A 72,089-nucleotide genomic window follows, 5' to 3' on the forward strand; every position below is an offset into this window, starting at 1 on the left:
AAACATTACATCTTTATATATATATTTCTTGTGTGCGTGTGTATGTCACAGAACTCCTCCTAGACGGCTTGACCGATTTGAATGCATTTTTTGGTATACGTTTGGGTGGCTCCCTGGATGGTTTAGATTCACATATTAGCCCGACAGATGGCGCTGGGGTCCGCTAGTTTACAATAAGAGTTAATTATATGAGTTGTCGCTGCAAAAACGAAACGAAACGCCGAATAGACAGTTTAGCCGAACATAGAGTTCCAGTGAAGTAAGAATAGATAAATGACAAAGGGTAAAATGTTATCATTTCATTTATCTTATCTATAGTCCTGCGAATGGACAATGGCTTGTACCAAAATACATACTAATGAGCAATCATCATTATGTATTTCGGTTACTCTGTAAATACACCTAATATATTATTTTTAAAAAACACTAGTAAAGGTTCATTAAAGAATGCACTTTGACTAGTGTACATTAAATTATAGGCCCCATAAAAAGCTTCAGAGACAACGGGCGATGGAGATAACTATACTTGACGTATATTCCCTATCCTATTGAAATGAAATGAGGAGACCAGTAAAAGTGCCAGAGTTACCGACATGACTCAACGAGTCGCGAAACTGAAGCGGGGTACATAGCTCGGAGAACCGATGGATGGTGGGGTCCCAAGGTGCTGGAGTGGCGACCCCGCACTGGAAAGCGCAGCTTTGGTGCACCCCTCAGCAGGGCTAGCACGGGGAGGAGACAAAAATTATATCCCATGACAAGGGATATAAACAACGTGTCCACCTGCTAAAGTACGGGAATATGGAATAGGAGAAGTTTACCCCCGTTTATAATCACACATATATTATTTGGATGTTATTTCCACTTGTGCGCCAATGCTCTGAGAGTTGATAAAGCTGTGGGAGAAGATACATTTAAATCCTTTCCCCGGGGAGATAATTGTCTCCTGCCCATGCTAGCGAAATAACTAGCATACCGACTTCCAAAGAGACTGTGCGACGGGATTACCAGCTTTTCAACGGGTGCAGCATCAAAGTCACTGTAGATTTTGCTCTTAAACAAAAGATGCAAAGCCGGGTAGTGCTAGGGAATTATACAAGATTCAATGCTCCTCCCGGTCCTCCGGTTTCTTATTAAGTATCGTTTCTGACAATTGTCAAGCGTTGATACCTGTTCATAAGATACAAATCATTTTACAATTAGTCAACCTGTAACCCTGTTCAAGTAGCCTTCCCTTAATTTCTATCCTTCCACCATGATGACGGCCGATTGGCGCATTCTGTAGCGACGTTGCTTTCTGAGCACAAGGCCGTGGGTCCGATTCCCACTACTGGAAAATGTGATGGCGATGTGTATTGTCGTGGTATTTTTATATATTATTATTTTTTTATAATCGATAGCCTATAAAAGTCGGATGCTTGACTATGGGCCTCTCTTAACGGGAGGGTTTGCCCAACGCTGGGCAGACGGGGTGATCGCAGTAGATGGTAGTGTAGCACAGACGCTGCTGCCCCGTTCTCCGTTATATTCCCTATCCGCTGTACTAAATAAATAAATAAAATAAAATAAAAAGCCTTTATTCTACTACCAATTGTTACATTATTACATATTTATTTTATAACATTTTTACTAATCATTATTACAAATTTGAATTTATTTGATAAAAATTATATATATTATTTTGTCTTTTAATGTCTAATTTAAGGTAGAAGTCGCCTCATCGGCGTAGGCCTCTCCCCAGTTTTTAAAAAGATCTAGTCCGCTGTACTAAAGTGTATTTTTAATAATTGGAAAAACCAAAAGATAACTCATTCAATTTAATTGAATATTGACAGATATCAAAAATATAGAAACTCGACGTCATTTGATAACAATTTATCAATTAGGTGATCCGATTTGATTACCAATTAACGCCCATAGGGATGTAACTGAATTTACGATTCGACTTCACAATTATTGTTTTATTAATTTATGTCTTAGTAAAGAGTACGATTACTGTTTACTTGTAGTAATGAAGGCGTACAAGTTTATATTAAAAAAAATGACTAATTTAAATATTAAAGATAACATTTAAAAAAAATCTATGCCAACAGTGTTTAAACATGTTTGTCAATGCATATTGACAAACATGTTTAAACACTCGGGACGTCCAACTTCCGACCACGTATCCAAGCAACTGGTACCTTATATAGATGGCTAAGCGACAAATATTGACATCCTACTTCTAAGTGGTCCTAATCAAATCAGAATCAGATTATGTAAGTCTTGGAGTAATCGAAGGAACTCTTTTTATACTCGATTTTTCTTTCTGGGGTTATGATTATTTTAATTGTTTGCATTCGATTATTGCGAGGTAGGTTAAGACTACTATTACTTTGTATTCCGGTAAAATGCACAGTTCCTGTGGGAACGTTTACGCTTACGTTTTGTCCTTCAGTACGGTGGTTCACAGGAACATTTAAAAAAACATGAAAAATCGTCCGTGATTCACGTCCTAACAAATTAACCAAACGACTTTATTTTTGGCATAGAAATTGTTGAAAGGACGCAGAATAAAGGAGACACAAGCGTCCTGAAATAGTGCACTGTTCTTTATTCATGCTCGGTATCCTATTCCTCCTGGCAAAGTTTTTCAAATTACAACGCGAGCGAAGCCTCGGGTAAAAGCTAGTAACTTATAAGTTGTACGCGATTGAACTCGTGGGGAACCGCTAGACTAATTATACTATTCGCATCTGTGACTCAGACTCGGTCCCAAAAAAAGGATATTAGTTGCAAATTTCCGACTCCGAAATAGAACCATCAACGTAACATCTCTAGCTAGATAATTCGGCATTGATTTAAATACAAAATTTCAATGTAATTACTCGTTAATCTAATTATTTCAAATATGGCGGCGGCAGTGCGAGCTCTTGTGTTTATATTGGCGTTAAGCTGGGTAAATACCGTTAAACTTTAACACCTTATTAACGTATCGTAGCGTACCAGCTTAGTTTTTGGTCGGCTTCTCCTTGACCAGTGTGTTTCGAATAACCATAAAAAGACCCATGTTTTAAAAACATTTCGACCAACATATCAAAAGACAAGCGCATAATTTTAAAAGAAATGCCATTAGAGTAACGACTGCTACTACCAAATATTTCTTGCCTGCCCGAAAGACATAGCTTTAAAGTCGCCATTAATTGAATGGGTACACCAAAATATTTGGCTACATTTATCTTTTCACTTATACTGACGTCATAATTTTTTCTCAATATTGAGACGTTGATGTTGATGACAAAATACGCGTAAAAAACAAAATATTAATAACTTATATTTATATATATATATATATATATATATATATATATATATATATATATATATATTTTTTAATTTATATTTACATTTGAGTTGTGTTCAGTAAAGGTCCATTCATTCATACGTTCGAAGACAAAACTGCAAGCTCTAAGCGTGAGACCGTAGATTTGCGTATCATATCACCATCATCTTATCTCTACCAGCAAGACGTAAACCAATATAATAAGTAACAACTTTAAAGCAAAAAATATACAATAGTTAGTTTAGGATCTTATTAAAACTTGGGACTTGGAGAAACAGAACAATACAATAGTAAGTTTGGAATCATCCCATTAAATTTGTGACGGCCCATTGGCGCAGTTTGCAGCGACTCTGCTTTCTGAGCCCAAGGCCGTCGGTTCGATTCCCACTACTGGAAAATTTTTGTGTGATCAGCACGAATGTTTTTCAGTGTCTGGGTGTTTATATGTATTTCTAAGTATTTATGTATATAATTCATAAAAATATTCATCGGGCAGCTTAGTACCCATAACACAAGCTACGCTTACTTTGGGGCTAGATGGCGATGTGTGTATTGTCGTAGTATATTTATTTATTATTATTATTTATTTGTGTAGAGGAATACGGTACAAAATGTTGCATATTTTTACCCGTTAACCTTCTAGCCAACATTCATAGCAGTTACGCGATTTGTGTTACGCAATTGTGTTTAGGATCTAAGCACATAACGTTCTGGCCACGGGACGCTCGACGTTGAAGCGTCTAGAAACTAAAACAAATGTATGGAATTATACCAAGCATGCCACGGGACAACGTCGAATAGAGACGCGGCTATCTAAACATTTATTAATATCGCACGAAAATTCGCGCGACTTGTTTCGTTCCGTGGACACAGCACGTAAGCGGTAAATTTATCACCCCATTACGTTTTTATAGAGAAATACGTTACTAAAATGTTAGGTTTTAAGTCTTTAACATTTAAGTTAAAATTCGTAGCAGTCTACGCGGGTGCTACGCAAAATGTATGCACATAAACGTTTCTATTTTCAAGCGGCCTTATATCCGTCATTAGAAAAAACTCACATTATCAAAAGATTTCTCATAGAGATTTAGAGGTTTGACCCGTCACACTACGAGAATGCGAGTTGGCGTGCTTTATCAATTATATTTAATCACATGTTAGATAATTCGTTACTATTATACCCTCGAACTTCACATTAAATGCACAGACATGATGTTAGCATAAAAAAAAAATGTAAACTATATATAAAAAACTACACAGTTAAGTAAAAAGTGGTGACAGGCGGTCGTTGAATCAATCAATTGTTGTGTCCACTTAACTTTCAAAAACGTGTACCAACATTATAATATTTTTAAAAATTCACAAAGAAAAATAGGGGTCTGAAAATCCTATAAAATTTGCATCTGACCATTAAAAACATATGTTAACGAGAGTGGTACCAATAAACGAAAATAAAAAAATGCTAACCAATGATATGACCAATAACAAAATATGTTAACGTTATAGTAACGAGGAACTAATAGGCGTAAAGTTAGCTTTTACCCAACTACAAGAAGGTAATGTGTTTAACAGTGTGTGTATGTATGTCTGTGTAGATGTTCCAATGTTGTTATATGAAGCCCCTTCATACTTATAATTAAACTGTAACGGTTCGATTTCTGTACATTATAATAAAACATTTTGGAGGGCATTCTATACCTGATACTGAACCCAAAACTATATTTTTTTATTTCGTGTCTGTCTGTCTGTTTCTGGGACGCGCATCACACTGAAACTACCGGATGAATTCAAATGAAACTTTGCATGTTTTGAGTTCATACTACGCGGTAGGAGACAGAATACTTTTTATCCCGAAATTCAGATCAGTTCCTATGGGAGATGGGATGAAATTGTTTGGTATCACCAAACCACCGCCAAATGTTTACCGACGTATGCCTATAATTATTTACGAAATAAATATATATTTCATCCCCTCTCCGAAAAGAATTAGTTCTTTCCAAACTTCGTGTGATTAATATAATTGGAGATAGAGGATAGAACTACTTACCGGACAGCAGCAAACCCTTCACTTAAGGTTAAACGATACTGAAAACATAAAGTCTTGTCACATTTATGACGACTTCAGTACTAGGACTAAATAAGAAATGTTACAAATTTTCTTGGTTAACATTTAGCATACGAATCAACTAACTCAGCAGGCGAAGCCGCAGGGCACTTCTAGTTTCTAATATAAATGATCAGTAACAATCGGTGATATGAATGTTTCAAGGCTAAGTGAATTACATAGATATAAACTTAACGTAACATTAAGAGATAAGATTACAATATATTTCTGTGTCATCGATCGATTAAACAAACTGAACGAAACGTTTTGTTATTGTAATGATTTTTTTTATCATAGCTTGCGTTAAGCCGTAGGTATCGTCATCATCGTCACCAACAAAATTACTGATGTTCTCCGCCAAACCTCATAACTATTATTGAATCAGTTGGATGTATGTCCATCCATCCGTCCATCCATATGTATCCGGCCATCTTTCTTTGTAATGGTTCGAGGTATCAAACCGAATCTTATGTACACAGGAGGAGTCAATACCACAAAAGCCAAAAAATCAAGTTTCAGGTTAAATGCTATAAAAATATAGTAATTCGAATGTTATTTTTAATACTTACACAGTTTGAGAGTGTACAATATATGTTGACTTTACAATAAACAATTATTCATTGTATAGTCATCATCTCCTTAGGATCCACCGGTCTCGGAGCGAAACGTGCATAAAGGGTACTTTGCCGAAGATCTGTTTTGTGTGGAAAAGAAAGATTGAAGAAATTATAAATTTCACCATACAGATTCTCCTGCTTTTCGCGTAGTACAGCAAATTAAGGTTAATTTTCAAAATATATTTACGCAAAGAAACGCCTGCTTATATCGATATGAAGGTGGGGTATCCCAAACTGAAGTTGCTCGCGCTTTTCATATCGATTTTGAAAAAAGTGCTTCACTGTACAAACTAGTGACTAATGTTAATAGTAAAGAGGTATTTTGGGATACTACTACTTCCAGTTACTGACTATTAAAAGCTATTCTTAAAACCTTTTAAAACTAATCTTGATCTTGGCATTTGGCACGAAGATTTGCTCCTTTTAGCAAGTAACAATAAAAGGTTCGAAAATCAAAGATGTCTTATTGTGAATAATAGCCAAAAATGCGATCGATTTATAAGTTGTATGTTTTATAGTATGGATAATCTATTATGCGGTATTTTCCAAGTTACGGTGTTTTTATTTATCTGTAACTAGTTTTTTCCATTGTTTAGGCCAACTCTTTGCCAGCACCCGACGCTCTAGACTTCGTCGAAAACGTTCGAGATGGTAAGGAACCCCATTTTATTTTTAAGCACATTAATAAATAAATAAATAAACTTCGACAATACACACATCGCATCTAGTCCCAAATTAAGCGTAGCTTGTGCTATGTGTACTAAGATTACTGATGATTATTTTTTAATGAATAATATATATATATATATATATATATATATAGTAATAATAATAATATTTTTTATTAAGTAACTATGACCCATCTACACTATTAAAAACTAAAAAAAATACTTATAATATACAGATAAACACCCAGAAACTGGACTGAATGAATACACTTTTTGTACTCCAAAGAAAAAAGTAGTTGCAGAGAAATACACATAGAGCAAGAAAGTACAATTAGGTGGCCTTATCGCCACATAACGATTTCTTTCAGGCAACCAAAGAACATAGAAAAGAGGTGCAATAGATAAGAAATAAACATTACACAAATATATAAATAATATTATATATAACTAGAATATTTACAGTTTGTTGTAGTATTTGGCCAGTCAGTTGACGTCATAAAACTCCATCATAAATCATATGAAAATGTAAAATCACTTGTGCTAATGATACACTGTTGTTATAGTTGGTATGTCCAGGATTGTCTCGGGCTGGGAAGCCAAGGACGGTCAGATCCCTTACCAGCTGTCCATTCGAATGGTCGCCAAGACTGGCGCGGTCTCTAGCTGCGGCGCTACGATCATCCACAGCGAGTGGGCGCTCACCGCTGCCCACTGCACCGCATCGTTAGTTTATTGTTTTTATAGTAATAACTAGTTATGCCCTTAGCCCGCGTTATACGCAAGGGTTTGTTACGGTTTTTTACGAATCCTGTTGGAACCTTTCTTCCTGGGATACAAATTGGCCCAATAGACTCTCTCCGTTTCATATAACACTCCGCCTAAAATCTTAGGCGCGTTAATCTTGGGCGTCAAGAAAGGGCAAAATAACAAACAAGTTTTCTCATTTATAATATTAAAGCCAAAGTTAAAGTCAAAAATATCTTTATTCAAGTAGGCCCATAGATGGCACTTTTGAAATAAAGTTTTTAGTGGTTTAAGACCACTTGTAATCAATGTAAGTTTCTTAACCGTTTAAAATGATCGAAAAATAAAATCAATACATCACCACGCTGGCCCAGTGCGGATTGGTGGAGTCCACACACCTTTGAGAACATTATTTAGACTTCTTAGGCATCCAGGTTTCCTAGCGATATTTTCCTTCACCGTTGAAGCATGTGATATTTTAATTACTTAAAACGCATATAACTTAGAAAAGTTATAGCTGCGAGCTGGGATTCAAACTTTGCCCGCCGAAAATGAAGTCGAGCTCATATACAATGCGCTGCCACCGCTTCTGAATTTTAATTTAATAATTCCTAAATAACAACTTTTAACAATGTTGACGCTCGCAATATTGTAATTCGAATAACATTTGAAATTGGTGTTAAAGTGGAGATATGTCCAGAGTATCAAACAAAAAGCCCCGTATATTGCGAAGTGCAAATACGGTACACACACGCACGTACGAGGTTTTTTTTTCTAACTCTGTCATGTTATGACACTCATAACATGACAGAGTCCACGTTATTTTTTTACGCTTTGGTGGAAATCGTCGGCGTATAAATAACCCTTGAAAGAAATATATATTATGGTATCGCGGACCTTTTTTTGAAGCTTTAAAATCTTTTAACTGTTTGGGAATCGCACGCGTCAGAAGCTCCAACAAGAAATCATTTTCCCTGTTTTTGTAACATTTTTTTTTCCATTTTGTTCCTATTGGTCGTAGCGTAATGTTATATATAGCCTAGTTTTAGCCTTCCTCGATTAATGAACTATAAGACACAAAAAGATTTTGGAACGTAGTTCCTGAGATTATTATATTATCATAGATAAAAAGGCAGAATAGAATAGAAAATAGAATACAAAAACTTTATTGCAACACAACACAATAGGAAAAAAACAAGGAAAACATTAGGTACTTAGTACTAGGCGTTTAATTAAACATTTTTATTATATTTTTTAGCCGGGTGAGCTTCGTCATCCGCGTCGGTGCTCTGGCTCTGAGCCACCCTGAACTGATATTCGAGACAACTGAGTTCTACAACCACCCTGAATACGACGAGTCCCTCACAAGAGTGCAGCCCCACGACATCGGTGTCATCAAATTCAACCGCGTCCTCGAATTCAATGGTATACCCCTAGTTACAGTGCTAACCCTGGCTGCTTAGCATCCGCAGCTGCTGATTGGCACAAAGTAGTATTACGACAAACCGAGTACGACGGCCGTCATCACCAGATGCAGTACTAAGACATCAATAATCAAGTTCAACCGTTACCTCTGCACCCTCAGCTACTGTTGGAGACAACTACGACAGCTACGATAGTTAATTAATTATTAGAGATTTTTAATTAATTATTAGAATGCAGCTCTACGACATTGATGCCGTCAAGTTCAAATTCCGTGCCACCTTATTAACCTTCTGCAAGACTTCTATTGCCTCCTTAGCAGTCTTAACATCTTCAGCCAAAAAGACATTGGAGTCAACACCACCTCACAAAAAGGGCACAGTCTGATGACATGAGCATCATCAAGTTCAACCGCGTGCTCGAGTTCAGTGGTACATTATTAAATCTTCTGGCTGCAAGACTACTAGTGGCTCCATAGCAGTCTTAACACCTTCATTCATACTAAAAGACACTGGAGTATAACGACACACTCACAAAGAGGGCAGTCTGAAAACATTGGCGTCATCAAGTTCAACGACGTTCTCGAACGCTCTGGAGATTCAAATTTTACAAGCCTCAATGTTGAGTTATTTGGTTCAAATGGGGATGGATTCAAATCCCACCTCTTATTTATACATCGTATCGCGTACCTCCAAACATAAACTTTAAGTTTATTGGGAGGGGGAGAGAAATGACCCACAGCAACATCGTTGTCGCCACTGATAGAAACAATAAACATGCATAAACCCACTGAAATTCAGTCTGAAAGAAGAATTATCAATTATCTATAATATTGCTTACCTACCGGTGTGTCGCTATTTTTTAGATAAACAACGTGCAACGGAATTACGAAATTCTGTTGAAGGGTGCGTAAGTATATGACATTAGGAATCACCCTGTAAAAATATTAAATCAAAAGCAGCATATTTATTTTTCCATACAAACTAATTCAAAATATTGTAAGTGTTAACTTATGACAACCCTATTGAAGATAAAAGACCGACACGTGAATGACCGCGGGTGACCCAAGCTACGCGACGCGTAGCTAATAAAGTGACATGAGTCACTTGATCTTACTTTTGCATGTGATGTTAGGGCTGTATCTGATTTCTATAAGTAAAAACTATGGCAACGGTTTACTCAAAAACGATTGAGTTTCGGTTTCACAGATAAGTCTCAGTGACAGTATATGCTGTTCCCCACAAACCTCTAATTTCGGTTTTCATTTACACGTTGTATATATCGAAATAGATAATCAATATATTTTTTTAACATCGATACGAAATATATCCATACTTTTCCTTTATCCCTAATTTCTGTGCTTCTCAGACCGCATCCAACCGATCAGAATCCAGGCGTCTGCGGACAAGGACAAGAACTATGACAATATCAGACTGCAGGCTAGCGGTTGGGGTCGCACGTGGACAAATGGTACACACGAGTTTCTTTTTTAATTGCCCTTAACATAAAATCTGGTGGCAGAAATTTTTAAGTCAGACCGGTAATACATCGAGGTTACTATTGATGAATTTCTTAAAGACAAGATTGCCTGGAAGCAAGCCGCTCCGCTTTCATCTCACACAAGATAGAACAATGATTGTTAAATTTTACAATGATGTTGGTAAAGAGCAACTGCTGAGTTTCTTGCCGGCTTCTTTTCAGTAGAATCTCCCTTGAGAACCGGCGGTAAAGTCACTACAAACCGACATACGTTTGACGTTTAAAAAGTGCTCATATTAGGCCTAATTGAAATAAAGGAATCTCGGTTTTTTCTTGTGGACAACTTAACGAAATCGGAGCCAACACACTTATCACACCATTAGCATATTATATGGTTTAGTATAGAGAAGCCGTTATACTTAAACCTCATCACCAAGTAGCCTATTTAAGCGTAATTAATGTAAATTAATAATCATCATCATAATCATATCAACCCATTACGGGCCCTACAGCATATTCTGAATACCAATAAGTAATTTTTTAGAAAGAAGTAAAGTACTGCGTCTCATAACAGCCTCTTTCCGGTAGAATACAAGTAGGATGTTGGTGATCAGTGGTGTCATTCAGACAGCTAAGGAGAGGGAGAGGGAGAGGGAGAAAGAGAGAAATATATATATACTGTTCAGTTTTTTCGCCCTCATGATGTTATTTTTAAAAATGTTTCCAATTAAGGTGCATCACCTGAGGTGCTGAACTGGGTATACCTTAACGGTGTCAACAACGTGCGGTGCAGGGCAGCCTTCGGTGGAAGTGCTATAGTCGTTGACTCCACCATCTGCGCTGGCAGCTACAACGTCACCAGCCAGTCTACTTGCCAGGTTTGCTTCTATTTTTCTTTGGCGGCCGATTTTCTTTGACGGCCGATGGGCGATGCGGGCATTACCCTGCTTTCTGAATCCAAGGCTGTGTGTTTGATTCCCACAACTGAAACATGAATGAGTTCCCACAACTGAGACATTTTTAGTTTCTGGTGGTTTATCTATATATTATAAGTATTTGACGGCCGACGGACGCTGCAAACTGCGCCAAGTTTGCAGCAACCCTGCTTTCTAAGCCCGGGGCCGTGGATTCGATTCCCACAACTGGAACATTTTTGTGTGATGAGCATGAATGTTTTTCAGTGTCTGTGTGTTTAAATGTATATTCTAAGTATTTATGTATATTATTCATAAAAATATTCATCAGTCGTCTTAGTACCCATAACACAAGCTACGCTTACTTTGGGGCTAGATGGCGGTGTGTGTATTGTCCTAGTATATTTATTTATTTATTTATTTATGTATATTATTCATAAAAATATTAATCAGTTATCTTAAAACCCATAACACAAGCTACTCTTACTAAATGCTAAATGACGATGTGTGAATAGTCTTTATATATTTGTTGATTTATTTATTAATATAATTCATTTATTACTAGCTGTCTAGCTCCTCGCGCCTGTTTTCGCAGCTGAACGGAAATGTTTTTTTTATATTGATGTGGGTACATTAATCTATGCTTATTTATCTATGTCTACAACATATCTTGTTGGACAGGGTGACAGCGGAGGACCATTGATCGCCATTGACGTCGACGGTCAACCCACTGAGGTCGGTGTGACTTCCTTCGTATCCAGCACTGGTTGCCACACTGGTTTCCCCGCTGGTAACTATATTATAGCTATTTATAACTATATATATTAGCTAGTGGTAGCCCACTGGAAAGTCAACAATAATCAATTTAAATTGTTTTACTTCTTTAATCACAGATGTCGCCAAAAATCTAAACTGTTAATTTGCCTGTTATAATCAAAAAAAGGGTACGTTGCATGTATGTGTTAAATCCGGGGTAGTATCTACAATGTTTTTTATTGGTTTAATGTATGTTTTATGCATAATTCTGCACTGCTTCTCTAACAAACTATCAGTGTGGGAAATTTCAAACTTCTCGGTCCGCGCAATTTTCGTAAACAAAACAAAAGTTTTTGCTATATGTATTAATATAAATATGGCCATTTAATTTTTCTTAAACAATAATCTTCCAAAATTCGCTTAGGAGAGGATTTTACAAATAACTTCATCTTCTTTTGCTTTTTTTGCTTTTAGGTGTGCCAAATCAGCACGTTGTATTTCGCCAATGTCACGTACACCTGGAAGATCCACAAAGGAGATTGTCAGAAAAAATAACATTATATAAATAAAGCACTATACATTTTATAAATCTTAGTATTCCAAAATAAAGCGTTCGTAATGAAGAGTTTTACAAATGAAGGTTATCAACAATAAATATACACTTTTTTTTTTAGGTTTCATCCGGCCGGGCTACTATCACGAATGGTTCACGAAAGTGACCGGTGTAGACTTTGACTGGCAAGCAGTTACCACTACACCCAGCCCAGCATACGAAGATATTCTCTAATGAAATGAGGACTTCAAATGTACACTTCATTTTATCTTACATGATCGATTTTAAAATATCAAAAAAAAAAAATAATAAATGTATATATTCATAAAGAATCTCTTTTTATTTTATTTGTTTTTATCTATTTCAACACTTTCCTATGGTGGTTTCTCTGCGGAGCTGCGCTGGAAAGCTTTGCAGAAAAGTATTTATATTTTTTTATTGCTTTCATTTTCATGTTTTTGTTACGGTAATCTTGATTATCCACCTCGAAGCCTTGAATTTTCGACGAGATTCCTTTTTTGGTAGCACAATAAGAATATAAAAGACAGTTATAAATTCTGCGTTAGAACCAGCAAGAAAATGTGCAACATCTTATTTTTTGTGTAGAAACAACTGGTAACTCCGGTAAAACATACGTTTCGGTGTGTAGGAAGGATAAAGGAAATAATTCGAAGAGTAAAGATTTTTTTTATAAATTTATTCGCCAAGGTCCTGTATCTGACATAGCGAGACTTGGAGATTTATACACCCTCGTCTCGACGGTCAGTCAAACTTGAATTTAAGTTAAATAGAATCTAAACCTACACAAGGATTATCCGTGGCAAAAATGATTGTTACATAGATTTTCTATTTTTTACACGCAACACGTACAAAAACATGTCCTTATGCACTTACTGTTAAGAATTACGCTTGCTTCACCTCAGTTACAACTGTAACTGAGGTGAAGCAAGCACAGTTAAAGTTCAAGTACAGTTGTACTTGAACTGCGCTATGTTGCGCAGGACAGGATTCAGTGTAGTCAAAGCCTTACTTATTTATTGCAATAGCAACACGAAAGCAATACTTGAATATCCATCAGCTGTCAATGTCATATCTTTTTTTATATTTTTATTTCCGTTTGTGAAGAACCGTAAAACGACGTGTTAAGTTTTCCTGTAGTTTCCTTTGTATCGTTGATAATTTAGAATTGTTTTCTGTTCAGAATTACATATTTCAATCGAAAATGAGTCCGTGGCCAGAAGTTCTGACGGCAAAGTCGGAGAACCGTCATGAAATCAAATTGGCGGGCGCCGCAATATCTAAGCGTATTTCAGAAGACGGTTTAGACAGGACAGTGTTTCAATTAACTAACATAAATCTCCTAAATATAAGCGACACATGTCTTTCATCGATTCCCGATGATATAAAACTTCTTGTGAATCTACAATCGCTTTTATTGTACGGGAACAAGTTGACGGAATTCAATGATAACATAACCTCTCTACCGAAGTTGAAAGTGCTTGATTTGTCCCGAAACCAACTTGGTAGTATACCTGAGGGTCTGAATAAGATGAAAGAGTTAAGCAGTATTAATTTCAGTTCAAATCATATCGCAGAAATGCCGAAATTAGGCGACTTCCCCAACTTGATCATTATTGATCTGTCTAATAACAAATTGACTTCCTTTCTTGATACCGAGAACGCTAATTTACCACATTTGACTGACTTGAAGATTAAATGTAATGAAATAGAGTTGATTCCAAGCCACATTGTACGCACAATGCCTTCACTGAAGAATTTTGATATTGGGGATAATAAAATTAAGACCGTACCTGGAGAAATTGCAGGCATGTCCAAATTGAAAGGTAACCATGTTAATTCTGCTTTTACACTTGTTATAAGTCAAGATTTATATAGATTTTCGAACACATGAAATATGATGCAATAAAGTAAATATCTTAGTATTATGAAAAATCCACTGATAGGCAGAAAATGACTAAGAATAGAAGATTATTCTATTATGTAATCTATTCAAATTAGGTAATCAATCCAGATCTTCCTGAACCACTACTTCTTCCTTTGCCACGGGGGCAAACTGTTACTGCTAGAAACTGTCTAGCAAACATAATAAAACCAAATGACCGTCCACTAGTATAAATAATTAAGTGCTCTAAGAGAAGCAAGAATGGATAGGTTAATACTGAACAGAAATCATACCTGATATGCCTGTATGCTTACCTAGAAAATGCTTATTCAATTTTGCCTCGAAGTTATTTAAGTTATATGTGACAAGAAACATAGATAGCATTAAATTTGTCCCTTGTACCTCACCAGTTGCTTACCACTTCTGTCAAATCATAACTTGTTAAAAATCATAATATGTAAATTTTTAAAATATTGCACTATCCCATCCTAAGAGTGTGGAGGAGATAGATCACTTAAAGCGATAAGAACACCTTTGCACATTTTTATTTTTCTCTTATTACTTTCTCCAATGTTTATTATCCCTTAAGTGTGTGCAGTAAAGAATTTATCTATCTATCTTGTCAGTTGGCAACCTTCTTAGCATGTAACTGGAACAATAGGACAAAGTGAGACAGAGTGCACTAATTTACGAAAATTGTTTTTACAGAATTAAATCTCAAAGGAAATAAACTCGCAGATAAACGTTTAATGAAACTGGTGGATCAATGCAGGACCAAGCAAATTATAGATTACATAAGGGAACACTGCCCTAAAGAAGACAACACGCCGGCAGCAGGGAAAGGCAAAGGAAAGAAAGGTAGGGTATCAGATTATATTTTGCAGTCTCTATATAATATAGTTTTTATATTATTTCTCTTATTATATTTCAAATGTTTTTAGCTTGATCAAAGCTAACTCTACTTAGAGTTAGACTTTTTGAACCCTTATGCGAAAGAATATGTCAGGCAATGTGAATTTTGTCTGAGCCTGAGTGTTAGTGTAAATCTGGTCAATGTAGAACTCAAAGTAACAGATTTGAATAACAGGACAGCTTATCCACAAAAGTTCTTCATAACACCTCACCAGTATTTATCTCTCTTACCAGTTTTTTTTAAATACTTCAGATATGTATAGCTCTGTTTTTAGAGCATTACTTTTGTCTGTATTAGTGTATTACTTTCTCCATTGTCTGTTCCAATGACACTGCATTGGCAGTTTAATAATTAAATAACATATTTGAACTGGAATTAACTATAAAGCATCTTTCTTATTATAATTTGATTTGAATAATTAATAGTAAAATATTTGAAATGGAAATAACTATAAAGGTTATTTTTAATATTTAATTTCATTTCAAGGTAAGAAACCAGAAGAACCACCACCTGATGAAATATGCGACTTGTGTCACTCCATGAAAATATTACACGTTGAAGATGATACAATAAGAGTAAAACTCGTTGAGAGTGAAGTATCGAATATAAGGCCTTTCATTCTCTGCTGTGTTATCAATGAATTAAACTTCAGTGATGCCTTGTTCAAGAAGTTCATACAGATGCAAACAAAGCTTCATGATACAGTGTGTGATAAGAGAAATGTTGCCACAATAGCCACACATGACTTTGCTAAATTACCACCCGGTAAGTTTACTATCAACCTGTTTATAATATGAATACAGTAAAATTCACTTATGAGATTAAGTCATTGAAGTAAAATTTCAATAGGTCCTAGAAAGTTTTTTAAGGCAGCCATTTGCCTTGGAAGACTTTTTTAGACTTTTGAAGATTAGCAATGTTTAGCAAACATTGCCAATCTTCAAAAGTATGAATGAATATGTTTCATCATTTCAATTCATTACCAACCCACTACAGGGCATGGGTCTCCTCCCACAATGAGAAGGGATTAAGGCTGTAGTCCACCATGCTGGCCCAGTGTGGATTGGTGGGCTCTCCACACACCTTTGAGAACATTATGTAGAAATCTCAGGCATGCAGGTTTTTCCTCACTATGTTATCCTTCACTGTTGAACCAAGTGATATTTTGATTACTTAAAACGCACACACTATATAGTCTTCAACAAAATAAAAAAAATTAAAAAACATATTTTTTTTGCAGGTGATCTGATCTATACTGCCAAATCACCATCTAAGCTAAAGCTAATTCCATTATCAAGGGCAAAGCCTTACACTGGAGAACAGCTGTTCCAGCAGCTTACAGCAGAGGCTGATGCGTTAAGGAAGGAGAAAAAGAGGAATGTCTACTCAGGCATTCATAAGTAAGTTACATGTTCACTAAATATGCTATTGTAAACTCCGAGGACATTCTCTCGTCTCCTGATGGTAACATTATCCATCTCAAACTAACCAAAACCAATTTTGCTAAGTTATATTTAGCTTCCTGTGTTTTTTCATGCAATCATGACATAATTATGTCTACCTCAGCACATTTTCTTTTGTGGTGATGGCATGTCAGAATCTAGTTGTCACCAACCTTCCCGTGGTAGTCGTACGAGGCGACCAAAAGAAAATAGCGGAACACGGGCAGTCGCTATCTTTGTGTTACTTCTTATGCACAAATAAGTAGTAACACAGAACCTCCCATTGGGAGATTCTTGACATAAAAAAGGGCCTCAAAAAATAGTAGACAATTGTCTATTGGCGAGACACCATAAGACGTGATAAATTTTGTCAAGATTGGTAAAGCGGTTAATTAAGTTGGGTATGTCTGTTGTTTTTTTTGTAATCTAAGATAGTAAAAATCTATATATTATGACTTGTCCTAGGTATCTGTACCTGTTGGAAGGCAAACCAAAGTACCCATGTCTGGAAGATGCGTCTGGCAGAGTGATCAGCTTCCCACCCATCACTAACTCTGAGAATACCAAAGTGAGTATGAATGAACGCGGTGGATAAGATCGGATGATTTCAAGGAATTAAAATTTTAGTGTGTTAATGATAAAATTCATATTTCTTAACAACGTCATGCGTAATGAAAGTATTCAAGTCTTTTAAATGCATAGTTCAAAACAATTCAAAATTAATTTATTTCAAGTAGAAAATAGTTATAATTTGGAATGCAGATTCTACAGAGAAGAAGCCGATAAGAACCTCGGCAGAATCTCTTCTCCGAAATCATTTTACATTTGACCATTTTTCTATCAGGTGTGAGATAAACGCAGCATGAGATAAACGCAGCATGTGTCAGCTAGTGTATTCATGGCGCTCTCATCTCGTCTCGCTGTCTCATATCGCCTTGTCGCCTAAAAGTCGCGTGTCAGTTTTCCTTGCTCTCCTAAAAAGCCCTACGTTGTAAGGCTTTCGCCGTATACACTACAGCAGGGCTCCCCAACCTAGGGCGCCATAGAAAGTAACAGAGGTTCGCAACAAAATAATATTAAATGCGCGGTGTTGCAGATCAATAAACTCAGCCATAGAATTCATGGGCAGGCTTCATAATGTGGATCTTTATTTTTGTGCCTAAGTAATCAGTAACTAAACTTGTAAGTGCGACGCGAGCTTAAAAAGGTTGGAAACCCCTGCACTACAGGGTTTGTCGCGCCGCAGATTTGATTGGATTGAAATTGAAATTTAAGCGTTCTGTTACAGATGTCTGTGGACAGCAAGTCAATGCTAGTGGAAGTGACATCACACTCGTCGCAAGGCGCGTGCAAGACCGTGATGGACAAACTGTTGCAAGAATGCTTGCTGCTGGGCATCGGCGACGGAGACGACAACGAGTACCACACACTCACTGTGCAGCAGGTGAGAGTAGTTGTAGTATCTGGCATAGCTATCCCACTTCTGATGTTTGTCATTATTTTATTTTAATTTGCAATGGGCATTTAAGATTTTGGCTTACCTACAGTCCGCCATCTTGGTTTTATTTCAAAATGAATTCACGAATAATTCTTTCAAAAACGAATATTTAAATGAAAACAAAAAATAGTCTTGGGCACAAACTTGTAAAGTGTCACATTTCCAGTTTTAAATTTTTATTAAACACCTACTTTGAAATACCTAAAGAATATACATATCCTCGTTTAAAAAAAACATACCAACCTCCTGCCGCATTTATAGATAGTTTGTATGAATCAGTGGAAGATAAATAAAGTTGAATATTGCTGGCGCAGTACGATGATTTTATATTTTGTAAGTACATAAAATAAATACAAAACCGAATTAGTAGAATTCATAGTTAATTAACATTACAGTCAGTTTTATATACTTGATTGAATGTTTAATAATACAGGCATTTCATTAAATATCGTCATCTTTCTTCATTCATTTTCATAAGTTGGTGTCTATGTAAGATGTCCACGTTTGTTTTCAGTTTGTTTTCCTGGGATAAAAAGTAGCCTATTTTATTCTATGTACTTTCAACAAACTCTATCTCAAAAATCAAGTTGATTAGTTGCTGAGTTAGGGCGTTAAATAAGGACAAACAAACAAACACACTTTCACATTTATAATATTAGTATACATATGGCAAATGATATCTACATCAAATAATCAAACCTTATAAAGCCATGCTATTTCTATCAAAGTATTTACTCTGATAAAGAAATTCATTTATTTCAAAGAATTTAAAAAAAAAAAGGCTTATTTCTTCGAAATGTGACACTACAAGTTTTTGTTTAAGACTATTTTTTGTAATGATGTTAACTATTCGTTTTAGAAAGAATTATTCGTGAATGCGATTTTTAAATAAAATTAAAATGGCGGGCGATAGGTAAGCTAGACTTTGCCCTTTAAAATGCATATATACATATTTCCAATTGCTTTGACTGGGCCACTCGTAGAAGTTTCGTGCGTTAAAAAAAATGTGTTAAAATTAAAACATTCTTAAACCTATGTTGATGGATAATTAATATTTAAAAGCTTTATTTAATTTTGAAATGCTGTTTTTTTTAATTATGATGTTGGACAAACATTCAGTTATTTCGGATGAAACTCAGTTAGGGTATAACTTCTAACTTTGATTAGACTGTAAACATGTGGCGTCGTTGGCATATCATTTCAGCGAGCCCGTGACCTTAGTCGGCATTGGGTTTTTACCTGGACTCTAAAATAGAGGTTCTTGTTCATGTTCTTTTTGCTAAGACTAGACAAAAATTATTTCGATTGTATTTTTTCCAGGTGAAAGTGGTGGACACTGAAGGTAACTTGAAGAGCGTGTACCCGTCACGCACGGACTGTGTATTCGATTCCAACATCAAAGTCTTCAGGCTGCCCAAGAAATAGTTCACTATTCATTTTTATTACAGAGGATTTTTTCCCTTTTTTTTTTGTTACATTATTGCTTTTTATTTATTCTCGAAACCGCTTGGTGCTTTGTTTAGCGTCGTTTAAAACTGGTTAAAACGTTGTATACGATTTACCTGCTCGCACCCTGATTCGATTTGGATTTATGTGAAAGTAGAACATCAAAGTAAAATGGACCTAATGCAACCTATTTTAGAGTCGAATGTTGCTACTGACTTTTTAATTTTGCAAACGTTTAGGGTTTAGATTCCATTTGACTCTGACGTGTTTTAAAACTGGAAATCGACTTTTCAACTGCACGCTTTCTAAATACGAAACTAAGGGCCGGCACATATTAATTGAGGCGCATGGCAAAGCGAGTCAGCACAATTTATTCGACTGCAAAGATGGTAGCAGACTATACTGTAAGGTGTATAGCAGGTATATTAACCCAAACCCCCTCATCGGTTTCTAATCGGAATAGTGTCGAAACGCTAAATGCTAATCGATGCTCTCGTCACATCTCGGAAATTAGTTGTCCTGATAAATAACTATCCACTTTATTCTGCATTGTATATAGTAGCTTGTCATAAACAAATGCGCCTCGCCGGGTCTACGCTGGCCCTCAGAGTACACTCTAGCACGAAATATTAGTAGTCAAATTTAAATCAATGTATTACAAAAAAATCTATTCGAATGGGCATATTATAGTCCGTCCTTTTTAAGCGTTAATACATATTTATGAATCGAAATTCGTACACGCACGTTCCGGAATTAATAAAAAAATATTCTTGACTAAATATAAAATCGAGCAAGCGAGCCGAAGAATTAATTTTTTAATCATTGATATAAAATGGTGCAATGTTTTGCTAGCTTATTTTCTCCAAATAACGTCATTATAATCCTGCTTGGAGAGGGTTTACACAAACCAAACATACGCGTTAGTGGGTTCGTTTGTATTTTTATATTTATTATATGATACAATTTCGTCATCATTGCAGAATAAAAGAATGACTGTTTCTTATCTTGTTAAATAAAAAAGGTTTTGGTCCTTGTGAAACAGAACGCCAGGTTTTTTTATCTGTGTAAATATTTTTTTTTTAGAATTCATGCAAATCCGTCACTTTTCTATTTGATTTCATTGTGATATAATAATTATCAGAATTCCACCATTATCTGATATATATCCTTACCATTTTCATGAAATCACTCTTAATCTATCAAACAATTTAAACAACATTAATAGGAAAAGAGGCAAAATAATCGGCCATTTTGAAAAATCTAACAAATAAATATATTTGTCTCAGTAAATATATATTTTTGTATTGAAATTTGTAATTCATTCATGCATAATAAAAGAAGTTAAATAATTATGTTGCCATTTCCAAATAACCGCCATATTGGATTATGCCATTACCTTGTATTGTGGAAAAAGGCTACAGCCTTACATCCATAGCACATCATTTCACTCACTTATTATACTTAATAAGAGAGTGAAATGATAAAGTGAAATAATGAGTGAATGATAAGAACTTGATTTCATATGCTCATTTTCTCAATTATTCATAATAATTGAGAATGTGACGATTATAAAGTCTACTATTCGCCCGCATAAAAACTAATAAAGGTTTTTAAGAAACCTACTACCAATAAGGGTTTTGAGAAACCCTTATTGGTTGCCCTATGCACAGCGCGCGTTTAGACAACGCGCTCTGTGCTCATAGTGCAATTTTCAAGTAAACGTAAGTCAAACCAAGCTACAAATGAATCTTTCATTTTGTATGGCATTGACCTGGACTTGACACTCCGGACATCAGATTTGACATATTCTTACCAATTTTATTTTAAAAAATAACTTCGGCGTTACGTATGTTAACTTGAGAATTCCAAAAAGGTCGGGTTTAAAAAGGAGCCCACAACAAAATGGACGAGTCTATTTTATTACGCCATCACATAATAATCACACAAAGGTTTGGAAAAAAACCAACAACAAAACGGACGAGTCTATGTTTTTACGCCATCACATAATAATAGGAGCAATAAATTTCCAAGCTGTTTGTTTTATCGTTTAATTAATCCTTTAATCTGCTAAGGATAAATTTAGCTTGCACTGTCATTGTTAAGGTAGATATATTTTTTTACAAAGCAGAAGAGCTGCGGGCGAATATGAACTTTTGGCCTCTTTCAGAATTAGCTATGTCATTAACAACCTTGTCGATTGGAACTTCTACAATTAAAATATAATAGGTAGGCTATAATAGGTTCCTTATCAGTGGAGAATCTTCTGCACTGTTAAATATCTACATTATAATCTGTGATGTGGTGTATCTTATGTGAACAGCACAGCATTTTACCCGACTCATTACATGCTTCTTAAAGAGTATCCCTCTTTTAAAAATATGAATCGGCGCATTGCATGAACATAACGTCAAATACGCACAGTTCACATAATAGCTTCACCGAATATATATTTTCATGTCTGTGATTTCGATGTTACACATCAATAAAAGTTGTTTGTTCTACTAAGTGTCTTTTTATTGTAAGAATGAAGAAATAAACGTTATTTGATAATAATATATGATGTTTTATTGATATTTTTTCATCATTCTAACGAAGAAAATGAAGAATCATAGGAATCGAGACGAAATGTGCATCCATTTCTCGAGTACCAGTTCTCAGCTCATCATCATACCAACCCATTACTGGCCCACTACAGAACACTGATCTCTTCCCACAATGAGAATGGGTTAAGTCTAGTCCACCACGCTGGCTAAGTGCTGATTGGTGGATTATTATTATAGGTCTCCTCACAATGTTTTCGTTCATCGTTGAAGCAAGAGATATTTTAATTGCTTAAAACACACATAACTTATAAGTGAGTTCCGGGATTTGAACTCGCTCCCCCGAAAGTGAAGTCGAAGGCTTACCCAGCTAGCACCGCTTCAGTGTCGGTTTGTTGATCAGATAAAATTAATGAAAAAGTCCATAAACTGATACCACATTTTTGGGAGGTTTTTTACAATCTCTCTTTGTAACAAATTTCAGCCAAATCGGTTCAATTGTTGCAACGTGATCGAGTAACAAACGTACAAACTTTCGCCTTTATAATATTCTCAATTCTGCCCGCTACTGTGACACATCTGCGTAGAAAACAGAATTGGTTCTAAAGATTTAATCTCACCACGGGAACTATTTGAGATCGATGTATAGAAAGTACATACCCTTTTTTCCATAGCGTAGGAGACGTGCATATCAAATTTCAAAGATGTCTTCCCGCGGCTTAGCTCGTAAACAATTTTCAAATTTTCCCCTCTGGAACCACTTACCCATGGCTACATGCATGCCAAATTTCATCCAAATCCTTTCAGCCGTTTAGCGTAACAAACATCCAAACTTCCACATTTTCACATTTATAATATTAGTAGGATTTTAGCTTATTCTTACAGCTTTATATTTAATACTAGCCGTCCCTCGCAACTTCGTCCGCCTTCGTGTTGTCATGGACTTTTATTTGGAACAGTTTCGCCTCCGTTAGAAGCAAAAATAAACTTACAGTGCAGTACACTAGACTACACAAAATAAGCAATTCATTTAAAGGAAATTGTATACAATTTTACAATAATACGGTTGATATCTTGGGGATGTCACTAAAAAAGTTCAAAGTTTGTATTAAGCGAAAGCTTATAGAAAAGTCCTATTATAGTATTAAGGATTACGTAAACGATAAAAAAGTTTGGGTGTGAACAATTGCTCTAACCAGGTTGCTTCTTAAATATTTTCTAATGACAATGTGAGATGGTGATAACAAAAAGAACACCCGTATAAGTTTGTCAAGGGCTTCTTCTTAGACCAGGGCGCGTTTGGAACCCTCGTAGCTTTAGTTTTAAGTTTACAATTGTAGTTATCGCCATCACTACTTACTGCTATATACACCTATTTGAATAAAGAAATATTTGACTTTGACTTTGAACTATTAAAGGAAACCAATTCCCCAATAACCCCGCGGCATGGTCCTTCTGTTTAAAAGTTTTCTGTTATGTTACTTTTTGAGCTGTCATGTTTTTTTTTTATTGTCTGCCACTGGCAGCACTGCTAAATAGTTATGGAGGGTAGAGGTAAGGAGAGTCATCTTATATGGGAGAAAAGTTGAAAAAGTGTCCAGTTGTTGCGCTAAATAACAGTTCAAAAATCCTCCACAATGGCGCTGGTGGATGCACAGGGTATGGTATGAATGTAGCAATCGTAGATGAATTGAAGTATGCCGAGTTAAAAAATTTAATGTCATTATCCACTAAAGTAGTTAATTATTGAGAATTTCAACAACTTACGTTGTACAAAATATTGTGGCAAATATAACCTTACTTCCTTGTATCTCCATACTTCCTTGTTTATTTTTCAAGCCTACTCTAACAATATTTATATTTGACGCTTCTTTTAAGAGTTACCCTGATGCAAATGTGGCGCCATCCTAATTTAATACATTTTGACGACACTTTTTCATATACACAGATGACTCTCCTTACCTCTACCCTCCATAGTAAATACATACAAATTGTCATTGTCAAACATGATTTGACATGCATGTTGCTTGTTTTGTTTTGAACTAAAAGTTTTGAAAAAATATAGAAAAGGTGTTTGTTAACTGTTTTTTTCCAAATGTGTAGGACTCCCGTTTTGGAATCAGAATGAGGCGTAGCTTAGCTCCAAGCCAGGTTGGTGCGGGAGATAGTGTTTTTAAAAGTCCATTGCTTAATTCAACAAAACGAAAAAAGCGAGAATGTGCAAGAATACCACTGGCACAAAAATCAGCGTCCCAGACTCTCTCCACGTCCGACCACGAAAACCTCATCAAACAAATCTTGTGTAAGCCTTTCAAAGTACCTATTCCTAATTACGTATCCTCTTACTGCAGTAAAAGCTTAGGCTTAAAGAGAACTCAACTTCGAAGAGCTTTACACGATCCTGATGAACCGAATGCACTGGTACTGTTCCTCCCAAAGAGTATACCAGAGCATGAAAAGATGAAAATGAACCCAAATGACATAGAAGTTGCAGTTGTTGTTGATCCAGTATTAGGCAACATCTTACGACCGCATCAGAGAGATGGAGTCAAGTTCATGTACGACTGTGTAACAGGAAAACAAATTGAGAACACATATGGTTGTATAATGGCTGACGAAATGGGTTTAGGGAAAACACTACAGTGTATCACTCTTCTATGGACCCTCCTCAGACAAGGACCTAACTGCAAACCTACAATCAGCAAAGCAATAATCGTATGCCCTAGTAGTTTAGTGAAAAATTGGTATAATGAAATACAAAAATGGCTCGGTCAAAGGATAAATTCATTACCAATGGATGGTGGTTCGAAAGCAGAGATAACATTAAAATTGCAGCAGTTTATGAACACATTTGCAGCGATAAGGGTTGCCACACCTGTGTTAATTATATCCTATGAAACATTCAGGATATATTCTAAAATTTTGCATTCATCAGAAGTGGGTTTGGTCCTGTGTGATGAGGGACACAGATTAAAAAACAGTGAGAATCAAACATACCAAGCATTAATGGGGCTAAAGGCTAAAAGAAGGATACTTATATCTGGCACACCTATACAGAATGATTTGACAGAATACTTCAGTCTTGTTCATTTTGTAAATGAAGGCATCCTGGGCACTGCGCAGGATTTCAAGAAAAGATATGAAAATCCAATTCTTAAAGGCCAAGACGCATTAGCTACAGGCCAAGAGAGAGAAAAGGCACAAGAATGCTTACTAACTCTCACATCAATAGTAAATAAGTGCATGATACGTCGAACTAGCAGTCTACTGACAAAATACTTGCCGGTCAAGTTTGAACAGGTTATTTGTGTAAAAATGACGCCACTGCAAACACAGATATACAAAAACTTCATTAATTCTGATGCTATAAGAAATAAATTTGCTGGAACTGGTGAAAAGAATACTCTCAGTGCTCTATCTGGTATAACAACACTAAAGAAGCTATGCAACCACCCAGACTTGGTGTATGAAAAAATTATTGAGAGATCAGAAGGCTTTGAAAAAGCAAGAGACTTATTACCTAGTAATTATGACATCAAGGATGTTAGACCTGAATATTCCGGAAAACTAATGATTCTTGATTGCATATTGGCAAATTTGAAAACAAATACAGATGACAAGATTGTCCTTGTATCAAATTACACTCAGACTCTCGATTTATTTGAGAAATTATGTCATAAGAGATGTTACCAATATGTGAGACTGGATGGATCTATGACAATTAAGAAGAGAGCTAAAGTTGTAGAAAGCTTCAACAATAAGGATTCCAAAGAATGGATCTTTATGTTGAGTTCAAAAGCTGGAGGTTGTGGGCTGAATCTCATTGGTGCTAACCGGTTAATTATGTTTGACCCAGATTGGAATCCTGCAAATGATGACCAAGCAATGGCTAGAGTATGGCGTGATGGACAAAAGAAGCCATGCTACATTTACAGACTTCTTGCGACTGGTACAATAGAAGAGAAGATATTCCAAAGACAAGCACACAAAAAGGCATTAAGTGACACTGTGGTGGATCAGAATGAGGAATCTCTTAGACATTTTACATCTGATGACTTAAAAGACTTGTTTAGATTGGAAGAAAACACTTTATCTGATACCCACTGTAAATTTAGGTGTAAGAGATGTGTTAATAATATACAGGTTACCCTACCTCCCGAGAACTCGGACTGTACATCAGATTTATCAAATTGGTACCACTGTGCAGACAAGAAAAATTTAGCGGATCTTGTTTTAAAACAATGCTGGGATCTGGCTAAAAGTATATCTTTTGTATTCCATCACAGATCAGCTAAGACTGAAGCGCAGAAGGAAAATCAGGAAGAAGAAAAGGAGAATGTTCAGGAAAGGAAGAAAAGGAAAGTAGAAATTGATGAGGATTATTCAGAGCCTGATGATAGTGCTGATGAGGATTATGAATAAACACACTCTTTATATTGCTATGATACGAAAAAGATTATGGTCATTATAAATAAATCTATAGGATTAGATGAAATATTACCAAACTAACCCAATGGCAGTTTTGTTTGTAATTTATACTAAGTAATATTGTAATTTGTAAACTGGAGATTTAGGTTAAATCTCCATTTTATATATTTGGCATATATTATATTATTTGGTTGTTTGGCATATTTCATTGTAGCATTTATTGTAATTGTAAATATTTTCGACAAGACTAGTTGGATAAAAAGGCAATAAAAAACTTTTGTTCCGCAGGTTTTTCCTGAGATAAATTCTTTTAGAGAAATAATGTTACAAAGTTGTCATTAAATTGCAGTAGAAAACACAACAGCACCTAACATGTAAGTTATGATGATAGATAATAATAAAACAATATTTAAATGTGATTTATAGTTCAGATTAGAAATTTAAAGTTTGTAAAACTGAAATATACAATATTGTAAAATACAATATTCTTCAAAAGTCCTCTTTTCTGACTAGTCTTGCAAACTAAAAATTAAGGTTTTATTAAATATTAAGAAAGTTGTATATATGTTAAAAACTTTAAATTATGTTGTATTTAGTTGTCTCAGAATGACTAGACTTTTGTTTATTTTTATAATTTTGAGAAAATTGAGGCAAATATATAGATTTATGAAATTTATGACAAAATCTTTTATTAGCTATGTTTATAACTTTACATTATGTTGTATTTAGTTGTCTCAGAATGCCAGACTTTCGTTTTTTGTCCTTGTTGTGGGAGAAAGTAAATAAAACGAGAAATTAATCATAAAATTAATCTTCAACAGTTTTTATGCAAAAAGTAACAAATGCAACCTTATTACTAGTAAAACAACACAGACCGATTAGATGTTTCATTTAAAAAAAAATGTGCAAACTGCAGCTCTTAAGCCAGTTTAGCTTGCGTAATCGCATTCATCAGTGAAACTAGGCCTAAGTAAAACAAGAAATGAAAAGAATGTACAAACCAACTTAACATCTAATATATCACAACATTGAATGAATGCATACACTTTTATTGTACACCACATAAACATATAGAAAATTTGTAAATAAAAATTTAACGAAAATTATACAATTTGGCGGCCTTATCGCTACATAGCGATCTCTTCCAGGCAACCAATGGCGTAAAACACAGCTCAAGAAGAGAAGTAGGTGGTGCATATAAATAAACATATATATATAATAGGTACTACAATGCACACATCGCCATCTAGCCCCAAAGTAAGCGTAGCTTGTGTTATGGGTACTGAGATGACTGATGAATATTTTTATGAATAATATACCTACATAAATACTAATATACATATAAACACCCAGACACTGAAAAACATTCATGCTCATCCCACAAACGTTTTCCAGTTGTGGGAATCGAACCCACGGCCTTTGACTCAGAAAGCAGGGCCGCTGCAAAGGGCCGTCCATATATATACCTATATATTATTGGCAACACCAAGAAAGGTGACAGGAAGTTGGTAATAGACATTGATTTTGAAAAAAAAGCTAAAAAGGGGACATCTTGGGAGAGTTAATAAGCCGGAACGGGAAAACAGAAAAAAGGGAAAAAGCTAAGACAACTATTGGGGAATCAAGAAAAAAAGGGGACGAGAACACGGACCATAGGGAGTATTGAGAGTAAGAGAAGTATTTAAATAACTTTGTAAGGATGAGGGTGATTTACAAGAATTCGGGAGTCTATGAGGGGATGTGAGCAGATGGCTGTGGAAAAAATGTAGAAACCGGAGGACGGTTACCTTTCCGTGGGAATAAATAGTGATGGTAATCGGATATATCACATTTTAAATTGTTGAGAGAAATTAAATTATAATTGGTTTCAGACAGTATTTAATTTATATATGATGTTACCTAACCTATGATTTAACAATTTATAGTATTTGTGTATATATTTACATATATATAATAAACTTGCCATATTAAAAATAGATACTAATAATTAATATATACCTATACAATGAATATCAGTATCATATATATATATATATACAACATTGTCAATCCCCAAACGAAACAGAAGGGATTAGACATGAGACTAAGGTTCCGAAGATTCAGACAAAAAATGATCTTCAAGTTTTTTTTCAATGGTACTTGACTGTGCCTAAGTAATTATTGTGAGATTTTAATCTCACAATAATTTTATACGGATGCAGTTGCTTTTAACTGGAACAACTCAGTTTAAGCCCATACGCCCATGTCGGTGGTTGTGACGAGTAGCCAAGTTTCTCTGCCTCTTCATGCATTGTGTAGGGATCCTTGAAGATGTCTAGCAGCAGTCTAACCTAAATAAAAGATGTTATTCTTTATCATTTCGAAATTCAAATATACAACGTGTAAATGAAAACCGAAATAATACTTCAGAGGCCTTACAGGTAGATACATTATTAACAGAATCTGAGACTTATGTGTGAAACCGAAACGCTACTAGTTTTTGTTGCCATAGGTTTTACTGAAATAAATCGAATACATCCCTAACATCACATACAAAATTAGTGACTTCTGTAGGTACTATGCGCGTGTCGGTCTTTTATTTTCAACAGGGTTGTCATAAGTAAACACTTGGAATGTTTTTAATTAGTTTGCACGGAAAAATAAACATGCTTCTTCTGATTTAATATTTTTACTCGGTGATTCCTTATAAAATACATTATTTTGTAATTCCGTTACACGTTGTATAAAATGGCGCTAAACACTCGGTTTGGGGTGATCACGTGACCTTGGGTCTTGGGAAAATTAAATACTATATTTATTATAGTTTTGTGAAATGAAATAATATTAAAAACTAATATTCTTTAAGGATTACACCAGCACTAGTGATATTTTTAACACAGTCAAATACCCTATTGGCGACAGAAAAGTAGTGGAAAATAGTATAGGTAAATAAAAAATACCTTATGGAAGTCGTTTTTTTCTGCGTCGGCGATGGCTTCTTGTAGGATCCAGTTTCTGGGCACGTACAGGGGGTTCACTCTCAACATGCGCTGACGGCGAGTGTCTTCTTTCACTATAACATACGAGTTTGTTTGTTTGAAAATTTTATTGCACACACACATTTTATACAAAGTAAACACATAAACAAAAGAAACTTAGAATAGAAAATGGGGCGTAAATATATATTTAATTTATATATATTAATTATAATAAAACTACTAAGTCATCAATCCTAATACTGAACACATAATATATATAAGTATATACATATCTATGTCTACCCGCCTGTCTACTCGCTTGCCTGACCACCTGTCTACCCGCCTGTCTACTCGCTTGTCTGACCACCTATCTACCCGCCTGTCTACTCGCTTGCCTGACCACCTGTCTACCCGCCTGTCTACTCGCTTGTCTGACCACCTGTCTACCCGCCTGTCTGCCCGCCTGTTTATCGCCTGTCTGCCCGCCTGTCATACTCCTAACAGGTTAGCACGTGACCATCTTAGATTGCACCATCACTTACCAGCAAGTGAGATTGCGGGACTAACTTTTAGTAGAAAAAAAGAAACATCAAACTACCCACCATTTTCCTTCTGCAGCCTATCGGTGTACTTGTGAACCCATTTGAGCCAATCCTTCGCCTTGCCCACTTTTGCCAGCGACCACTTCAGCTCCATTTTCTCAGGATCTTGCAATTGTGCTATATCCACCTTTGTAAGAAAAAAAAAATAGTAAAGCAAGAGTCGGTCGAAAGTCGAAAATTCATGAATGTTGTTTATCGACAAAGTCAAAAACCTTTAAGTTATTGGATAGAGGTAGGCGTTAATTTGGTGAAACCCATGATATGTCATGAAAATTAAGCTTAATTTGCTATAGTCTGCGAAAAGCACTAGAATCTGTATGGTGTAATTTATAATTTCTAACAGATCCTCGGCAATGTACCCTCTACGCACGTTTAGCTCCGAAACCGGAGCATCCCCAGGAGATGTTGACTTTACAATGAATAATTTTTTGACAATAATTATCTGTTTGGTGTGGAGTATAAGGATTGAAGACATTATAAATTACACCATACAGATTCTCCTGCTTTTCGCGGAGTATAGCAAATTTTCATGATATACGAGTACCTATTAGTTATTTTTTTTTTAGATTAATATATGTACTATGACAATACACACATAGATATCCAGCTCCAAAGTTAGCGTGACTTGTGTCATTGGTACTCAGATGGCTTTTGAATATTTTTATGAATAATATACATACATACTTTTATATAAATAATCTGAGTGATAATCGGTTATCGGTCATATATAAATAAATAAATAAATATACTACGACAATACACACATCGCCATCTAGCCCCAAAGCAAGCGTAGCTTGTGTTATGGGTACTAAGATAGCTGATGGATTTATGAATATAATACACGTAAATACTTATAATATACTGATAAACACCCAGACACTGAAAAACATTTCATCAAACAAACATTTTCCAGTTGTGGGAATCGAACCTACGGCCTTGGATCAGAAAGCAGGGCGGCTGCCCACTGCGCCAGTCGGCTGTCATATATATGTAGTATGTTTATCGGTTTTAAAAATTAATACCTATAGATTACGTATAGTACATATATTCCATTATATAGCGTGGCGAGTGTCACCACGGCCTGTATGATGTATCGCCACGTCAACAATCAGGTTTACCCTCCGCCTATAGATGTCTCACAGAAAAATGAATTGTTCATCACACAAATATTTTCCAGTTGTGAGAATCAAACCCACAGCCTTGAACTTGGAAAGCAGGGTTGCTGCCCTCTGTGCCAATCGGCCGTAGAACTCTTTTTTGTTTTAATAGCTAATCTTGCTTTATAACCCCAGAAAAAGGGATTTTTTTTTTTAGGTGGCAACTCTTGGTTTACCTCTGACAGCTGTCGGAATGTGCAAGTGAAGTCGGATGTAGTAATCTGCATCATTTCCAGAAGGTCCTTTACGAGCGCGTCGTCGCCATCTTGGATTTCTTCAAGGCCAAGTTTGGTAATGTATGTCTTTCTGTAAATTTTAATGATGATATAAAAAAATAACAATGCAAAGTTAACCTCTTTACACATAGATATGCTAACGCTTTCTGGAGTTCATATACCGAACCTTCTTTAAGTGACATTTAAACTATGCAACATGGAACGAAATTATGAATTTTCTTTTTTTTTTATTTATTTATATATATGTGTAAAAACGAGGTTTACTATGACCCACAAATATTTGAATAGATTCAGGTAAAAAGTCCCAATCTGGCCATGATGTGGGTGAGTATCTGACTCCTGAATGTTGAAGGATGCATAAGTATATTTCATAAGGAATCACCCTGTAAAAACATTAAATCAAAAGAAGCATATTTATTTTTCCACACAAACTAATTCAAAACATTCTCAGTGTTTACTTGTGACAACCCTATTGTAGGTAAACGACCGACACGGGCATAGTACCTACGCTACGCGACACGTACCTTATAAAGTGACTCCCATTTGATTTTAATTTTGCATGTGATGTTGGGGCTGTATCCGATTGTTTTCAGTAAAAAATAAAGCAGTGGTTAACTCAAAAACTGTTAGCGTTTCACAGATAAATCTAAGAGACAGTAAATAATATACCTCCAAAGCCACTGAAGTATTATTTCGGTTTTCATTTGCACTTTGTATAATGGATCTCAATGCCTAAAATGTATCATCCACATTAGCTTATCCTACTAAGCTTTTCTAACTAAGCTTTTCTCGCGGTTGTCCTCGTGAAATATACTTGTGCACCCTTCAACAGTATTTCATAATTCCGTTACACGTTGTATAACTCAAAAGTCAAAACTTTGAAATTCGAACAAATAGCTCTTTTAATATATTATGTATATTTTATATTTATATTACGTATATTTATTTCAATTATATATGTATTCTACATTTTGGTATTTATATATATTATATATCTATCAACACTCTTGGAACTATCACGTTCTCTTTCTGTAAGTCATATCTACAAATGTTGCCTGTAAGAGATTGCTTGCAGCAATAAGGCCGCCTTTGCATGTCTACATTGTGTACTGAATACTCCTTACTGTTTCTTTTCCTGTATGTTATGAGTGCAATAAAGTGTTTCTTCTTCTTCTCTTTTTTAGACATTTTGATAAGTTCATACTTAATTTTCCTGTGCAGTGATGGCAATTTTTAAAGGTTTTTTAACTTAAAATTATGTTTATGGCGTTATTTAGGATCTGTCTTGCTCTAAGAATTACATATATTAAGGGTGCAATAACATGCCGACCTCCCTGGCACAGCGGTGAGCGCTGTGGTTGTAAGTTGGTGGTCACGGATTCGATTACCGGCATCGTGGAAATTTGGTTACCAGCTGGTAGATTATCACCCTACCGAAAAAGTCGAGCCGCTAACCATCAGGTGAGATTGCAGTCAAGGGCTAACTTTTAGTGTAATTAAAAAACAAAAAAAAGGGAACATAATTCAATGCATTAAACAACATGGCGATATCTTGCTCCGTATTAATCTCGACTTAAAAATAGTTAAATATGAAATTGATAAAAGTTATTTTGGTATAACTGCTTGCACAGTGTCAGTAATCGTAATATTGACATTTTTAACAAAAGGTTAAATATTTTTAAAAATCAAATTATTAAGCACATAATCTCCACATAATCTTTTGGGAAATCATATATATATTATTTTATCTTTACTTTTTGTTTAATTTAATTCCAAGTTGTGTTATTTTTATTATTACCTGTTTTGTGTACCTAATAAAAATAAAAACAATAAGCTAGTAAAATTACTCCTTCTCCAACAACCTATAACATTTATTTATGCTGACATTTATTTAACAGTCCACTGCTGGACTAAATACCCCCCAAGGGGAGGGTTTACTTTTAACCACCATGCTATACGCTTGGCAAACGAATTGTCGATCGCTTTAGATGGTGGTATGGTAAAAGGACGCTGCTGCGAGTTCTCCGACATTTTAAATTACTTACAAAACTTTATTACGCACGTATCCCTCGAGCGTTGCAAGAATTTCTTTTATTTTTCCTTTATCCTTTTCTGATAATATCGGGTCTATGGCTTCCGCGAATTTCGCCAGGTTCCATAATAATATCTGCAATCATTACACATTATCACTTTTTTTAGTATTGGAGAATTTTATAAGCACTTTTTATATTAATAACTAGCTGTTGCCCGCGACTTCGTATGCGTTTGATTTTGTTTTTTGATGTGGCATTCAATTGAGTTGTATTTAGTTATTTTGAGTTGTAGCCTTAAACGAGGGGTTTGCTGCTGTCCGCTGAGGAGTTCTGTCCTCTATCTCCAACCACATTCAGATCTACACAAAGCTTGGGCAAAATTAAACACATATTATAACCTCTATAGTACAAAAATAAATATTTAAATCGGTTATAATTTGTCGGAGTTATGGTGTAAAATCGTCAAACACTTGCATCCCCTCTCCCAAAGGAACCGAGCTTAATGTCGGGATAAAAAGTATCCTATATTACTTCTAACACTAGATATGTGAATAAAGTTTCATGAGGATCGGTTAAGTAGTTTTTGCGTGAAAGCGTAACAGACAAACTTACATTGACATTTATAATATTAGTATATTATAAATGTCAATAATCATTTAATTTTCTAAAATTAAAAAACAATGTAAGCAGTTATAAATAAGTTAGAGGTCCTGATAACTAAACTGAGTATAATCTCGTATGATAGTTATTTTGTAAAAATATATATATATATCTTCTAGGCAAGCGAGCTCCACTTATGCATCATCAACCACCATCAGGTGTGGTCGCAGTCAAGCGCTCGTCTCAAAACATATAAAAAAAAAAAAAAAAAATTATAATTGACGGATGAAGCACATTGCTCATTTAGTGGCAAGTGAAAGGCCATAACCTATACATAGAGCAGCATCTAGTTTTGTGGCGCCATCTAGTTTTGGTAATGTGGAGACCGAAACATAAGCGTGGCGGTGGTATTTCGCCGGACGAACTCTGTCACGTAAAGAGTTATACCACTAATAAAATTATACGGATTTCTTTTTATATAGATGATAGATGGTTTTATTATTATAACATAAAAAAAACGTAGCTTTCAAATAAGTTTCGAGATGTGGCGTAGTTCTTATCTTCTACTATCGCGCTCGCTCGTTACTCTTTTTGCGAGTTAGATCGTCATTCCATGCGTTAAGAAGCGTCACATAAATATATAGATATTATAGCTAATTGGCCTTTTTCTAGAGTAGAAAATTTTTCTAATAAAAGCCTGTTTCTCACCTCTGGCTGTTTATTGAAGGCGTATCTTCCCATGTCGTCAGAGGAATTGGGAACGTAGTGCTCGTAATAGTGCTCTAAGAAGCCATAAGGCCCGTAGTCTATGGTCACGCCGAGGATGCTGATGTTGTCTGTGTTCAGGACGCCGTGTGTGAAGCCTAGACCTGGTTTGATAAAAATGTATTCTTAATTCAAAATAACGTACGCGATGCATGAAATAAGCTGAACTTATTTGTTGTATTTTCATAGACTTTTATTGTTTTTACTCATTTTGTTTACTTAACATAATTAAATAAGACTATTTACCATAATTAAGTCGCAGGTCCAAATCCTGTCGGTTTTGAAATTTTTATATGTATTTAAAACAAAATTACAAATTTGATATAGTGTTGGTACGGTAATATCAAATAAAATTTAATTACATAAAAAAAAAATTTTAATCTTTTCGAAGAAGAACAGTTAAAAATTTGGTGTCGGATTCCAAGTTTTCTGTTACCCTTAAAGATTTGTTGCTTTAAGGATAACAGAAAAAACACTTGAAGTTTTTTATACCTTGCCAGGCAGCAACCATGTCCAGATTCTTGTGCGCCACCTCTGAATACCATTTCACGTATTTGTCGTCGTCGTTGGCATCAATGTGGGGAAAATGGTGCTGCAACAGAACAAATAAATACCTACACAATATACCTTCTTATCGCGGAGAATAGCAGCAAATTAAGCTTAATTTTGCTGATCACAGTAGGTATACCTTAATGACGAAATCAGCCAGTGCGGCAGCGAGGCGGGGCTCCTTCCGCTTGAGGAGTATCTCGAAGGAGCCGAGCCTGTACCAGGCGCGAGCAACTCTCAACACGACGGCGGCGCGTTCTTGCCGCGCCATACCGCTGTAGGTCTTGTCACGCCACACTTTGTGCTCGTCGCTCACTGGCGGAATTCAGAAAAACATTAGCTTCACTAATATTCACGGCTGATTGGCGCTTTGTGCAGGGTCCAGGGCCGTTGGTTCGATTCCCACAACTGGAAAATGTGAACATGAATATTTTTCAGTGTTTTCATTGTTCATAAAAATATTCATCCAGTACCCATAAAACAAGCTACGCTTACTTCGGGCTAGATGGCGATATATGTGTATATTCTCTCCTAGTATATTAATTCATTTATTTATTTATTTAATAATCCGCCACGTCAACAAAACACGTGACGTTTTTATAGTAATAACTAAATATTGCGGAGTGGTTACGGTAGACAAGTAGCCTTAGTACAACTCAATCAGTCGTTTTCGAGAATCAAACTCTGTATCGTCAAAGTAAAATGAACCTAATGTCACAAGTTTTAGAGTCTCAAATCCTGTACTTCTGATTTTTTAACGTTCTGCCCAATCTGCCAAATCAAAAGAGTTGTAAGCAAATTGAGCTTTAACACGATCCACTTTACTACGAAAGAGAAGAAGTGATAGCAATTTTAGAATGAAGAGATTTTATTCAGATACGCCGTGTGCGATATTCCTTATTCAAATCATCAAAGCCCCTAGGGACTCCAGTACAACATTACTTATCCGCTAAGCCTACAGGATGTATCGACGTACTTGACCTTTCAATTCTAGGCTACGTAATAACGGATTGCCGAGCGATTTGTGTGTAGCATAATATTAAAATCGTTAGTTTAAGCAAACCATCTTACCCACCAAACCAGCCGCCCTCGTAGTCGGTATGCCCAGGTGGTGACACGCCTCGCTGGCGACCATCTCCCTAATTGAGGAGCGAAGCACCGCTCGGCCGTCTCCGAATCTCGAATACGGAGTCTCGCCGGAACCTTTCAGCTGCGGCTGCCAGGATTCCCCTTTACTGGAGTTACAGACACGTGGGAGAAGGAAGTGAAGTCCGGGAATATATAGCACATCCATTATGTGTAGCAGTGATAGCCCAATGGGCAGGACTTCGACACATTTCGGAGGGCCGAGTTCTAATCCCAGCACACACCTCTAACTTCTCTAAGTTATGTGCGTTGTAAGCAAGTAAAATACAGAGATCAGATTTTTTTGTACAAAATAATAAACGGCCTAATCGATTGCCAATTTCTGACAAATAAAATAAAATTTTGTGTTCCCAAATCCGACAAACGTACTAATCGTAAAATGAATACGTACCTTCTCCCACGTGCTAAGACCAATTATAGCCGGAACAGATTTATTATAAGAACATGTGATATTTACAATAATAAGTATCAACATATAGCCCAATTTTATTATAAGTTTGGAAAGTTTGTATCTGCTATCAAAAAATACACTTGAATGTGTGTTTTTTCTTTCTTAGATTAACTTTTTGTAAATGAGCAATCTTTTTTGCGTTATTAACTTATTGTAACTAGTATTACTTAGTATAAGTTACTTAGATTTAATTAAACCAAACTCCCGTATCATTATGATAATTTTAATTAATAGTGAAAACTTTATTGGCTTGTGTAAGAGCTATAATTAAGTTTATCCATGGTAACAATTTATTTATAGCCGTTTGTATTCCAAATAATAAAAATAAAATATATCATTGCTTTGACGGTGAAAGGAACTATCGTGAGGAAACCTGCAAGAAGTACTGATGAAGAAAGTGACGCTATCACCGCTACGCTTAAAGTTTCAGTTGGAGACAATTCAGAGATAGACGTCCTTGCCACCTAACCGCTTCAGAACACAAAGGTTATTAAATTAATCTTACCAAAAAGACACTTGTGTATTTTTAATTGTTATTTTTCTCATATGTGTCTTATATTTAATATCATCATCATCATCATCATATCAACCGAAAGACGTCCACTGCTGGACATATGTCTTTTGTAGGCTACCTGCGACGCGCCTAATGTCGTCCGTCCATCTCGTCGGGGGTCGACCAACGCTGCGCTTACCAGTGCGGGGATGCCAGCACCTTGTGACCCCAACGTCCATCCCTCCTACGAACTATGTGCCCCGCCCATTGCCACTTCAGCTTCGCGACTCGTTGAGCTATGTCGGTAATTCTGGTTCTACTCCGAGCATAGCTCTCTCCATCGCCCGCTGAGTGACTCTGAGCCTATATTTAATATGTTTGTCTTATTTAATTATGTGTTCTACATTTAGCCTGGAGAGATGAATTGCGAAATTTTAATGCCTGTCTGGGTATGTGAAAAATAAATAAATACCGTCACCGACAAAGACGTGCCGCCAACCGATTTGCGATAGTGATTTGCTCTTTTTCGTGTCACGTAAAAACCGATCATACCATAAATCATAATTTATTATTTAAAAAAAAAAAATATCTTAACAATATGATTATATGTAAGTTGTAAGTTTGACATAGAAAGCTGAACATAGTAATTAAGTTTACCTGTTAACATATTCGCCGAGGATGTGGGCTCTTCCATCGCCCAACTGGTCAGCCCAGAAACCAAATTGATAGCCACCATATCTGAAACAATTTTTCAAAAGTACTCATACAAATTCCTTAAATTTTATCAAAATATCATCAACATAAAAACACAACCTCCCCTCTCACAATGAGAAGGGGTTAAGGCCGTAGTCCGACACGCTGGCCGAGTGTGTTTTGGTGGACTTCACACGCCTTTGACAACATAATAGAGAACTCTCAGGTATGCAGTTGTCCTACCGATGTTTTCCTTTACCATTCAAGTGTTATTCTTATCTATATATATATAGAGAGAAAGTGTGTGGGTATGTTCCGTATAGGCTCCGAAACGGCTGGACCGATTTCAATGAAACTTTCAGGGAATCTCCGGATTGACCTGGCGAGTAATCCTGTAAAGTTTAGTGACGATCGGAGCACTCATATTTTTTAACTGTCAAATACAGCTTTTACTAAAAATTTAATGATGTAAGTTTATTGTTTAAATAAAATAAAGCAAAATCTAGGCCGGCGAAGCGGGCTGGGTACGCTAGTTGATTATAAAAATAATACATAATCTATATCCATTATATAAATGTAAGGCCTTGTTAGAGAAATCCTTCTGTCCATTTAATGTAACCTTAATTATTTTCATTAGTAATTTACCAGAACCCCGCATTGGAGCATTTTAGTGGGAGCGTATGCTCTAAAACTGTCTCCTATGAATCTAAGGTCTGTGCCCAGCAGTGGGATGTTAATAGGCTGTGGATGATGATAACGATGAACCAGTACAGTGACAAGAATTAGTGGTAAACAAAGGAAAGCTTATCTCTTCTATCTCCAGCCACCCTAAGATGTGACTAAGATTTTTTTATAAGGTTGTATTTGAAAAATATAGGTACAATATTGATAACACTAAAAATACTTTACACTGGTAAATTATATTTAGTAGTGGAATTCTGATTCTACTGGGAATATCAACATGTTGAGTCTCTTATGTTTTAGTGTAATTTTCAAAGAATATCTAAAGACTACAAATGCCAGGCACCGAGTGGCATGCATAGAGGGTATGCAGATGATATAAAATGAAGAAAATCTCCAGTAAGAGTTAGAAATACTTAAGAGTAGGCTTTTTATAACTCTGGCAATGGCTATCCGTTAGTTTCACACCACTGCAGGCACCCCAGTATTCAAAGTTCAGAGATTGCTTTTAGATGGACATTAAATTTTTTGAGAATTCTATAATGCATAAGTAAAAATTTACCTATGTGAAACACTCAAACAACCTTCAGGTGAGTATTTCCCCGCTAAAAAGTCAACAAACTGCTCAGTCTCCGCCACCTTAGGATCCAAGTCCAGGATATCAAGTAATACCTCGTCCGACACACAGACTAGATGCAGCTTACCCGTAAGGGGTTCTGTTGGCACCTGTAATATAGAAATTAATTTGGCTTGATTAACTAGCTTCTCAAATTATTAAATTGATTAATTAAAGAAGCAGATAGCATAGTGGTTAGGAGTACAACACACTTTCTCATTTATAATATAAGTATGCAAACAATTGTTTCATTAGGTACTTTTAAGTGTATCTAAACTGTGATAGCTTAGTAAATAGGATGTTGCTTCCGTTATAGGCAGGACTGAGTTTGACATATTTTGTAGAAGTTATATGCAACTTTTTGAGGGAACCTGCATGCCTTTGAATTCTCTATAATGGTCTCAAAGGCTTGTGAAATGCATTAATCTGCACAGGCCCAGCATAGGACAAGCCTTAGCTAGTATTTGAAGCCAATAAGAGTCCTTATCATTATTTCTAACACTTCATGATGTTGTACTTGTAATCTGGTCTAGTAGTCAGATATGACGTGCAAGATCCTGAGTTATCCGTGAATCCAGTAATAATTTGCCAGGTATCTATTGAGTTTTTCTGTTCAAGAAATTCTCAGTAACAGCCCACAGATAGAATACTAATAATTTTGAATTTTCACCTGGGCACAAACTAGGAAGAGAGATTCTATGTAATAATAATCCTTCAGACTGATTTCGAATCATTTTCTCCTATGAGAGAGGCATGAGACATGAATATGAAAAAATTATTATGGCCAAAAAACAAATAGATACCTTCGAAAAAACAGCATTTTTGACAGCAACCGGTTCATTATAGTTTGGGTTTTCATCAATAGGCAGTTCTGCGTAGTTCGGCGGCGAACGGAACTTCCATTGCTTGAAATCTGTTAGCTTTGCCATGTTCGATACGGTTAACTTATTTTCGTGAAGTAGCGTAACTAATACGCAAAATGCACGCTTCATTTAGATTTTAGCTTAGCACTAATACATCTTGTAATAAACTATTGTAATTTGAATAACTTAATAAAAGAGTAATGTATCCAATACCCCCCAAAAAAATTTATGATATTAGGTGTATTCTTTGGAACCAAGTTAGGTAATCACTGTTATCGTGTCGGGATCATTGATTTAATATGTTACTCTGGTCGGGGTATGAATATATTCACTTTTTTAAAGAGAAAATAAAGAAACATGTTAACATGATCAGCTGATTTAGACAACTTTTGACTTTTAATATCTTTGCCACAGAATAAAAAAACAACACTTCTTTCCCTAGATTAAAAATGTAGAACCTGCGACTGAGTAGTCAATGAGTATGTTACTGAAGCAACAGTTGCATATTCATTTATTTTTTATATTAACGTGATTTTGTACCAATACATTCGTGAAGAAATTTATTAACAATCCCAATATTTTTAGTATAAAAGATTAATCTAAACCTCTGTACTTTATGCCACTATTGTCACTTCATAACACTACTTGTAACTAACTACTACGGTTCAATATATACCATTAACTAGTGCATCTACATTATTTATCTTTACCTACTGCCACGCAAGTACATAAAAACTACCAACAGCTATTTGAAGATCAAGGAACTAGGACAATGTGTACTAGAATTGGATTAAAATGGTCTCCATTCAACTTTCATGGACAGAGAAACCTACTCTATAACTACTACATAGTTAGACCTACTGCAATATCTCCTCGAAATATAATTCTAATGCAGAATAGCAGGCATGAAAACATAGTAGTGTCGAAATTTCTTTATCAAAAATAACATATAAATGAAATAACTATATCTATAGAACAATAATATTTAATCAAATTTTACAGGTCTCCCAAATCCTTCTCAAACTACCAATATATGAAACACTTATTAATGCTCAGGAATCACAGATCCATCTTCCTCTATCTATCAACTTCATTATTGTCCACCTCCCTCTGTGGGTAGTTACTAAAAACTTTAAGTATCGCTTGACAATATTCCTTTTCCTCCATAAATGTATCATCCTGTAATTCTGGATGTTTTAAGTGATTTTCAAGAACATTCTTGAGATCTAAGCTGGGGTCTCTGCATTGCTGGAGTATAGTAGGGTCAAGACCTTCTAGTAAACTTTCAAGTATACTTAACAAATGCTCTGAATTATCATCTCGCCTAGACTTGATTTGATCAACGATTGCTTTCACTAGGTTCTGTTGTATAAATTTTTCTGAAAATATAAACACACATGTATAGGATGTATCAAAACCTTTTCATCAAAAATTGTTATCAACGTCACCACCATTTACTACTGGACATAGAGTTGTTAGGACTTCCATACCCTTGGACTACCAACAATGTGGGGTTTCAACAACATTTGCAGTGTGGGGTTGGCAGTGGCCTTCGTTGCTAAGCTAAATTGGCTTCCCATTCAGCTATGTTGGTAAATTTTTATGTTCTCAGTTCTGACTTTATCACATAAATATAGAGCATAGGCTTTACCATTGGCTGGGCCATATTTCAGAAGATTTATTTAAACTAAATAAAAATAATTACAGAGTTCATATTCCAAAATGAAGTTTTTTTGAGAAATTCATCTTGTTATTCAATCATGCAAATAAACATTTTGAATTATATGTATAAGTAATTTAAGTAACATAGTTCTGTTTGCACATTTAAATAAAATTCTGTTGTAAATAATAATTAAAACCACAACACATGAATTGAATACCTTTGGCCTCCGCATGGTGATGACACAGATATCGTATTAGGAATGCCGCTTTAGTTCTTGCAGCCGAGTCTGAAGATCGCAGCGCGTTGGCCAAGATCTCACACCCACCCTGAGCTGTTAGCTCCTTGCAGGCCGGCTCAAACTCACGAGTTGCACCTAATACAAAAGTTATACTATAAGGCATATAAGTTACTTGCTGTAAGTAGTTAAGGTTCATTATTGCTTATAAAAGAAAAAGATTATAATATATTATGGTGGCAGTCTTGAGTTTAGAGAAATAGTGTGCTAAAGAGCGCTATTTATAATAAATAACCAATTGGATTTTATAATTATTCCATTAAATTCTCAATTTAATAACATTTAAGTTTATATGTTTCATATATAATGAAAATGTCATACTGCCGGTGCAGCATAGTTAGTGGTTTATCTTTGTCGGTAGGGAAAATGGGAACAAGAGGGGAGCATGTTTATCTTTCTTTATTGGTGTGCTACAGAAACAAGCAAGCAAGAAAGCGCTAAACATTTATACAGGGGTATCAGATAGCAGGGTATAACATAACAATGTCTCATGGATGGTAAACAGATAAGTACTTTCATAGAACTACTGGAAAAATATTCACCAAAAAACCAATACTCACATGATATAGCCATAATGCACTTAGCAAGAGTGTTTCCTCTCTCAGTAATAGCTAAATGCAGTAACACATTCAGCACACCACTCTCAAGTGCCAAGGACTGGCATTGTGGGTTATTCTGGCACAATTCAGCCAGCACTCTGCTGGCTTTGGCACGGACCTCTTCATTCTCACTGCCATAGCATATGGGGAATATAGCAAAACCACCCAGTTTGTGAAAATCTAGAACAAATATTGTGTGATTTTTACCAGCATGTTTTTGTCTGTTAGTGTGCAGTATTTAATGTTTGGAACAGATTCACTAATCACTAAATATTAATCTTTAACTACCTAAGTATTTTAAAACTTTAATTAAACGTTTTACAACCAGACAAAGCTAGACAAAACAGTTTCAGGTTTAATAATTGGTCATAAACTTTACTGTATTTTTTTAAACTCTTCATTTTACACCACTCAACAGTTAGGGAAATAATAGAAGAATAGAAAGTTGGAAGTAGAATACAAAAGGTGGCCTTATCGCTTAGTAGTGATCTGTGCCAGGCAACATTAGGAGTATAACATTATGTATGAATTTTTATTTTTACTCTGCACACTATAGACTGTTTCTCTTTATACATAGTATTTAACACAATAGATACCTGAAGTCTGAACTTACCATTAGCAATATCAATGTCATCAATAAACTCCATAACATTATTAAATGCTGTCTCAACATCCTCCGGCAGAGCATCTCCAAGTTGTATACTGCTCATCTTCTTCTGATCAGTGAGGATCTTTATAGCATTCTGTATAACTTGTGCTACATCTACTGTAAGACTTTTCAGAGCTTCTTCAAGGAATTTACGTCTCTGAAAATTTAAGAAAAAACATCAGTAAACATTATAAAAGAACACTTTCAAAATTTAGAACTTCTATTTTCATAGCTATAGTTGTATCATAATTGTAGCATGTATTATTGCAACATGTAATTGTATAGCTGTTTTTGTATAAATAGTTTAAAAGAGAATGCCTGTCCCCAGCATCAGAAAATTAGGGCTCATGGCCAGTGAATGGGGTAGCATCATCAATGGCTGCGGTGAGCACAGCTTATCCTCAAGCAGAGCTTTAGACATTTGAGGACTTAAATAAATACTACTATAATACTACAATAATATATACATCCCCATCTAGCACCAAATAAGTGTAGCTAGTGTAATGGCTAAATATTAAAATATTTTAACAAATAATATGCCTAAATGTTTTTAAAATACAGATAAATACCCAGACACTGAAAACATTCCTGATCATCACACAAACATTTTCCAGTCGTGGAAATCAAACCCTTGGGACTCCGAAATTGGCTGGCTCATCATTTGGGAGGAAATTCATTCTTCCTGTGCCACTCAGACACAAGAAATTAGGACTAATGTATTGCTTGGACTAAGATTAGCTCATGAATAATAAGTTTTCGGCAGTTCAATGTGGAATCCACATCCAGATGATATGGAAAATCATATATTTTCTGTGTCCATCGTAACAAACCATTAGCCAAAAAATTAATATATATACCTCTTCATCCATGGGGCCCAGTTCAGAGTTCCCTGGTGCATCTTCAGCCTTAGTAGCCTCCATGGCGAAACGAAGGAGACCCTACAAGTTAAAGAGTGTTTATGGATATTTGCCACATTGTAATTTGGCAGGTAGTGGATTCCTAAGCATCTTGAGGTTAATGTAATTGTTTATGTATAAGTAAGTTGTGGAAACAAACAAACATCATTGGTTTATGTGATAAAACATGACATTATGATTTATTTGTAGTACTGCGTGTTTTCCTAGAAAAGCTAACAAATTTCAACACTGTGCTTATATCCATTATCCATTTATTTGATGTCAGTACCCTGAACACTAGGATCTTGTGGTTAATTTTACATGCACATGGGTGCCTCAGATAGAAAAGGCATAATAAATATATCTTCCTAACTATAAATTTATGGCTATAATATGTATATTACCAGTTTCCATCTTGTATTCCCCCAAAATTATAGTCAATGGTTATTCAAAGGGCAGATAAATGATTTCTTAAAAACGCCGGTAACATATTAAATACTCTGATGTGCACTGCTGCAGACATTCTTAAGCGACATTAATCACTTATAATAAACTTTGCGTTTACAATACAATTTTATAATACAAAAAGTACTGCTACGCACTTTATAATAGGAATAAGTTGTAATAGAGTAACAGACGTTGTACCTGTAAATTCCTCGGCTGGCGAGGTTGCACCGATTCACCTTCCTCATTCTGTGCGGGTAATTCTTCATTATTTGAACCCATCTTACTTTAGTTTTATCTTCTAGAAAGATTACAACGTGTTTGATCAGAATTATATGCTTTCGTAGGAGTAAAGATTTATAACAAGATGGATCACCGAAATTCAATTCAACTTATAAGTTTTTACGACTTATGGTCAGTTTCCCGTGTGAATTTAGTTTTTAAATGCAATTTTGTATGGAATAATCTAGAGAATCTTGGTGTTGAATTTAATGATTCATATTCATAGAGGTAACTAATGTAAACTCACGGTAAAGTAACGATTATTTTTCAATTCAATTCAATTCTTGTTTATGGCTTTTGTCTGCGCCAACTGGGCACAAGGTATTTCGCCAATGTCTTGTAGATGAAGAAGGCACGAAGGAGATTGATCGGTGAAACTAATGAAAAGTTAATTTTGAATTTGTACCAAGAAATAGTTGTTATTAGCTAGTTAGCTCTTTAACCTAAGGACACAGACAACACATGCATATATATCTTACACGGATATTTTTTGTACATTATACTTTAATTTTATTACTTACTATATATTTACATAAAAATCTACAATAAGGACTGAAAACAAACATTAAAAAACATTTAACACTCAAAGGACGGGGGACTTTGGGAGGAAGAATGGTGGGATTATGAAGGTTAACTTATGTTTCTTGGGACGTAAACTTTTACAGTTCCACTGTAGCAGGGTTATTGGGCCCATTTTGGAGTAGTTTAAAAAGTTGGCTTAAGTTTTTGGCAACGTTGGGCGGTAAGGGAATTTCACTACATGGAGCGACAATACTAAGTAGAAATTCGGAGATAAACTCAAGCATTTTACCTTGGGAGGGAGGGTTCTCAACATTGTTGTTGAGAGCGCATCCATTAGGAAGGGATGAGGAGTAATCACCGACAATAGTCTGAACAGCTTTTTTATCGTAGCCCTTTGCTAGAGGAGCTCGGGGACGAGGAGAGCGGAAAACTGTTTGCCGGTAGGAGGTTTTGGAGGAAGTTACATTAGTAGGAGTAAACATTTCTTTTGTTATCTCAGCATAGGACCTGCGGACAGGAGGAAACTGAGATGATGCTTCAATGTAAGATTTATTATTCTGAGACATGACCATTTTAATAGATTGCTGCCTGGAGAATTCTGGGCAGTCTTTATCAGTAGCAAAATGACTACCAGAGCAGTGTAAACATGTAGATAATTCCTTGATGACCAAACATGAGTCACCTGTATGGGGCTGAGCACATCTGTAGCATCTGGGCTTAGATCTGCAGATTGTTTTAATGTGGCCAAAACGGCAGCAGTTCTGGCACTGTATTGTTGGAAGTTTATATGTTTCAACTGGCAGTGAGGTGTGGTATGAATATACCTTAGCAGGAAGCATTTGCCCCCTGAAGGTTAGGACAACAGATTGGGTAGGCACCCAAGTGATGACACCCTCTGTGACAGATTTTCTGTTCAGTCGCCTTGATTTCAGAACCTCACCACAGCCAGGCGGGAGCTCTAGCGAATCAACAAGCTCGTCCATCGACCAGTCCACGGGAACTCCTTTCACCAGCCCCATTCTGGTTATGTTGTATGTGGGAATTATAGCTCTATATTTGCATAACTTCAAAACTGGACTAACCAGAAAGTTGTTGGCAGCTTGGGCAGAAGTAAACTCTACAGTAATTTTGTTGCGGCCTATATTTTTGACGCCGTCGTGGATAATTGAACCAATTTTGTGTTTGTGCAAGAATTGACCGAAATTTATAGCCCGTAATGACGCTCCAGAGGATGGGTCCTCCACTTCCCGTGAGACTTGGACGATAAAAGGCCCATTATCATCGTCAGAGTATGACTTGGCGCCTTCGGTGAAGGAAGGATGTATGTAAAGGCTTTGAACGGATGGGTTTACCTGAGTAGGATCAGTTATAGTTTTTTTGGCCGCATATACGTTGGTATCCTCTCCTTGTCGTTTGCGAGACGAGGCTGATGCCCCCGGGTCGGGCGGCTCAGGAGGTGTATCTAGATCCATTTTACTGGAAACACTATAACTACAGACACATAATAAATATTTAACCAACACCAAATACGGTTAGATTTATACGAATATCACCAATAACAACTATTTCTGCTGCTGTGTAAATTCACATAAAACACCGAAATTACACCGGAATCTCACTAACACGTGTGCACAAATTGACAGGCCAAGTTACAGTTCAATATAAACAACACCAAATCCTTTTCAAGACGAGTTTACAGTAAAATCAAAGAAAAATTTGAGAAAACCGCGTCCGCCATGTACGAAGTTTCCCGCCGAAAAAAAAAAAAAAAAAAAAAAAAAAAAAAAAAAAAAAAAAAAAAAAAAAAAGCAAAAAAAAAAAAAAAAAAAAAAAACACGATTATTTTTATTAGACCCACAGACTGGAAATTGGAATAGCTGAAGTTTTGTCAATTGACAGTGACAACGACAGTTGCTTATGACAGTCTGTGACAGTATTACCAGATTATTATTTTCAAACTACCACCCAAAAAAATACAAAAACCATACTTGATTGAAAAATTGTTTCAAAGTTCAAAGTTAAACGTTTTATGTGGTGCATACAAGTGTATTTTTCATTAATTCATATACTTTTAGTAAGTTAAATAAGAATTATATAAAATCATGGCAGTTATAACAGGTAAAACTAAGAATTTCAATCCAATAAAAAAAGACTCCGACTATTGGGTTTAGGGGCCAGGTGGGTCTGCACATTACCATTTGGACGCTATGGTAAGGTAATCTACTTTTTGTACGAGCCATGCGCATAGACTTATTTCGGAGCGGTAGTTGTTGGGTCTTATACTAATATCTTTTTCTTCTATGAGGTCAGCTACATTTCCGACAGACGGGCAGGTCGAAGGAAGCAATCATTGCAACTATGAAGAAAATATTCCCATCAAAAATTTACCAATAAATGTAGCAAAAAAGAAATATATAGCAACATTATTTTTAGGTTGTGTAATGAATGCGATCAAGATACAAGGATTTTTACGTTCACTTAAAAAATTTAATAAGAAAGAAAAGTCTATTTTGAATTACTTAGTTGAACAATAATATTTATAAATCTTAAAAATTTTTATATGTTTTTTAATAATATTATGTCATTTAAAAATATTATGGAATGTTTTATGTTATTATGAGGTTACCTATATACCTACCAAAACCTTATCAACGTTTTAAAAGATTTCGCTTTTTTTTCTTAAGAATTGGATTTCAGCTCTGCATTCTTTAGACTGCTTAATCTTAGATGTTAATCGTTGAATAAATCACTTTATCTCTGTCGTACCTATCTATTTCTACGTTTCCTTTAATTCTTTTACCATTTTTTTCGAATATGTAAACAGGAAGGAGTAAGATCCATCTTATTATTATATATGCGAATGTCTATTGGTTCGTTACGTATGTTCGGCTCGAACACTGCTGTTGTTGTTTTATATACTATTACTTCCATACTGGTCATAGGTTACTTTTGTCTGAATTTACTTTGGTCTGATCTGGTGGTAGGCTTCAGCCATGACTAGTTTCGGTTAGCGTTCCGGTACGATGTCGTATAGAAATAAAAGTGATGCGTATTTATTATAACTTTTAAACTGTCATACCTCTAACAGGTTAGCCAGCTACCATCTTAGACTGCATCATCACTTACCATCAGAAGGGTTAGCACGGGCGGGAGATAAAAATTATATCCCCCGATTATATCCCCTGACAAGTGATATAATTAACGTGCCCACCGGCTAAATTACTGGCACATGGAATAGGAGAAGTTTACCCAGGTTTATTAATACACATATATTATTTGGATAATATTTCCACTTGTGCGACAGTGCTCTGACAGTTGATAGTTGTGGGAGATAATTGTCTCCTGCCCATGCTAGCCGTGCTAAGATTGCAATCAAGGCCTAAGTTGCAATGGTATAAAAAAACACCTGGATATAATCCTGGTCATAGGATATTTTTTATCTCAGTGAAAAGAGCGGTACCCACAAGATATGAATCTAAAATTAAAAAAAAACTCAGTTCATCAGATTTAAAGGTGTTTTCAAAAGGCATAATATTTCTTTATGTTTATTTTGTCCTTTTTTTAGCGGACAGTAGGACAGATGTATACTCTGAAGATATAATTTACTAGAAACTACAACGAAAATAAAATTAAATGATTAGTGTCTGTAGTATCACTGATTCAGTTTAAGAATAGACTGGACAAACATCAAAAAGACAAAGAGCACGAGAAATGAAAGAGACGCATCAGCGAAATCTGTTTAGTGAACTATATAATAATAATAATATTTTTCTATGAAAATAATAACTAACTCTGATCCATCCCCCACATCGAGAGTAAAACAGTTTTCCAACGTAATCTTCGTGATAATGCGCTCGATATCTTATCAGAGATAAAACTATGAAGGTAGGTATTGAAGCCATCAAACATGTTTTCGTTTTGAGATCAAGCGGGAAGCTATATGTTTTGTACGACACAATAATAATATTATTCATTGTTCAAGAATTGTGTGAATTTAGTATCAGTTTTACAGTTTTAACTCACGTCACGGGTAAATTACGATATATTTAGTGTTGCTGCTATTCTGTAGCTTTATTAATTAGTTTAAGGAAAAGGTGAGTTATATTTTACATTGGCAAATACACGAGCGTTCATGGTTAGTTCCTATTTCAAAAACATTTCTTTGACTTTTTTTTATTTGGCTTTATTGCTCTGTGTTTTAGACTCATTAGTTGGGCTAGCGAGTTAAAAACATAGAGCATAAAGCCAGATAAAGTAAAAGTAAAAAAACGGTTGATAGGGGAGGGTGGGAAAACACTAGATAGACTTGAAAATCACCTTTCCATATTGAATAAAGTTTATGGCGATAACTAAATTCGTCAACTTAAAACTAAAGATACGAGGGTTCCAAACGAGCTATGGTCTAAGAAGAAGCCCACAACAAACTTAGCCGGTTGTTTTTTTTTAATATCACCATCTCATTCTCACATTGTCATCTAATAATTTGCACCCAAGCATTTTTATCGTTGACGTAGTTCTTAATACTATAATAGGACTTTTCTATAAGCTTTCTATGAGATAATGGGCAAAACCTCCCGTTGGGAGCATTTCAGTTTGGTATGTTATAGGCAATTGATGAAAAGTTAAATGTTCTCGTTTCCAGCGATGCCGCCTCGTCAAGACCTCGTGATCCAGGTGGAGCGGGTCCAGGTGCAGACGTCCAGGCCGCCACCGCCACCGCCGCCCGGGCGCCTGCAGCGACCACCGCACGATCACCCCGCCGTATACATCGACAGGTCCACCACGCGGCCCACGAATAACAATGCGAGGAGAACCTAAGAGACCCGTATACAGGCAATCCGTCACCGCAAGATCGCAATCTACCGATAAGCAGAGCTATTCTGTATCTCAGTTGACACCAAATTTAGCTAGCCATCAAATAACGCCCAAATCATTACTATACATTCATCATCATCACATAAACACATTACCATCCCACTACGGAGCACGGGTCTCCTCCCACAATGAGAAGGGGTTAGGGCCCAGTGCGAATTGCATTGGACTCCACACACCTTTGAGAACATTATGTAGAACTATCAGGCATGCAGGTTTCGGCCCCTTTTCGTTCACCGTTGAAGCAAGCGATATTTTAATTTCTTAAAACGCACATAACTTTGACAAGTTAGAGGTGCTGGGATGCGAACTCGGCCCCCCGAAGGTGAAGTCGAGCTCCCACCTAATGCGCTATCAACGCTTCAATGTACATTACGTAATTGCAATTATAAGGATTCCTCAATGTTCTAAATTATGTATTTATACGATTATTTGGTGGCAACTTCTCACAATGCTAGCCAATTTGGTCTCAACTGAGATACAGAATCGTACGCATTGTTGTTACTGTTTTCTGTACTGATTGTGGAGTACTGACTATAAAGTGTACCTATTGAATAGATCATTTATCATATATAGATTAAGAATTATCAATAATTGATATGTTTTGAAAGATTTCTTAAGCAATGTAAATAATAGTTAATGAGTAAAGTAAGTAGGCAAATACTGTAGGTAGTTATTGTATTTTATTCATCGTGAGATTATGTTTTGGAATCACGGAGTTTTTACTTATATTATATTATACTTATTATTATTGAAAATAAACGTCTAGAAAGCTTAAAAGATTAACTTTTGTTTAAATACTAACGGTCGCCTGCAACTTCGTTTGCGTGCAATTTGATATTGGTCTTAACTGGGCACGTAATAATTTCTCACTTCACTATTCTACACTCAACGAAACAACGCTGTAGGAGGCTTTTTATTTTAAACTACGCACATTTCAATGCCCTCACTTCAAAGGTATCTTAATTAATAAGTACTTTAAATCCACCATCTTCTAATCCCCGTCTCGTACTTACCTAAAGAGTAAGAGTTAAAAGTCAAGTACCAAAACTACAACTTCAATAGTCTACAAAGAACTTAACGAACGTACTAATGACTTAATGTCGTGAACTTTGAAAAACACTTAATTGCATAATTCCTTCAAATCCCTTTTCACCCCTTTATAATTGCGAAATAAACTGTCTACACATGTCTACATCTTCTCAGAAGGCTCAGGATCACTCAACGGGCGATGTAGAGAGCTATGCTTGGAGTATCGCTACGTGATCAAATCAGGAATAAAGAGATCTATAGAAGAACCAGAGTTACCGACATAGCTCAAAGTTAAAGTTGCAATGGGCGGGGCAAATAGCTCGGGGAAACGATGGACGTTGGGGTTCCAAGGTGCTGGAATTGCGACTTCGCACGGGTAAACGCAGTGTTGGTAAACGAGGTGGACGGATGACATCAAGCCAGTCGTAGGGGGCCGCTGAACCCAAGCGGCACAAAACCATTTTATTTATATTTGGAACTCCCTACAAAATACCTATGTGCAGCAGTGGACGTCCATTGGTGGACATGATGATTATGCTTTCAAGCTTATAATATATAGATGCTTACCTACCTAGGTATATAATAAAAAAATTTGGCCCTCATACTATGATCTCGCACTGCAAGGCACCGGGCGCGTTTTCACCCCTGTGTTGTTAATATCCCAAAAACTCGCACAAACTGATTTGCATCTTCTTTTTTTTTATACGCATGGCTGGGGTTTGGTACACCCTTCCGAGTTCTGTGTTTCCTAATTCTTACAACCTATAGGTACATATAAAACAAGAGTGAATAGGCATCTTCTAGGCAAGCGCGTCCTATCTTAGGCCACATGTGCACTTTCCATCAGTTGAGATTGTAATCAATTATATTGTCTATTATAGTTTTAAAAAAAACCTACTTAATGAAAGAAATGTATGTCCGCAAAAGCTTGCCAAACAGCATTGGGGCAGCGTTTCATCTCTGCTCTAGATCTTGATGGAAGAGGAAGCCTTCCATTGTCCATAAACAGAGCAACAGATCGCAGGGCATGCTAGGAACACGTCCTGCAACGTCGCCCTGTGCCCATCAACCTGAGGCCGAATACGCCTTTAAGCCTTATGTGGCCAGTGCATGTAATGTCAATGTCAAAGTTTGTTTGTGGTTGACGGCGGACTGGCGCATTCGGCAGCAAACCTGCTTTCTGAGTCCATGGCCGTGGGTTCGATTCCCACAACTGGAAGATGTTTATGTGATGAACATGAATGTGTTTCAGTGTCCGGGTGTTCATCTGTATATTATTCATATTATAAAAATATTCAACAGTCATATTAGTACCCATAACACAAGCTACGCTTACTTTGGGGCTAGATGGCGATGTGTGTATTGTCGCAGTATATTTATTTATTTATTTATAAAGTCAAAGTCAATGTTGCTTCATTCAAATAGGCACATAGATGGCACTTTTGATGTGTTCATTACATACAAAATGTGTACATAGCAGTGAGTAGTGATGGCCATAACTACATTCGTGAACTTAAAACTAAAGCTACGAGGGTTCCAAACGCGCCCTGGTCTAAGAAAAAGCCCACAACAAACTTACAACAGAATACTTTAATTACACCAGCAACTACGCCCTTCAGACCGGAACACAGCATTACAATAATGCTGCTTAACGGCAGAAATACACTTATACATAGTACCTACTTCCCCAGGAAAGCTCTGTCACAAAAAAAAACCTCTACTAACTACTTATGGTTTAAATAGTTACCTACTCGTTGGTTGGAATGATGGTGATAGGTTAGTACCAAAGCTATTAATAAATCTCAGAAGTGATAAGATTTATTTATACTCTTCATTTCCACACAAAAAAAAAATAGAAGCATAAAAAACACAGACAAGCAGCATACAAAAGGCGGCCTTATCGCTTCGTAATATACCTAATAGCCTAATAAGTCTCGTTGGCTTCGCAATGAGGTAACCTTGATGTATAGAAGCGATGCTGATCCTACCGCCATTCAGAAAGCTTGCTATGCAAAATGCTTTAGACGTTAGAACTTAGGAGGGCGTTCTAAATGGAGCCTCGTTCGCAGGCAGGTGTCATTATTCCCTCGTAGGAATAATTGATTGGCAACAAACAGTAAAAATAAACACGGCCGCAAGCAAACCGCGGCAAGTGCGGAGCGGCAACGTCTCCCTATCGATCGCCGTGCCACTGCCAAGTGCCAACCCGTTGCGTGAAAGCAAAGCAACATTAAAAGTTTTACTTGGGGTCTACTTTACCCGCTGCCTCCAAAACCTGCTGAGGCCGTCCGTTATTATACCTACATAAAATATTCTCGGAAATTGGGATGTAGCTTTTTTTACCTGACTATCTTCGATAAGTACGCACTTTAATGATTTTACCAGTTTTGCCCCAGAATAAGAACTTATAAAGAAACTTATACCTAGGTTATAGGTATGTTATCCCACCTGACACCTTTTTTCTCAAAGTATTTAATAGATAGGTACTTAAAGGTACTAGGCAGGAGGAAGCTAAATCAAAATTGGATTATCGCCGACTTCATTATATTAGAGACAAAAATTATATCCCCCGATTATATCCCCTGACATGGGATATAATTAACGTTTTGTGTTTTATTCTATTATCCTCACAAATTCTCACACACACATAGAGCTAGAGACAGAGCTTTTAAAGTGGAGTGGTTTTTGATGCTAAATAATTATGTATTCTCTCTGTTTTTTCTCCAATCATATGGAAAGACATTGACCCCTAGGACACGGTATATCCTAGTTTAAGAAAAAAAATTGTACTTTTAAACTATTATTATTATTTGGGAACTGTTTGCATTTCTAAGATCTTGGCTGGTGTTCACTGCAGTTACGGGCCTTAACCAAGTAAATGCAGCGTGACCGTGGCGTGCACTTCATACATGCGCAAAAGCACTGCGTACCCTAACAATATAACTGTCAATGGAGGAGGATTTTGCCATTTTATGCCATTTTACTTGTTTACTTGTTTTGCATACCGTGGTCCAAATTATTTTGCACGCCACTGCAGCGTGTGGTGTGTTTTTGTGTTGTATTTCTATGTTATTAGTATTATTAGGTAATTATATTAAAACGGTGATTTACTTGCAATTATCAAATTAATCGTAAAAAATATTCGACTCGTGCGATGTTTCGACTATTGAATCCTATAATTGATCACATTATTGTTATATTCTCTAAACAACAGGTAAAATGCCAGCAGTCTATTCTCCTCTTCTTTTTTTTCCTAATTCTAAGGTTGCCTGGCAGAGATCGCTATTAAGCGATAAGGCCGCCTTTTGTATTACTACTTCTTTCGATGTTTCTGTTTTTGTTATATTTTAAATATGTTAATGTTGTGGTATACAAATAAAGAGTTTAATAATGCACGAGCACTGTATTTTTTTTTATACCTACCACACCTTAAATACTTGTATACGCTGCACGCTAGAAGCTGATAGTCGATGGTGGTGGTTGTAACTAAACCAACTGGGTCCTATTAAAGATCTCTCCGTAAGGTTTAATAATTTCTTAAATAATACTGGCACATGATCATCCAGAGGCTAAGACCTCAACCTTGTTGTCCCATACTCACTCAAGACATTTAGAGCGTCAGAAGCAACGAGTTCACATGACTAGATTTCCTTAAATGGCATAAAAATAGGACCTAGATTACCACTACATCCCATTATCAACATAATGTCGTCTTCACCTCATCATAGCATATTCTACTTCATCTCCCTGCTCCAGGCCTTCATATCTACGTTAAACAGCATAGTGGACTCACTATGTATCACTCCTTCGTCTTTTAGGTACCAATATGTTTTATTGATATAATGGTAATTGCGAGCCCCAACTCACACATCGCAACGGTGGACTCCTACCCGAGCTCGGACTAGAAACAAGTCGAATGTGTCGATTTGGGTAACTGCACGTCAAGGCAGGGCGAGGCTCACTGCGGGGACTAGTATGCCACAGGCCTAAAACCCAGCCTAATATAAAACAACAGACTAGAATCATATATGTTTACCACGTCAAAGCATCATATCAAGTTTACCACGTTATTGCATCACGTCATGGCATCACAGTGTGATGCAGTACTCTAACTCAACTATAAGGGTGTCGCTCCGTTGCATTATTTCAAATAACACTCCGTTCACAACCCTGCGTAAAGAGAAAAACTATTTATTCCTAAATCGTAATTTCCATATCACTTCTTTAAAAGTTCAAATTATCAGTTGTACGTATTTTATGTCTCAAACGTTTGCCTCCACAATGCCTTTACACACCATCCGGACTACATTTCATATATACACAATACTAGCGCTCCGGCTTCGGAGTGCTGAGCGCATCGCCCCTTATAGTAGTCGCAGGGCGAGGCGGGCCTAATGCATTAAATATTTTTATAATGCCATGTTTTAGTACGTCTCTAAACTTAATTATTGAGCCAGGTTTGATCGAATTTGGTTACGAAATAAAATTATGAGGTTCGATTTTCTCTCGGTATGACGTTCTTCAAAAATATTGTTTATTTAGCAAGTAGGGTAGATTCGTTACATGGTACACGTGGTACAGCTGTTATATGTAACTGTGGTAGTTTCATTAACCTATAGTTTCCAGTGTTGTATATTTATAAGCCAGCAATATGACCGGTCATGCGCGAGCTAGGATGTAGCCGTCCCAGAAAGGAAATCCACTGAACATTGATCGTACTCCGTACCGAATTCTAATTCTGAGTCCGGCTTTGAATAGATAGGTTCGTTATATTATTATCCATTGTTGTTACATCCCTTTTATACAATAACAAAACTAATTAAGTTACCACCTAGGTACAAAACTGTCAAGTGTCATTGTGGTATTTAATTAATTTTAAGCCCAAAAGTTTTATATTTACTTTAATGTAAAGATGATCACAAGCTAGACCTCCAAGCAGGTTACATTTTTACTCTTTCTACCACAGACTCCTTACATATCTTAATCACAGACAGTATACGAACATGAATGTTGCTACTGACACTAACTACTTAATATCTATACTTATAATAATACTGTAACTGGAAGATTTCTGTACATTTAATATATTTTGATTTTTTTTTAAATAATCGACACTAAGTCCAAAACAGATTTCTATTTAATTTTTGTCTGTCTGTCTGTCTGTCCGGGCATCACGTGAAAGCTACTGAACGGATTTAAATTAAATGGTATAGTGATAGCTGATATACCGGGTCAACATATAGGATACTTTTTATCCCGATAAACAATAAGTTTCCTCCGGGAAATGGGATGAAATTTTTTATCAATTTTACTTCATAGCTCCGTTAAATTTCAACCGAGTTTTCTTCTTTTATTTGAAAGTGTATAATATCAAGCATGTTCTGTCTAATTTTAATGAAGATCTGATAAATATTGTCGGAGTTAAAGGACATAACTCTTCACAGATAACAGCAAGTCGCGAGGCATATGGGACAATGATCGAATGCATGCGTATCATCCTAGTAAATACTAATATTATAAATGCGAAAGAAATAAAGTAATATAAATATTAAGTTTGATAATATACCAGCAAATTCATTTTTAAAATATTCAAATTGAACCTATCGCTTAGAAGTTGCGATGGGTATAGAATAACACGTACGGCCGTGAATAACATAGTTTGGAAATAAAACAGGTCCACGTGGTAGATAGCGCAGCAATTAGTTTCTAGGTTATTTTTAAGATATTAAAAGAATTTGGTGCAGACGAAGTTGCGCGGGTCAGCTAATTTGTATTAACCATGACGAAACATCTTCTAAAGCACCTGCTTTTGGTATGAAAATAGGACGCATGAGAATGATAACGACTTCAATCTAAAACAATACGATCGCATTCTCCTTTTGTGGTCTTAAGCCCCAAAGCTTCGAAGCCCAGAAATACTTAATACGTATCTACGTAATGCAAAAACTATCCTTACAAATGATCAAACTTGACATCTCCAAATGCAAAAAGGAATTTTTTTACGTTTGCGTGAGGAAAATTGAGTTATCATCGATGCTTTGTTCAATTAATAGAACGGCATTTTTTTTTTGCTTCGCAAATAATTATTACTAGAGTTATATAATGTATGTTTTAAAAAAAGGATAGCGTAATATCTACTCATTTAAGGCTTACGGGGAGCTCAAGGGACTCTCCTAACAGAATTAAAAGCCAGGAGAGTTCCATAATAGTAAGAGCCCCTTAATAGGTAGCGATATCTTTTTATGAGCCTGCAAAATAAATGCTCATTCCCCAGGGCAATCGGGAATTCTATTTGCTTCATTGCTATCCTGCTTTAGTGGGCGATCTATATGAAACGGGTATTAGGATCATATTATGTAAGTTTAATGATTAGATATTCCAAGATCAGTGTTCAGTTAGGGACTGATAAGCGAAAAATGACTTGCTTACAGTTTGTAAAGAAAAAAGACCAAACTAGCAAAGTGGTCTTATAATATAAAGTCAAAGTCAAAGTAACATTTTTCATTATTTATGTATTCGAGGGTTCTAAACGCGCCCTTGTCTAAGAAGAAGCGCATAACAAAATTGCCGGTTGTTTTTTTTTGTTATAACCATCACACATTGTCATTTAATACAATTAAAGAAGCAACCTGATTAGAGCAATAATTTTCACCTAAGCATTTTTATCGTTGACGTAGTCCTTAATACTATAATAGGACTTTTCTATAAGCTTACGTTCAATACAAACTTTGAACTTTTTAAAAGACATCTCCAAGATATCAACTGGTAGTTTAATGTAAAACTAGCTGACCCGTGCAACTTCGTTGCACCAAATCGGTTATTACCGGAAAACACAAATAAAATGACGTTTTCTAAAAATGAATCCTAGCTAGATCGATTTATCGCCCCCGAAACCCCCTGTATACTAAATTTCATGAAAATCGTTGGATTCCGAGATTCCAAGTATATTGTATACAATTTCCTTTAAATAAATGACTTATTTTATGTAGTCTAGTAAATTGCACTGCAAGTTTAGTTAAATAACAGCAGCAGTTAGTTGCCAATAACAGCAGCATTGCCCCATAGTAAAATTCCATATGACATAATGCTGTGAAAGTAACTAAAATAGACTAGACTAGCAGTTTCTATGACCGTCATGTGGCGTATCTTCTTCACTGCATAGGCGGCAGAACTAGCCTGTTCGATAAATTATTTACATTGTAAAACAAAGGTGTCGGAAAAAAAGGATTATGATATTTTAGATTCGGGAATGTGTCTGTACACATTCCCGAATAGCAGTGTAACCTAGAAAAGAAAATGCTAAAAGATGCAGTGGCATAGATATGCAACATTGCTAATATATTTGGCTCAATAATTCATAATCATTACCTATTCTGGTACGAAGAACGATGCCCCACATTCGTTTGCCCCACATTGGTGTACTTGAAATGGTGCAATAATGACACAACTTATAAGTACAGCTATAAGTTATACATAGAATATTGATAACATGGGAAATCGGCAAAATACCCTAGCTTGTTCTGAAAAAGAGAAATCTCAGGAGTTCAGGAAAAATACCTATTGTACTGAAACTTCGTATAGGTATCGAGAGGCTGAAGACTATTGAATAGTCTCAAATAAAAAGTCAGTCACAAACAATTAAAACTTTACTTTAATAACTTATTTAATAATAATTATTAAAGTTACGAGAGTGACACAATTTGTCAAGGCATGTTATTATATTTAAATAATAATAATAATAATCATTTATTTGCAGGAACGTTTGTACAATATAAAGATGTTGGTAAACAATATAGTTAGTTTAGAGAGCATAACATTCTACTAAATTAATAGTGTGCAAATTTGGTTCATGGATATTAAAAAATTCAACCTTAATTAAATGTCAAATGAAATTAAAATAAGCACTACAAACACATGATAAATTTAAAAATGACAGTAGTATAAATAAATGATTAACCAAATCGAAATAAATGATCCATAATTTATATTTAAAATTATCTAGTTTATAATAAATATTCATTTACATCATAATGACATTTTTCGAGAAGCATTTTACTTAATTTATTCTTAAACATATTATGATTCATGTTTTTGCAATCGGTTGGTAGTCTATTATATATATATATATATATATATATATATATATATATATATATATATATATATATATATATATATAAATAAATAATAAATAGAAAGAACTGTTTTGCATATTACACACGTTTACATGGGTGTCATTTTAATATAAATTACGTGGTCACTGCATTTGCTAGCAAATTAATAAAAAATAATGCAAGACGAACGACAAGTCAAAAAGATTGGTAAGAGAAAGATCCATCTCGTGTGTGGGTGAAAGCGGCTTCGGATTCTTCCAAAAAACTTTATTCGTCATTTCAAACCATAGGTAATTGTTGTGGTAATCTCAAGTTAGTAATTTTGCCTTTTGGATGGGGACTTATAAAGAGAGGAGATGGATAGAGGAGGTTGGAAAAGGCTACACCGACAAGATATTAGCTCTTAAGTTTAAGAACATTTTGTTTTAAATTCAGCATAAATTACCGTTAAGATAATGTGCACTACCTTTAAGTAAGGAGTTAGGTTATCTACAAGTAGCGAGTCGTCCTGCGTTTAAATTAGAAAAAAAAGTTACCTAACTTTATGTTGAGTGAACGGCGATTCGCTCGTAAAATATCTATATATTAATACAAAAATACTTAATAAGGCTTCATTAGGAATTTATACAAATAAACAAATTGTTTTAAAGTGTTGTATTTATAGATCTACAATATTATGGCATGCAAAAAAAGAACTTTTGAAGTGATAAAACCTACGTAGGTAGCTAACTAGGTATGTAGAGAGTTTTTCCAGAAAAGCAACGCGACAGAAAAATTGTGCGCATAATTTTGTTTATTTCAAAAATGATTTAAATTCGAAACCTCCACGAAATGTTGGCATGGCATTTTGGGTTGTTTCTGCTGCGACGTTGCCGCTCCGCGCTAACGGGCGCCCGTCACCGTGCTCACTTCGAGTTGTGCTTCGAGCCAGCCGGATTGTAGGGTCCCGTTTTACCCGACACGCCGAAGTAAGGGGTTTTGGCTTTGGTTGTAGCATCCTGTCCAATTAGAACATCATCATCATCAGCTTAGTAACGTAGATACCACTGCACGGTACAGGCCTAGACCATTTTACCCGTCTCTACGAAGCATGGTTTTGATTTTAGCAGTCTGTGGTATTTTGTTCCATTATAAGAACATCATAAGCTTAGTAACCACTGCTGAGCCTTAACGGCTTCACTCAAAGAGGTGAAAGAGGGATTGAGTGCTAAGGATAAGTCCTGACCCGGGAATCGAACCCTGGACTTCGTTATTCGCTTTCAGATATGTTTACCTGTGGAATATTCCAATGAGGTAGTTATTTAATACTAGTAGGTAAGAATATCTACCTTCATAGATAAATCTTTATACCATTCAAAAATTTAAAATTCATTATTTTCAAACTAGTTATTGGCACTTTTGAAACGATAAGTATATCTGGTTACAGAGCCTTTACCATATTAATCTTTACAATACCTAATTATTCCGTCTTGCGAGTGCTAAAAGCCGAGCGGCATGCTTCCAAGTAACCTTAGTAACCTCGCAGCAATAAACATTGTTTAAACAAATGCATTGGAACGTCCAAAATTATCTTAGGAATCTTAACTAATCCTTACTATCCTTACTTTTATTATAAATGTGAAAGTATGTTTGTTTGTTTGTCCTTGTTTCTCGCCCTAACTAATCAACCACTTGATATTTAGCGAAGAGTAAGTTGAAATGACGATTAGTAAAGGCTTCTATTTATACCATGAAAATAAACGGTTCTTGACTTGTAAAATACTTAAATAAACGCGGGCAACAGCTAGTCAAGTTATAAATACAATATCCTCAACCCCATAAATGACTTCTGTTACTTTCGCATATTATGCTGCCGTAGTCAGATATCCTTACTACTAAACCTATTTATGAAGTTATCCTTCTTTTGGCGCGGTACGTAATTTTTTTTACTATGTGCGCGCACACTGTCTCAAAAAACCAACACCCTGAAGTTAGGTATAAGGTTTGACAGTGTACACTTTCAATTTTCAAAGTGTGCGGACTCGTTCCGGTGAGTTAATTATTTCAATTGTACAAACATCTCAAATAATGTTGAGTGGTTTTCCGGTAAAGAATCAATTAGTATTCCAAATTTAAATTTGTTTATTATGTCCTTATTAATAAACTTTATTTAACTAGATAATGCGTTATAATAACTCTTTCAATGTATTAAATACCTTTTTTTATTGTTAGTGTCGTTTTTCCTACAAACTTAGAAAAAGGCAAAAGATATTTTTTTTTAAAGAAGAAGAAAAAATGTTTATCATGTTACGCCAAAGAAGTATAACTTCTATCGCGTGTACATAAGTACCCACACATGTTTTCTTTATTATTTTTTTTAAACTGAGGAAATGTTTGGAACTTGCACCCATTAAAAACTCTGCGTATCCTCGACGTATCTAATACGGTATTCACTTGCGTATTCACCGCACTCTCGTCTAGGTTCTCGTAGGACCCCCGTAATGTATGAAGAATCCCATCGTCGCGTCGTCGGCAGCAGCAATGCTACGGCGAGCGATCTTCTCAGGCCTTTTATCTGTTGGGTGATAAGCTTTCCCTTAAATTCGCCACCAGCAGGCACTTGGATACCTAATAATATTAGTTTTTTTTAATATATACATATATATGGAGGAACAAAATCCTCATGGATACCATTAACTGGCATGCCCGACTTCACCAATATAAATATAATTATTAAGTGTCTTTCTTCCAACGATCGTTCACTATTCGGGCTGTTAAGCTTTGGAATGCCTTGCCTCATGAAATCCGAGAGGCACAGTCTATTACCATATTTAAAAACTTGTTAAAGATCAATTTTTGTCTGAATCTTCTGAACTTAAACATGCCTATTCCCTTCTGTTTTGTTTGAGGTTTGACAATATTTATGTATTATTGATATCCATTCTATGGGTATATATTAATTATCAGTATCTATATATTATATTGTAAGTTTATTATATGTAAATATTATGTATGTATATACACCACCTAGCTCTCTTCCTTAGCTGTGTTTTACGCTATTGGTTGCCTGGAAGAGATCGCTATATAGCGCTAAGGCCGCCAAATTGTATACTTTTTGTTAAATTTTTATTTATAAATTTTCTATATGTTTATGTGGTGTACAATTAAAGTGTATTCATTCATTCATTCATTCATTCACCTTTAATTAGTAGGTACATAACTATTGATAAATTGTTGTCATTGTTAAAAAAGTAGGTTCAATTTTAAAGTCTTAATTTATTTATTGACTCATCATAATCGTAATTAGAATTCAGTTTATAATATCTTAAATTCGTCTTGATTAATTGCAGCATTGATATTTTAATGAACTGATTGTTGTTGGACTTGATTACCTTATCAAGTGATGACTTATCAGTAATTATCACTGTTAAAATAATTTCCGGAATTCACTGTTTGCTTTGTGATTATATTTTAGTTTAACTCCACTAGCGTCTTGCGTACAACTAGCGTTGCAAGACGTCCGGATAAAGACGGACATAGTTAGACTTTTTGATTGCGTGTCCGTCTAAAATAACATGTTTCCGGCTTGTCCGTCTTTTGTTAGGCTAGCGTGGACGAGCGCAGTGCAGGTGAGTCGACTGTGACGTGTCACGTGATAAAAAAGCTTGTATTTACAATTTATTTCTTTGCAGTACTTAATACTAAGACACAAAACCCTCAATAACGTAGTTCCGGCTTTTTTTTAACCAAGTGTCCGGCCAAAGTGGCTGGTCTGTCCGCTATTAATTTCCAGATAATCATACACTCTTCAGGCTAAAGGAAATGCGGATACATCTATATGTGGATATTATTAAATGGTGACATTGTACTTGGTAGGTAGGTTATAGGGAGATGCGCAAGTAGTTCTGCGAGTAGATTAGCCCTGAGTGCTAACTTCAAACGTCAGACCGTCCAAGAAGTCGTGCTATCTGTACGCGTCGAATCAATCCTTCTGCATCCTTCCGTCTTGGAAGAGGAAAACTTGAATACACATTCACAGGAAATCCGTTGCAGCGATCGATTGCGCGGAGATCGCCGTCCACACAGTCACTCCACACACAGTAGGTATTGTACTGCCGCTATGACTCGTTTGCATCGGGATATGGCATCACAGTAAGCCAGTACAAGTTGAATGCGCCAGTCCCAGTACTTTTGCAAGTAGTAGGTAGGTGCATGTCACTTAAACAAGTTACTTGTGCTTGCAGCAGTAATAATATGTGCAATATGTAAAAGGTACCAAAAATATCATGCCGTGTGGGGACGGTAGATCAGAATACATTTTTCATCATCCGACGTCATCTGGCGAGGGTCGCACGAGGCGACTAAGGGAATGTAAAGGAGAGCGGGCAGCAGAATCTGTTCTACTGCTACCATCTAATGCGATTATCACTTGTCTGCCCAGCTTGGTGATTATGGGCTTACTCTCCCGTTAGGTGAGGCCTTTTGTCTAGGAGTGGACTGAAGGCTTTTATATTGGTGACAGAAATAAACTTGTGCAAGACTTACGCGAGTGTACTCGCAGGTGAAAACGCAACAGATTGCATGCGATCACTGAAATCGCTTGCGATAGAGGTATATACGTGCAATCGATCGCTGGCTTTGACTGATTGCACATTTGCGTAAACCCCCTTTATTTAACCACAATTTGGACTGAATATTTTCGAAATGGCCGAAATAATAAAGGATATAATAGGTCATTTCCCTAACGACATTTTGATGACGCAGCGATTTTCGAACATCCCGGCGCGTTACATAAATATAAGATGTGATTTCTCGTGCTACTTGGATTTGGTATGCGATTTAAAACCTAAAAGGCTCCCCGATCACACGTCACACACGATACGTCAATATTATTGACAATATTCTGTGTATTGTTAATAATATTGCCTGCGTGTGGGCACCGGTTTTGTCCTTTTATATTAGTTGAAAACGCAGTGGAATGATAACTTTTAGCACTAGATTTAAAAGAAAAGTATGAACTATCTTTATCTCTATAAAGTTCCCAACTGCGTGGAAGTCCTATAATAACCTTGCCGCACTTGACCAGCCTGGTTGACTACGGCCTAAACCCTTCTCATTCTCAGAGGAGACCCGTGCCTTGTAATGTATTGATGATGACGATGATGATGATGATCTACTCTACTAAGCAAATTGAAGTTCTGTAGTTTTGTTTTTTTTTAAACACTAACATAGGTACTTATTTTTATCTTTCTATATTGTCTATGTTTGTACCTAATTGCTTAATGGTACGTTTATTTATATGGAATCTTTTCATATGTGGGTAGATAAGCTTGTGCTTTCTTTACACGCGTTAGTTACTGGTACAAGTGGCATGATTGTAAACGAATGAATAATACTGTGTCAGGGAGTAGGTAGATTACCCGAGGAATAGAATGAATACTGCCAATATATTTATCTGCTTGTATTCTCTTCTTGAAGAGAATCTCTTCTTGAAGAGAATACTTATAAGTAGATATTTTGATACTAGTTTGCTTGATATTGACGTTAAATAATAAATATAATCATTATTTGGAGATAGGATGACCTCTAAGGTATCTCTGGCAACAAGCTAGTTACCACCTTACCGGCACGACATCGGCACATAGCCGTGCCGCTAAGCCATTTAAGTATTTCCGCGTATATACCGAAATATCGCGTATATACCGAAATATCGCGTATATACCGAAAAGGGGTTTGGGTTTAATATAATTTCCGTACCCCTAACAGGGTAGCCCGTTACCATCTTAGACTGCATGATCTCTAATCGGTGATTTTGCAGTCGAGGGCTAACTTGCAGTCGAAACACAATAAAAGTTTCTTATTATGACCTTCATTCGTAGTGTGACGTCGTTCTAGTGGTCTGTGTTTTATGTTCTTTCTTTAATTTCTGGTTCTAGGGTTTCTTAGCCTTCGTAGCTTAACGGAAAGTCCAGGGTTTATCGATGTGGAATTAAAAAAAAAACTGCTTAACGTCCTAGGTCTTCAGACATTAAGGTGTTCTGGACGAAATGAGTTTTTTTTTAATGCATTAAATAATGCATTTGCTAAACACAGCTGAAATACTTACTACACACTGGGATGCTCTCACATCACATCGCTGCTCGGCCCCGCCTTCCCTGCTCATTTTACTTTACACACTTCATTTGCCAGAACATAACAACATGTGTATGTGCGTGTATGCGTGTACGACAGTAGGCTTAGCTGTGCCCTTGGGAACTGTGGATCATTTTACCTTTACAGTAATAAAAAATTGCCTACTATACTGTGATCTATACAATCGAGTTGCGAGTTTGTGAGTTTGTGACCCTGTGGGGGGTAATCTCTGGATCTTCTAAACCGAATTTTAAAATTCTTTCACAAATATAAAGCCACATTATTTGTGAGTGTCATAGGCTATATATTTACCTGAAATCTAAAAATAACTTTTCGTGGTAGTTAAATTTGGAAAGTCGGAGAAAAAACGGTCGAACGAAAACGTTTCTTACGAACACTGCCTTAACGATGAGAGATATATGTTTGAGTTGTATAGAAAAGTTTTAGTGCTTGATAATACCTACAAAAAAGGTCGTGATAGCATATGACTATCTTTTAAGGTTGACTCATACGCGCATACGGAAGAAGTCGCAAGGGACCGCTAGTAGCGTATTTTAAAGCTGAAGAGTTTGTTTGGTTGTACGCGCTTATTTGAGGAACTATTGGTTTGAATTGGAAAAATGTTTTTGTTTTTTATAGTCCATTTATAGAGGAAGGTTAAGGTTATATAACATCACGCTATGCCCAATAGGAGCAAAGCATTTAAATTTTAGATTCAAAATGAATGTTACGAAAACGGGAAAAATAATTTCTTTTGAGTTTCCGATGCTTGCGATGCGTAAAAGGTTAAATGGTTCGTCTTTACAAATTCTAAAAAAAGTCTGCGAATGCATTTTATTCTGTCCCTCTTTTAAGGTAACCGAAAGAAGTCGCGGGGGCAAGTAATAGATACCATTATTGGATAGAAGTTCCATCTCAACCTATGACTTTTTGAAGTTAATTAAATATCACTTGAATTAAGGGCGAGTAAAAAACATCGTGAGAAAACATGCATGCCTGAGAGTTCTGAATAATGTTCTCAAAGGCGTGTGAAGTCAATATGCACTTGGCCAGTACGGTGGACTACGATCTCAACCCTTGAACCCTTCTCATTCTGAAAGGAGACTTGTGTGGTATTTATTGATTTATTTTATTTATACTCTTTATTTGTACACCACTCAGAAAAACGAGACAAAAAAAAAAGAACAAACACATGAAGAATTAAGCAGGATACAAAGGGCGGCCTTATCGCTAAGTAGCGATCACTGCCAGGCAACCTTAGGATTAGGAAAACTAAAAAGAAAACGAATAGGTGGGGTACACTAATACATAAACCAGACTACACAAATACAAAAATACTATTGAGTGTCGGTAATAAGTTCGTAATGATGCTTCTTTTATTTTAATCATTGATGGACCAAGCAGGCGTGAAGGCTGACTCACTGTCTTAGTTGTCACAAAATCATTTTGAAAGCTAAGTTTACAACTCAGTAATTTTTGCCTGGTGGGAAGCTTCGGCTGTGGCTAGTTACCACCCTATCGGCAAAGACATGCCGCTAAGCGATTTACCGTTCCGTTATGACGTCGGAGCAACCTAGCTTATCGGTTAAATAGGTATAACTAACTTACTTCCTAACAAGTGAGCCCGCTACCATCTTTGACTCGTTTAAAAATAAAATAAATAGGTTATTCGGCCCCATTGCTAGCCGGTAGCTACACAATTCCAAATTATTAAAGATTTATTTTTAGATTTTTCTCTGATCTGAGGCTTCGGTCATGGCTGGTTACAATCCTACCGACAAAATCATTCAGCCTAGCGATGTAGAAACTGGGGGATTTAGGTTTAATTTAACTGCTATACAACTTACCCGTTAGCCTGCAACCATTTTAGACATATCATCAGTAGTGGTAAAAAAATTGTGCAATAAAGTAGTAATTAGTATTTACAAAAAAGGGCTCACAGGAAAGCAGTTACAAAAATAATATCCGTGTAACAAAATATTGGGCTCAACGCACGAGTATACCTAGTTATAGAGTACTGTAGACGCTCTCATCATAGCCGGGGCGCGACTCAAAAGGGGCGACCTTCAAGAAAACTCCGTTATTACCTCACGCCGCATCGCAACCCGACCCCACCTTCCCTTCTCATTTTACTTTACACGCTTCATTTGCCAGAACATGTGTATATATGCGTGTATGAGTGTACAACTGTAGGCTTAGTTGTTTTCTTGCGAGGTATTTTACCTATTCTACGCAACATCGTACCGGTTGTCGGTAGGAAAAAGGCACAGTCAAAAGCTCCTACCAGAGAAAAAACATTTAGATATTATAAATTCAAAATTTTGCCTGCCGGAAATCGGACCCGGTAACTCGCAATACACAGCGCCCACCACAGCGAAATCCTTTTGTAAATAGCACAGACACAGTTTCATTGCACTGACGCTGTAAGCCATAGACATGTGCTCTGCTGCACACTTGTATAAGTCTCTGTTACTATAAAAATACTTACGTATAATAGGATTGAATACCTGAGCTTTAGCCTCCTTATTGGGGGGACAGAGTTCGATCCATCGACCGAGTTTTGAATGTAAGAAATTATTAAATCAAAATCAAAAATGTTTTATTCATGTAGACCATATCACAAGCACTTATGAAGCGTTCATACATTTAAAATGTAACACTAATCTTAGTGATGGTGATAACTGCATTCGTTAACTTCAAACTAAAGCTAGGAGGGTTCTTAACGCGCCCTGGTCTAAGAAGAGGCCACAACAAACTTAGCCTGCTTTTTTTTTTTTGTTATCACCATCTCACAGTCGAGATAATGTTTAGCCATGAAGTTAGAGCAATTTATAGGAATTGAGAATATAACTTGCTTTAATCGTGAATAAACCTTATGCCTGAGAGTTAACCATAATGTTCTCAAAGATACATATCTACCAATCCGCACTTAGCGTTAACTCCTCATTCGGCGGGGAGACACCTGCACTGTAGGGGGAAGGTATTCTGTTGAAGATGATGATGTCACACAAGCCCAAAATCACAATAATACCTACCATTTAAAGAAGAGCTCCCTCGTTTGTCTAGAGATTGGCATGCTCGAAAAATTATCAAGAGGCCCTGGGATTGTAGGTTCAAGCCACAGAATTAAGAACAAACGGAAACCGTGTACACGACTAATATTGAAGAATCAAAAACCACTCCACTTTAGTAGTGTTTCTCAAACGGGCGGTTAGGCATTTCCGCCTGTTGAACTTCTTCTTCTTTCCCTGGGCTTGTCTCCGTACTTGGTCGGCCGGAACCTTCCGTTGTACGTAGTACCACTGGTACGGCTCCCCGCTGGGTTAGCCAACCGAGCTCACTCCAAAAGCATCGACGGGGAAAATGGGAAAAGTTTGTGAGCATCATTCCGCGGGTGTGAAGTGAGATGTGCGCGGGGCGCTTTCACTGTATTTGGACACAATGCACTGCATGCAATAATGGCTGAATGAGGGTTCCGTATGTTTTTAATTCTGTGAATCAAGCCAGTTATTCTTTAAAGTAACTTACTTAGTCTGAACTCAGTCGGGATAAAAAGTATCCTATATTACTTCTAACACTACCAAGAGTATGTGTACAAAGTTTCATGAGGATCGGTTAGGTAGTTTTTGCGTGAAAGCTGACAAACACACTTACATTGACATTTATAATATAAAAATGTAGGGAAGTAGAGAAGTAGGGAAGTAGGGAAGTAGGGAAGTAGGCATAGGGATAGCAGCCCACTGCTGGACTCAAGCCCCTTCACAGTCAAGGGTTTACGCATAACCAACATGCTGGACCGACGGGTAGGGCATCGCAGTAGATGGTGGTCTTCCCTTAATCGCCTCGTACAACACCCGCGAAGAGGAGGGGTGGTGACAACTGTTTTTGATCTGACCACACGGCTGAATTGTATCTACTGTAGCTATAATCCCCAGCGGCGTATCTATGTTTATTTTAGACATGCGTATAATAATTTTATCACGAGGAAGGAAAATGATATAATTTATTATTACGGGTCATCAGCGAGCAAATTGTACCTACTACGGACTAAGTAGGTTTGCATGGTAATATTGTAATTTAATCTAAGTTTTGTTGGAAAATTAAGTCGTTTTATAAGTCTACCTGCCTGATCATGTAAATAATGTTTAAGTTACTTTTTGGTGCCGAGTTTATTTTCAAATTGTAAAGAAAATAATAAAAACGCACTTACATGAATAAGATATCTTTTTAATTTGTGTTTTATTTATTATATCGCACTAGTTATTTTCACATTTTGATAACATACACTAAACTGAAAAGATTGTTTACATTATTACTCTATTTATATTGTTTATATTTAATATTAATATCTCATGTAAATTTTTTTTTAATTATTCTGTTATATAATAGTGTAGATGGGTCATAGTTACCAAATAAAAAATATATTAGTATTATTATAAGTTAGAAAAAATGTAGAGTGTACTATTGTGGTTTTTTTATGGTTATAATTGGTGGACCAAGCAAATGGTCCACCTGATGATAAGTGTTAACTCATCGTAAAACATACATAAACCTTCGCAGGGCATGCAAGGAACACTGAATCCATCAACCTGAGTTGTAGGTGTTAAGCACACGTCAGTGGTGTTAAGCCTCATATACCAGGAATTACACAGGCAACCACACCTCCGCCTGCTTTGCGGCAGAAATGAGTCAAAGTAAGTAATATCGTTACTCGAGTAGGCCGATAGATGGCACTTAAGATGCGTACATTATATGAGAAATGTGTACATGGTAGTGAGATGACGGCGATAACCTTATTCGTAATGTTAAAACTGAAGCTACGAGGTTTCCAAACGCGCAATTGTACCTCCCACCGTACTGTACAAATTTTGTTGTCAACTGAGAAACAGAATTGGGTTGCAGGTCTGGCCAAACATAAGTTCAAGGTTGCCAATAAATAAATAAATAAAATACACACATCGCCATCTAGCCCCAAAGTAAGCGTAGCTTGTGTTATGAACTAGACATACTAAGATGACTGATGATATTTTTATGAATAATATACATCAATACTTAGAATATACAGATACTGAAAAACATTCAAGTTCATCACACAAACATTTTCCAGTTGTGGGATTCGAACCCACGGCCTTGACTCAGAAAGCAGGGTCGCTGTCCACTGCGCCAACGGCCGTCAATAAGCACACAATACAAGTTAATTATAGTGAGTATTCAATAAGCATGGATTATAAATATTGTTACGAATATAAAATTGCATTTAAATCCGTCGATCGGTTTGGATTATTTCATACATCACCCCTCTTATTCATAGGCGTCATAAAATAAATATCACATCAATAAGGAACCTCCGTACCTATTTCAAAGTCGGATTATCATTCACCGCGTCGCAACTTACGAATCTTGCGGACTTACGATTCTTGAAATATTCTTCGCCCTATTTCTGAATAGGCACTTACTTATCTATATATGTAGTATAACTTTAACCTGGAAAAAATTGTTGGGTTATAAATTTTAGGTTAATACGATTAGTTACCTATTTAGTCCGCATTAGAAGAAAGTTATCTGGTCTGCTTCTAAAGATGCGTTTACCAAAGTGACAGCAAAAAAGATGCATAGGATAATTGTAGTGATTGTTTTGACAATATGGGTTGAATGTAGACGGACTCACCGTATACATGATGGGCTACATAAGAGGTAGTGCAGAGCAGTTATTGTTGTAGATTTTTTTTCAACTCCTGTTAGGGAGTATGGAAGTCATACCCCTAATAGGTTTCTTCGCGACATCGAACCGGAACACTAAATCGCTTAGCGGCACGTCTTTGTCGCTGGGGTGGTAACTAGCTACGGCCGAAGCCTCACACCAGAACTAAACCAGAGAAAATTCAGAAATTATAAATTCCCAAATTGGGATCGAACCCGTGAACCCAACTTAAATTCACAGCGCTCACCGTTGCGCCAGGGAGGATTCGCCGAAAGCCTATCTACAAGTTCGTTGGGCAGGTACGAAGGTCCCCCTCTC

At 36.1% G+C, this 72,089-nt stretch overlaps 5 protein-coding genes across 6 annotated transcripts; 3 read left to right on the forward strand and 2 right to left on the reverse strand.

Annotated features, from left to right (window-relative positions):
• Positions 1-6,256: 6,256 nt before the first annotated feature.
• LOC120627880 (collagenase-like) lies at positions 6,257-12,838 on the forward strand. Its single transcript, XM_039895997.1, has 8 exons — positions 6,257-6,262; positions 6,640-6,694; positions 7,275-7,434; positions 8,714-8,880; positions 10,246-10,347; positions 11,089-11,234; positions 11,952-12,060; positions 12,701-12,838. Exons 1-8 carry the CDS (start codon positions 6,257-6,259, stop codon positions 12,811-12,813), a joined length of 858 nt encoding a protein of 285 aa, XP_039751931.1. The 3' UTR covers positions 12,814-12,838.
• An 837-nt stretch (positions 12,839-13,675) lies between these two features.
• On the forward strand, positions 13,676-22,336 carry LOC120628109 (leucine-rich repeat-containing protein 47-like). The gene is made up of 7 exons (XM_039896333.1): positions 13,676-14,423; positions 15,191-15,340; positions 15,882-16,160; positions 16,636-16,795; positions 17,303-17,405; positions 18,126-18,281; positions 19,656-22,336. The coding sequence occupies exons 1-7, from the start codon at positions 13,802-13,804 to the stop codon at positions 19,758-19,760; spliced, it is 1,575 nt and encodes a 524-aa protein (XP_039752267.1). The 5' UTR covers positions 13,676-13,801; the 3' UTR covers positions 19,761-22,336.
• Positions 22,337-24,336: 2,000 nt separating this feature from the next.
• LOC120628287 (DNA repair and recombination protein RAD54-like) lies at positions 24,337-26,830 on the forward strand. The gene has a single exon (XM_039896585.1). The coding sequence runs from the start codon at positions 24,446-24,448 to the stop codon at positions 26,741-26,743; it is 2,298 nt and encodes a 765-aa protein (XP_039752519.1). The 5' UTR covers positions 24,337-24,445; the 3' UTR covers positions 26,744-26,830.
• Positions 26,831-28,129: 1,299 nt separating this feature from the next.
• LOC120628338 (protein adenylyltransferase SelO-like) lies at positions 28,130-40,994 on the reverse strand. The gene is made up of 12 exons (XM_039896661.1): positions 40,532-40,994; positions 39,675-39,838; positions 38,396-38,476; positions 36,720-36,883; positions 35,788-35,963; positions 35,592-35,691; positions 35,043-35,203; positions 33,747-33,868; positions 31,642-31,771; positions 30,309-30,435; positions 29,689-29,801; positions 28,130-29,079 (listed from the first exon to the last, which is right to left on the reverse strand). The coding sequence occupies exons 1-12, from the start codon at positions 40,718-40,720 to the stop codon at positions 28,957-28,959; spliced, it is 1,650 nt and encodes a 549-aa protein (XP_039752595.1). The 5' UTR covers positions 40,721-40,994; the 3' UTR covers positions 28,130-28,956.
• A 564-nt stretch (positions 40,995-41,558) lies between these two features.
• LOC120628364 (hsp70-binding protein 1) lies at positions 41,559-45,683 on the reverse strand. Of its 2 annotated transcripts, XM_039896695.1 has the most exons (7): positions 45,667-45,683; positions 45,339-45,438; positions 44,655-44,735; positions 43,762-43,954; positions 43,110-43,328; positions 42,472-42,627; positions 41,559-41,970 (listed from the first exon to the last, which is right to left on the reverse strand). In XM_039896695.1, the coding sequence occupies exons 2-7, from the start codon at positions 45,417-45,419 to the stop codon at positions 41,669-41,671; spliced, it is 1,032 nt and encodes a 343-aa protein (XP_039752629.1). In that variant the 5' UTR covers positions 45,420-45,438; positions 45,667-45,683; the 3' UTR covers positions 41,559-41,668. The 2 variants fall into 2 exon arrangements, with proteins under 2 accessions (XP_039752629.1, XP_039752628.1); XM_039896694.1 differs by lacking the exon at positions 45,667-45,683 and having other exon boundaries at positions 45,339-45,660.
• Between the last annotated feature and the right edge of the window lie 26,406 nt (positions 45,684-72,089).

The sequence above is a fragment of the Pararge aegeria genome, chromosome 12 (assembly GCF_905163445.1).
Source record: "Pararge aegeria chromosome 12, ilParAegt1.1, whole genome shotgun sequence".
Lineage (NCBI taxonomy): Eukaryota > Metazoa > Arthropoda > Insecta > Lepidoptera > Nymphalidae > Pararge > Pararge aegeria.

Excerpts from the sequence above, each read along its gene's own strand:
- LOC120628338 (XM_039896661.1), bottom strand. The coding sequence starts at position 40,720 with ATGAAGCGTGCATTTTGCGTATTAGTTACGCTACTTCACGAAAATAAG. Across the intron at positions 33,869-35,042 it reads CCTTCAATAAACAGCCAGAG|ATATTATTATGGAACCTGGC; the intron begins GTGAGAAACAGG and ends TAATGATTGCAG. Across the intron at positions 30,436-31,641 it reads CATTCCGACAGCTGTCAGAG|GTGGATATAGCACAATTGCA; the intron begins GTAAACCAAGAG and ends TTTCTTACAAAG.
- LOC120628364 (XM_039896695.1), bottom strand. The coding sequence starts at position 45,419 with ATGGGTTCAAATAATGAAGAATTACCCGCACAGAATGAGGAAGGTGAA. Across the intron at positions 44,736-45,338 it reads GCCAGCCGAGGAATTTACAG|GGTCTCCTTCGTTTCGCCAT; the intron begins GTACAACGTCTG and ends TTTAACTTGTAG. Across the intron at positions 41,971-42,471 it reads TCACCATGCGGAGGCCAAAG|AAAAATTTATACAACAGAAC; the intron begins GTATTCAATTCA and ends TTATATTTTCAG.
- LOC120627880 (XM_039895997.1), top strand. Across the intron at positions 6,695-7,274 it reads CGTCGAAAACGTTCGAGATG|TTGGTATGTCCAGGATTGTC; the intron begins GTAAGGAACCCC and ends CTGTTGTTATAG. Across the intron at positions 10,348-11,088 it reads GGGTCGCACGTGGACAAATG|GTGCATCACCTGAGGTGCTG; the intron begins GTACACACGAGT and ends TTTCCAATTAAG.
- LOC120628287 (XM_039896585.1), top strand. The coding sequence starts at position 24,446 with ATGAGGCGTAGCTTAGCTCCAAGCCAGGTTGGTGCGGGAGATAGTGTT.
- LOC120628109 (XM_039896333.1), top strand. The coding sequence starts at position 13,802 with ATGAGTCCGTGGCCAGAAGTTCTGACGGCAAAGTCGGAGAACCGTCAT. Across the intron at positions 15,341-15,881 it reads GAAAGGCAAAGGAAAGAAAG|GTAAGAAACCAGAAGAACCA; the intron begins GTAGGGTATCAG and ends TTTCATTTCAAG. Across the intron at positions 17,406-18,125 it reads CTAACTCTGAGAATACCAAA|ATGTCTGTGGACAGCAAGTC; the intron begins GTGAGTATGAAT and ends GTTCTGTTACAG.